This window comes from Pangasianodon hypophthalmus, chromosome 30 (assembly GCF_027358585.1).
Source record: "Pangasianodon hypophthalmus isolate fPanHyp1 chromosome 30, fPanHyp1.pri, whole genome shotgun sequence".
Lineage (NCBI taxonomy): Eukaryota > Metazoa > Chordata > Actinopteri > Siluriformes > Pangasiidae > Pangasianodon > Pangasianodon hypophthalmus.
In genome coordinates, this window is record NC_069739.1 from 5,569,373 (window position 1) to 5,641,461 (window position 72,089).

A 72,089-nucleotide genomic window follows, 5' to 3' on the forward strand; every position below is an offset into this window, starting at 1 on the left:
ATAAGTAACATGATAAAAGATCTGCTATATGAGGTGAGATTCCAACTGCAGTCAAAACTGTCATGTCTCGCATATCTACGAAAGCGTGACATGACAGGAGGCTCCCGAGTCCAAGGTGGACACCCATTACCTTACCAAGGAAGGAAATCCACACGAACTGTCTTGTCACTTGGCTCACTTCACTTTGGTCATGGCATATTATTACATTGTCCTCGTCTGCACTTTGTCTCAGTTTATTTTCTTTACTTTGCTTTGTTTCGACATTGCTCTGGCCAAGTATTTAGTTCTGTGTTTGATTTTCCCCTCATGAAGTATTTCGTTTACTCAGTAAAGATTTATCTTAAACATTCCGCTTGCCGAGTGTGTCTGTGATCACCTTCGGATTCTGTCCAACTTTTTTTTTCCCTTAGGAAAAGGGTTCCTAAAGCCTTCTTTGGACTGCTAAGAGTTCTGTTTTTCTAAAGGGGTCCAAATGGAACCTTCTCTGAAAGAGAAACCCTCTGTTCTACATAGTACCATGAAGAGTTTCCCAATATGGAAAAACCAAAAAGTGCTAGATGGAAACTATTTTTAAAGAGTGAAATCTTAAAGTAAATGCATTCTGAAAATGTTGATAATTTGGCCAATTCCATTTAGTGAGGGAGCTTTGGCATCTGGAGTCTCTTCATATTGAGAGAGATATAAAGAAAATGGGAGGGGGAAAAACTAAAATGGAGGGAAAGGAGAAGATAGAAAAAAATTAAGACAGTATGAGAGAGAGAGAGAGAGAGAGAGAGAGAGAGTGAAGTAGCAGCTATATATAGCTACAAGCAGCAAGGGGTCCAAGCACTGTGGCGAAGTTAAGACCCGATCCTGTTCATTTGGTTCCATGATGTGATGTGATGCATTTTCTCTTTCTGTGAGGTCGATGATTTCATGAAAGAGTCTCTGAAATCAAGAATTTCTGAGTCCGCCATAGTAGGGACGTTATATAGAATGTTTTATATAATCTTTGTGCTTAAGATTACGATGATAAAACATTACCAAGATAGTGCTTCAGCTCCTGTTGCCTATAGTCCCCCTAGCTCCCAATGAACATGCAAGGTCTTGAGGAGCATCAGGATGTGAGAAAAAAATCATTAATTCATCTTTAGTAAGGTGTGGTGAACCTATCCTATGTCCAGAACCTATCCTGGGAACAATGGGAGTGAGGTGGGAGACTACACACTGAATGGGATGCCAGTCCATCAGAGGACACCATGCACAAACATATTCACACACTCATTCACACCATGGTGTTACTGGTGTGTTTTTGGGAGGTGGGAGGAAACCAGAGAACGTGGAGGAAACCGACACAGAGACAACATGCACAGAAATTCCATACAGACAGTAATCTGAGCTCACGATCTAACCAGGGACCCTGGAGCTGTGAGGTGGCAATGATAAACGCTGCACCACTGTGCCATCCCAAGTACAAATATACTGTACATAACAAATTTAGGTACATACTGTATGTAGCTACATAAGTGCAAAGTTGACTTTCTGTTGCCAGTAGAGGCCCGTGGACATTGGTACGATCAAGGCATGGTACCAAAGATATTTATATACAAAGATTGGTGGCTCGAAATCCAGCTTCCAATAGCGCCCCCTGGTGACCATTGTACAATACTTCACAGGCATGGCACCAAAGAAGGAGGAAAAAACAGAGGGAAAGAGACAGAGATGGGAATGAGACAGAAAGAGGGACAGGTTCAGACGACAGACCCAGAGGAAGAAAGAAACACACCAAAGACAGACTTGCAGACAGATAGAAAGAAATTGAGATATACAGAGACAGAGAGAAAGATACAGAAGAGAGACCGAGTGAGAAAGAAACAAAAGTTAGAGAGATACAGACGGCCAGACAGAAAGACAGAAGCGCTCTGACTTTCAGAAACCCACTTCACCGCTCTTCTTCCTCTATTCATTCCTCCTCCACTCTCTCTATCTCTCTCGTTCTTCCCTGCATGAGCTGCAGCTGAAGGCCTTCGCTTCCTCTATATTCCATGCTCATTATTTTTTTCAGCCCGACAAAGATTGTCACTTTGGCTTTGCATGGTCAAAAATAAAATGCCTGATGTTTCCCTTCCTCTCGCTAGCGCTCGTTTCCATCTACACACCACAAAGTTTTCTCCTCAGACATCTTCATTACCTGCAGCCAAGCATGTGTGTGAGAGAGAGAGAGAGAGAGAGAGAGAGAGAGAGCAGGAGACACCAATGACAGTCATGGAGATGCATGAATATATTCAAATTGCATGAATGTATAAAAATAAATCATTTAAATACAAGTTCTTCTATAGACAAGTTCTTGCTTTGAAAAGATGTGTGCGTGAGGACCTAATGAGCCATAATGTTCTTCAAACTTTTTTTTCCATCATGCAATTTGGAAGTTTTTAAATTAGTTTCAAGCACTTAGCCTGTTGCTAAAGTTCCTGCACACACCTTTTCCACGTACTTAACTGAAATTTTAATTAGCATCGGCTTGCAGTTTAGGTCACTAGTGTACTCGATATTTAATTAAACAGCTCTTGCTTTGTGCTGTCCTCCTCCCCAAAACACTCTTCTCCCACAACACCTTTTCTGCTAGCGTGCGTCTTCATTAATCAGATCAAGGCTTTTAATGAGAGATTCTGTAAACGTCACTCGGACATGGTTTATTTACTCCAGAGAAAGAGTGCACACATCAGATCAGTGTCCAATATCCTCCTCAAAGGATGCTGACTAGCACACTACTGTCAGATCTAAAGTCTGAGTCAACTAGCAAAAACTTATACGCTCTATACACTGTGTATATGTTTATAAAATGTAATAATTCTTATTAACTGAAAGTACTAGGGCCAAGGACTACAACATCACTGTCAAAAGTTATTGAGGAAAATGTACAACATTTTTATAAATTGCAAAGTTATATTTGTAAATCTTATTTACTGGATAAAGGTTGCATTTTAACATGCAGAGTTTTGACTTTTTATTTAAGCCCCGCCCCCTCAATTCTCTGGCGCTGTCTTTCAAAAACGTTACAATAGTCAGATCTTTCATTCAGATCCTCTGCGTAATTGTGGTCTTTGGCAACATAACCCAAAGTTGTAAATGTAGCAGTAATACTGTGTGTAAATTGTGATAAATTGTAATATTGTTAGGATCGCTGTTGGATACAATCTGATTATGATTTTGCAATTCATAAATTTACTACCCAAAAAATTAGTCTTATTGATAAATTGGAGGGTGTTAAATATTAAGTCGAAATAACGAGATCATGTATCGAAAAATGATGAGATAATGTCGAAAGTCACCAAAAAAAAAACTAAGTATTAAGTTAAAATAACATTAACATTATGGTGAAATATTCAGAATATCAAGTAAAAACAACATCGTAATCAACATCTGGTATTTAAAATATTTAAGTAGTTGTACTTTACCTGAGTTTTACTTTCTCATACCTTTGACTTTTATTTATTATACTTCAGAAAATCTATACTTTCTACTCACCACATTTTCTCACAGAAAAAACTTTCACATGTTACTTATTTGCAGCACCTTCTATATTCACCGTGGTGCGCACGCATTTCTGATTTGCAGTAGCTGCAATATACCTTTTTATCATCACCTGATACAGACATTATCTGTGACAATCTTTGCAAAAAGAAATTGTCATGTACTTTCACTTTCCCTTTGTTTGCCAATGCCTATGTTTGCAGAAACTGGTCCTATTTAATAGCCACAAACTATTTTTAAACAACATAACAACACCCACGAACTTTCGTTTTCCACCCGCAACCCAACTTGGTGTAAACATCCTGTACCTAAATAACGTACCTGGCAACACTGATTTTAGGTAACTTGGCTGGATGCTGATTTGCCCTACAGGACACATCACAGTTGCACAATTTTGCTGTCCTTCCAACATCAAGAAAATATTTTTTCTGATTATTCACGGAACCTACAGGGACCAAAGTCGGTGCAAAAAGCCAGAGAGTGATAAAATGGAAACGCTTTTATTTGCCTGTCTTATTTTAACACTTCCTGTGAGATATGCCACCTCGGATAGGATGACGGCAGAATTCAAATAGAATCTTTCTGGCCATTTAATGGGCTGTTATTTTCTTCTTTTTTTCACTCGCACACCTCTGGAATGGGGGAATAAAGTCGATATGCATGCAGCCACAACCATCCGTCAAAGGATATAGTCTGGCAGTGAGCTTTAATTTTCATTATTGGCATTACATTTCACAGCCATCACATTTACTGAGAAATGGGATTGTCCTTTCCCACAATTGGTGTTCTTTTGTATATAAAGCAATTATAGCAACTAGATATGCTATTTATTCATGTTATCTCATTAAAACTAGCCTTCGATCGTGCTTGGACTTTATTTCGATTCTTACGAAGTGAGAGCTGAATCAGTGCACCACTTATCTTGCTGCATTTAACAATTAAAAACTATATATACTAAATATATTGGTCCTCTTCATTCCTCTTATAGCAATAAACCTAACAGAGAATTGAGATCATGTAGGTCTCATTAAACTACACTGAGGTATAACATTATATAATTTGAAAAAATAATATCATAAATTGTTGGATTTAGAAGAAGGTGGCAGTACCGCAGTGTTTAATCTTGGTAAATAGATCCCATGGGTGTACTTCAGGTTAAGCCACTGCTGCTAGGAGAGAAGAATTTTTTTTATGTCAGAATGTCCTAAAGTCCTGAAGGACAATGTTGGAATTAAAATACTTATAAAACAATTTCTGTACTGCTCCAGTCCACCAAGCCAACAAATGTCATTAAATTCTCTTTCAACACTTTCTCTGGACGCTTAGTCAGCTCGAAATGTTTGCTGATGCATTGAATTTTATGAAGTTATATCAATACAAAGCCTCCGAAGCCATCTTATTATGTATCATCATGAAAACATTGTCCAGATGATGTAATTGTCAGATTATATTACCTTGGCATTAGAAAGGTTTCAGGAAAATAACTCATTTGCTCCTGGACAGCTTTTACTAAATCGCTCAAGAGATAAATATATTTATATATATATATATATATATATATATATATACATATATATGCATAAATCCTGCACATGAACATCTGCACAATTCTGAGCCGGGTTCCTGTAGGAAATATCAGTAAACTCCGAGATGTAGGTGGGAGCTGTGCATCTCAAGCCATGTGGAAAGATCCTGTCTAGCTAGGACTCGCCGAGAGCAGTCACTCAGTTTTCCGCTAAATTACACCATCACTAGAAAAGCTGCCAGAATCTCGGGCCACTGCTTCTTCTACTCTTAACACCAGTCATAAAGCATAAAAACATCCCGGGAGACTTCAGCCAGCCACAAGCGGTGTCAGCTTGGAGAAGAGAAGGGAAGAGAAGAACAAAGATGGGAGGAGAAGAGAAGACAGGAGGAGATGAGATGGAAAAATGGAAAAGATATATAAAGAGAAACTAGAGAATAAACAAGCTTTAAGGAGATGGAAAGGAGAGAAGAAGAGAGGAGAAGAATGAAGAGGTGAGGAGAAGTGAGGAGAGAAGAGGAGAAGAGAGGAGAAGAAAGGAGAAAAAAGCAAAGACAAGATGAGAAGAGAGGAAATGAAGAATGGTAAGGAGATGAAAAGAGAGGACAAGAAGAATGGAGAGGAGATGAAGAACTGCAGAGTAGATGAGAATAGAGTAGAAGAAGAACAGCAAGGAGAAGAAGAATGGAGAGGAGCTCAGAAGACAGGAGAAGAATGGAAATGGAGATAAAGCAAAAATGGACAGACAAAATGGAGATTTAAGAAGTAAAAAGAAAGAAAGAAAGAAAGAAAGAAAGAAGAAAAGACATTGAAAAGAGAGAAAAGAAAATATGTAAGAATGGAGAGGAGGTATGAGGAGAGAATTAGAAAGAAAAGAGGAAGTGAAAGGGAAAAGTGTGTATAAAAGAGGGGAGAAGAGATCAAAAGAGGAGATGCAGAAAAGAGAAAAAGAAAATGGAGAGAAGTTAAGATGAGGAGAAGATTGAAGAAGACAAGAGTTAGAAGAGGAATGGCAATGAGTAGACATGTGAGGAGAAGAGTGAAGGATTGGAAAAGAGGAGGTGAAGCTCAGTCGGAATCATTATTCATTTTGAACAACATACAGCAATGCCGTATTGCCACCTCCTGAAGTTTTCCATCTAACAAGCACTGGCCTAGTATTCCGAGCTTCTTCCTGCGTGCGTCGTCTGAGCTCTGATGTCCTTGACATGGTGTAGATTTTCCAAATCATTAATATTAATTCCCATGGCTTCTGATTGTTGTATTAAATGAGCAGCAGTGAATTGGGGACGTGAAATTGTGTCATTATCATTTTGAGATCGTGGTCAATTTATCTATCAAATAATGAATGAGGGTATGCATAAGGGAACAACGATTACAATAATTAGACATGAAAAGATTAATATAAATCTGAAACTGTCAAATATATTCAGACGGGCAAATTTTCGGGACTTTTAAGCTTTCAGATTTCCTTTTTAACTGTAATGGTTGATCTTGTAATTGGACCTGCAATTTTGCCTTGATTGTGTGGAAAACTGATATTTTAATGATTCCGGCCAGTTATATTTGTGCAATTATATGATTTATTAGAAGGAAACAGAAGATTTCCTCCGTTCCCTTTTGATGTTGCAGAAAGTCCAGCAACTTGATATCGAGCAAAATGTATAGGAATTCTAACCACTGAAAGTGATTTCTTTACCTTTCAAGGAGTAATAAAAGCTAATCCTCCATGTCACACCCTCACCTTTAACCATCAACTTGTCTATGAGCTTATTCTCTAGGGAATTGACAATTATTCATTTGGAAGATGTTTTTTTCCAAAGCCACGTGCAATTGAGGTTCAATCCAAGCACACACTCTTAAAAAATAGAAGAGACCTTTGAGAGTTTTGGTTTTGTTGTTCCTCTGGGGTTCCTCTTAAAAATTGTATGCAAAACCCTACAACAACCCTTTTGGTGTAGAGTGTAGAGCATCTGAGGGTTAAAGGTCTCGCTCAAAGGCTTCATTTGGCAGTTCTGAGACCTTCTATTCACAAGCTCTGAACCTTAACCACTGAGGTACCACTGCTTTTCTAGATTCCTTCTATCATCTTTATGCGTTCTTTGGTTTGTACCTTAAAGGGTTTATGCAAAACCCCACAACTGAGGGTCTTCTATCCACGTTTAAGCTGTTTTTGGAAGCTTAGTACCTTAAACTATCTAAAGAACCCTTGAGAAACCCTTTTGGTGTGGAGTGTAGAACAGGCGGGGGATAAAGATCTCACTCACGGGCCCAGTCTGGCAGTCCTGAGACCTTCTAATCACAAGCTCAGAACCTTAACCATTGAGGTACCAGAGCATAGTACCTGTAAGGGTTCTTTGGTTTGCTCCTCTGGAGAATGCTAAAGTTTGTATCTAAACCCTAAAAAGAGGGTTTTCTACCCAAGCAGAACTTGTTTAGGAAGTCTGCCACCCTAAACATATAGTACAACTCTTCATAAACCCTTTGGGGTAGAGTGTAGAGTAGTTGCGGATTAAAGGTTTTGCTCAAGGATCCAACAGTGGGTTTCTGGCAGTCCTGAGATTCGAATTCTGATCACTGAGGTTAAAAGTTGCCAACTTTCCCCTAGAAATTGTAAAAAGAATTTATATCTGGTAAGATTTTTACATCTACACCTTTATGAACACTTCTTGCTTCATATATTGTGATGTGGTTAACCCATATGGTCAAAACGATAATACTAGAAGTCATTTTTAAACACAAAATGTTATATATTAGGCTATATATATAAAAAAGGCTGTCCACTGCTCCAGGTGTGTGTTCACGGTGTGTGTGTGTTATATAAGAGCACAAATTCCGAGTATGGGTCACCATACTTGGCCACGAGTCACTTCACTTCACTTATATTTCATATGAAAAATACAAATATAAGAAAGTTACAATATGAAATAAGTGTTAACTGTTAAAGGGCATGTTTAGTCCTTCAACTCCATCAAATTTTCATTTTCCTATGAGCTTACTCATAATTCTTAGGAACGAACATTTATTCATTTGCAAGATGAATACATTTATAATTGTCAGAGCATGTCCCCAAGCGTGGACAGAGGTTGGTGTCTATTTTGGTGTCTACTGTTCATATCATCTGATATATATCATAACTGATAAATATAATATACAATGGATAACTTTTACACATGATATTGTGTTTCTATAAAATCTACAGTGAAGATCCGGGTCAACCACACATCAATTTCTAGATACAGAACACAATATGAGGGTTAAAGCTAAATGCAGGGTGTGCAGAATGACCAAGAAACAGGACGAAGAAACTGCCATCCCGGCCTAAATTACGCCAAATTCATCTCGCCGGAGGAAGTTGCAATCAGCCTCTGTGCATCTCCCGCCAATCGGCTGCTATTCAGAGCCGCCCTGCAACTCTCTGATGATTTTAGCATGCATTTTTTTTTAAATGAGACACTTCACCATCTTCCTTCTTGGTCCAAACGGGGCATAATTGCTGTGAAAAAGGCTCCATACTGCGGCGAGGGAAAAGCGCGGCCCGTGCTCGTTGCTATGTTTAAAACCGCAGCTGCTAACACTTTGTGTAAGTGTATGAATTTGTTTCAGAGCTCTCACAGAGGAACCGACGGAGAGGGTGAAATGCGAAGCACACACTCAGAGCCTTGATTGGTTTGAACAGCCTCCTGTGAATCGCCGAAATTTGGGAAAAGAAGCGACGTCTATTTTCAACTCTTCTTTAAGGGCAGGTATTGAGACTGTGCAAGGGGTGGCAAAGACAAAAGTGTAAACTACATGCACCCTACAGGGTGATGTCTTCAAAAACAAATATTATATGCCTTTGCTATACACAGTTTGCTAATTTGTATGCTGGAAAACAGAATTCATGACACCATGCAAAACATATTCAAGTATATAATTTCCTTTTTTTTGCTATAAAAAGTGAAGAAATTTGTGCTGGAGTTTGACTCAGGGTTTAAGTTTCTCAGGCTATGAAAAAGGATCTGGAAAAACTTAGTCAATATAAACTTTCTAGATTGTATTGACTTTCTTATAATGAACTCATCAGAGGAAAATCGAGCCAGTAAGAAATTGCACTGAGGTCTTTTCTATATATATATAAAAAAAACCCTAAAAAATAAAAAGCCAGGCCTTGTGAACACATTTGATATTACGTTTCACACCAAAAGGGCAGACTGTGTGTGTTTTTCTGGCTCTAATCGGAAAGATCTTTTTACCGGTGGCCCCATGATGGATGTTGGCTGGAGCGCTTGCAGTCTGTGGGTTTTTGACGATTGCCCGGCCTTTTCCTCCGTAAAAACCGGGGCAATCATGTCACGAGGGCTCTTGCCATTTTTCACAGAGATAGTGTTTTGATCGCCTGGGAAGAAAATGGTAGTATTTACACCCCCCCCACCCCACCCCTACCCCCTTCACCCTCACCCCCTTCACCCTCACCCAGCCTTCAAACAGACAAAACCCGCTCCTATTGGGCGAAAGAACTCCAGACTAAACACAGCAAGTCTCGTGGCCTCGGTCTTCCTCACTTGCCCTTCCAGGTGAAGCTTCATTTAGCATGAGAGGGAGCAAAAGGGCCCCAGTGTGGCTCAACAACTCCACGATAAGATACTCAACCCTACAGGAATGTCAGGAAATAGTGGTAAATTGCATGTCTTCTACAGTAACAGTAGCAGTTAAAGATCAATCTTGTTTTACCCCAGCCGGTGCTTATTAAGAGTTGAAGGTAGGACTCAGGTTTAGCATACAGCTGGATTTCCTGGACTTGAATCTGATGAAGTTTTTGGGTTAGCACTACATTTACATTTACATTCATGGCATTTGGCAGACACCCTTATCCAGAGCGACTTACAATTATCTCATTCATACAACTGAGCAGTTGAGGGTTAAGGGCCTTGCTCAAGGGCCCACAGTGGCAGCCTGGCGGTGCTGGGATTTGAACTCTCAACCTTCCGATCAGGAGTCCAACGTCTTAACCACTGAGCTACCACTTTCCACATGCATGGTTAAAATACCTCTCAAAAATAAATAATACATTTTATAATGGCTATAATAAAACATCTTCTAAAAAGTCTGCCCCACCCCAAAAGCAAAAGAGCAAAGAGTTCAAAGATTTGCAGAATTCCACAATGTAGTTGATCATGAATGAGCATATGTGACAAAAATGATTTCTGTAAGTCCGTCTGGTTGAGGATGTCTGTTGAATTCTGTAAATATAAATGATTCTTGGGGTTGTTAAGTTTCAAAATTAGGTAATTAGGACGCAACTTTCTTAAAACGGCTGCACGAAAGAAGACAAAATGCAGTTCCTGAACTTCACCAAGTGTCAGTGGAACTGCAAGAATTGTGTTTTGTAGTCAGGTGAGTCACCAACATACTGAAAAATGGGGAATTAAACAAGCTGACAAACTCTACAACCCTGCAAACCATTGATGCTTTGGGGCTGTTTTGCAGCTGATATTCCAGGGACTGTTATGAAGATTGATGGTTAAAAAAAGGGGGGAAAAAATAAATAAAAGACAGCCCTATGAAAGGTTAAGAAATTCAAGAAATTCAAGTACACTGTAATGACCCGGATCAAGATTGTACATTTCCGAATAAGTGGACTGGTAAATATTCAACTCGATTTATTCTTCGTAGAATAAAGAATTGGGGTTACAGCACTTCTGGATTTATTGATTTGATTCCCTGCCTTCTCGGCTTCATCTTGTGCTAGGATGGTGTTTTACCGTACCATGAAAGCATCGTGATTCTATAATTGCACTCTTCTCTGCACCGGCTTACACTTGTATTGCAGATGGTGATAAAACTGCCATGAGTTTCCACAGATGCGAGACCAAAATAAAGCAATTTCCTCTCATGGTCATGTTTTTACATGCAAAAAGAGTGAAATTGTTTTAGCTCATTTCCCACTGTGTGTGAAGCAATCTCGGCGGGCACATCGTGAAGAGGACTCTAATTTGTAGTTGGCGCAAAAACAATGCACAGTCAGTCATAACGGTATTTTCAAATATTGGCTTTTTCCAAGTCGTTTTGTCTGTCTGCCCTTTGTTTTCGCCAACATTCCTGTTTTTGAACAGCCGCCCTTGTTTAATGTCACTCAGAAGGTTGTGTTCTTCAAAACGTCTTGCACGTTTTGTTTAGAGGTCAAAGGAGGAACATATTTCATCCCGTAATGAGACCCGGTGAACCTGCCATCCCTGCAATTACCGCCCAGTCACCTGCTTTAATAATCAATATCAATGAAAGAGTAGCATCTCCTGTACGCAGCTCCACCTGGTCTCGCCCCAGTTCTACTTAACATTCCACCCGTGCAAATCAAGTGGTAATTAATTCCTAATAAGTGTTAGAAATTACCTAATTGCTTCTCGTGCCAGGTCCAGTCAGAAGCAAAGGTGCTAATGATGCTCTCTCTCTCTCTCTCTCTCTCTCTTTCTTGTTTTCTCCTCCAACTCTCCCTTTATGTCACTTCTACCCAGAAAAACAACACACACACACACACACACACAGGATCTCTGCCATAGACAGTGTGTTTTAATTAAAAGCTGCATGCAGTATAGAGTCCTCATGGCATCCCTGCTTTCGCAGCTTCCTTTGAGGTTTGAGCCCATGACAATGTGGGCCATCCCCTTCGGAGTTAAATTAATTACAAAACGTGGCCTACTTTAGTCTGGAAGAATGAGAGAGGATGAGAGGGCCTTTTAGATAAAGCACAGAATTCCTTAAAACACTTTAAACACTTTGCTTGTTTCAGATAAAATGACCTAAAACATCACCCTAGCCCACTGCAGAAATACAGTCTGCTCTGAAAGTGTTGGAATGGAAAAGCCAATTCTTTTTTTTTTTTTGCTACACACTGAAGACAGTTCGGTTTGAAATCAAAAGACGAATATGAGATAATGTTTCTGTCATCAGCTGCTGCTGTTTTCCTTGGCCGACCTGTTCGATGTCTGGTTGTTAGTACACCAGTGGTTTATTTCTTTTTCAGGACATTCCAAATTGTTGTATTGGCTACACTCAGAGCTTGTGCAATGGCTCTGATCAATTTTCTGTCTTTTCTCAGATACAAAATGGCTTGTTTTTCTCCCATAGACAGCTCTCTGGTCTTCATGTTGGTTTATCCTTTTTAACAACAAATGCTTCACAGGCAAAACCCAGGGCTCAAACCAAGAGTTAGACATTCAGACCTATTAACTGTTTAAACAATCAACCTAACAGGGCACATCTGAGCAACAAAAAGTACCAGTCACATGTTCCAATATTTTTGATCACTTGAAAAATGGGTGGGTTCAAATAAAAGGTGCCATGTTCTACGTTGTTTAACACATCTAGATGTAAATATCAGGAAATGAAAGCTGAAATTCTGAGCTACTGTATCATCTCATGTTCATTGTTTGATCTCAAGCCCAAATTTCTTCAGTGTATAGGAAAAAAAGAATTGGTCTTGCTGTTCCAATACTTTCAGTGGGGACAGTATAATCATTAAAATACGTCAAAAATTTTATTTTTGCATTAATATTTGATTCCATTTAACATCTCATGCTGGAAACAACCTTTTCCACAAGTCGTCCATTATAAGTTATAAAAAAAAAATTACATTTACGTTACTTTTAAAGCATTTGGAACGTTCAGAAAGTCACATGCTCAACAGGAAGTTGATCCAAATTTCCTGAAGATTATATTTCTTTCATTATTTGTTCTATATTTTTAATAATATTGTGTTATCAACTAATGAGGGCACTTTGAATGTACAGCCCATATTATAGACAGTATATGAAATGATTAATTATTAATTAAGTTATTAATTAAAATTACATTTTAAGCAAATCATTAAAAAGTTTTCATCGCATTAGCATGGATGCTAGTTAAGCACATTTCGTGTTTGCTAATTCTATGCTAAAAACTCAACACTGTTACTCATTTATATAAGTGCACAATGTAGCATGTCAGCAAAGAAACCTTATAATAAATGAGATGTTTAAATGGTTAAATGCATATTTTCTTAGATTTAATGTAAAAAAAAAAAAATTTAAGAGTTACAATGTCTAAATGGCACCCTATCAAAGAACCACCTCGTATCATCATCCTTGTGTTACTACATCAACACTATTATCTCTGACCTGTGACGTTTAGGAGGATAAAAGAAAAGACCTTTCTGATTGTGCCTGATGGTGAAATCATCTAGATCCACGGTTTGTTGAAATAAAAATGTGTGTATGAGGTGGTAAGCAGAAGAAATCCTCCCACGTTCCCGTTAAAAACGACGTTGATTGAGGCAAATCTGACTGGATTCAGGTCAACTAACACAGGACCGCTTGAAGACAAATCCGATTTCATTATTGTCCGTTTCATGCTTGGCTTTAGAGCCATCAGCTCTCTTCCCCTCCGTCCCCATCCATCCTCTCATCCTGTCACTTCTTTTGTGTGTGAATAATGAGGAGAGTCTCAGCACTTTGAAATTGGAGATATGACAAACAAAAGTGGCCTGTCTCCTTTATCTCACTGTCAAAACCAATAGAAGGAAGTGATAGGATTATGCTTTTAGATTTAAATTGAAAGCGAAGCTCTTTCAATAATATTTCATCTAATGCCTTCTGGAAGTTTCTCCCCATCTATCAGGCGTCTCGGTTTCCGGTTATAATAGAGATGGTCAACAGAACTAATTTCTTTGGAAAGTAATTTTTTTTTTTCTCTCTGAGGAAGCGTCCTAATTGGTGGAGCAATTGGATTTGATCCAACTTTACTGTCCTTACACATATAGACAGACTTGTAACCAATGTGGTAGGTTTTTTTGGGCTTTCAGGCAGCACATGGTTTTTAAACCCTAAATATTTTTATCACAATGAGAATTTGCTCACCTACCTATGACGAGATACAACCACAAACTCATCACACACTTAATTTGGCAAGTTCCTTTTAGCTATATTCATTCAAAGTAGATTTCAAGTTAACGTTTGGTGCCAAATCGCCTATCAACTTTGGATAGAGTGCTTCCTTTAGAAAGACTATAACACTCATGAATAAGCTAGCAATGAAATTATGCACTGACATTAAGATTCAAAGCTAAATTTGACTAAGTAAAAATAAAGATAGATTATCATGACATTGAAACAACAACTCTTTATGAGCCCAACGGATCAGATTCCATGAGATCTGAAGAACATGACAGCATTGAAATCTTTCAGACTGGTCAGGAAAGATAATTGGAAGCTCAGGAATTTAAGACAGTTGTGAATTTATTGGTTCTTTGAGAGTTTTTCGAGGGTTATTTGGATATTTATCTCGCTAAAAGCATGCTTCATGTCAGTCTTTATGATAAGCCTTCTGTTATAGGACTTTCGGTAGAACATTTATGAGTTTCCCCAGTGAGACAATCAAATACCCCTTAAGGCTACTTAAAAATTTGACTTTTTATTATAATTCAGTGTGAGGATGTGCTCTCAATGTGTCGTATAGAGTTTTCTATAGGAAATAAATATTATTGCCATATTATAGAGCAAAGCCAGAATTTGGGATCAGTAAGGAAGTAAAATAACCAGGGATCAGGAGAAAAAGCCCTACTCTGAGACTGGTAAAATAACAAAAGTTCATGAGACTGGCAAATTGATAGAACAGTTGTAAAATAGCAAAAAAATAAAAGGTAGAGATTTGGAAATTGAGATAATATAGCCATGATTCAAGAAATTGGTACAGTGCTCGGGTTTGAGATTGGCAGAACAGCCAGTGTTCAAGATCATTAAGATAGCTAGGATTTGCTGGAGATTGTTTTATATATATATATATATATATATATTGTTTTGGGTTTTTTTTTTTTCAAAATTGAGAAAATAGCAACAATTCAGGAGATAAAGAAGGTAAAGTAGCTTATAATATTGAACAAATTGGGCTCAGGTTATCAGTAAAGTAGCCAGAGTTTGAGATAAATAAGGAAATTTTGGGAGATTAGTTAAATATCCAGGGTTTAAGCCAAGGGAATTCAGTACTATTCAGCAGTAACGATTGTGATAATCCAGGATATTAGTAAAACATTAAGTGTTCATTAAGGGCAGTTCAAGACTGATAAAATAATAACAAACTGAAATTGATAAAATAGTGATAGTTTAGGAGATTAGGAGATTAGCTAGGGCTTAGAAGATAGATCAATTTGCCAACATTGTTAATTATATATTGTTAAAATCAGCAGGGTTTGGGGGATATGTATAATCAGGGAATAATAATAATAATAGTAGTAGTAATAATAATAATAATGTTTATATGTAATAATCAGAGAATAATCAGCATCATGTGGCCAATTGTGTAGCTACGCACAGTATAAATATGGCATACTGTATGTTAATACAAGGATATCCTCTGCTTTTTAAAGATGATCCAATTGCTAATAAATTTAATTCTCTCATTTTGTCATCGTCCCAAATGAGGGCTACGGTCGCTGTTTCGGGCTGCGTGTATGAAGTGATCGATAGCGCAGCGGAGCTAAATTCAGGACGCAACATCAGGCTACCATCTGTGCTAGCGTCTAATTGACATATATTTTTGCACAAGCAGCAGGGTGAGACAGTGTGCTGACAAAGAGACCATCTTGCTGCATCGTCCTCCTGGTGTGTGTGTATATGTGTGTGTGTGCGTGTGTGTGTTTGTGTGTGTGTGTGTGTGTGTGGTAATACCAGCACACACACACACAGGACCCTGGGGAGCCACACAATGCAACTCTACTTGTTCTAAATGAGATTCATTGGCCTAATCTAATGCGAAAACAGTTTTTTTTTTTTTTTTTTTGGACCAAATTACTCTGATCCGAGTCTCAAGACAATCTCAAGAACCTTCTGGACTATCAGCGAGCCGAGCGAACCGCACTCTGCGAATCAATTAGTGGCTTCCCAGGTTCAGCGATGTGATTGAACCTGGGTGTAATGAAGAATCCAGGCTAATTAAATTGGCAGGGAAGATATTAGGTGGAATTTAGAGATTTTTTTTTTTTTTTTTTTTTTTGGGCTTGTACATGAGCAGGGTACATCGGTGGTTTTGTGAGTTTCTACAGAGTTACTAACAGTTAAATGAATTTATACTACAGTGCTGTGAAATTCTCTAATCTGATTGGTCAGAGCAACTTCCACAGGCATCACATAATCTAAACTTGATTTGATTTTCTTATTTTTTTTTTTTTAAAAAAAGTATCGCTATTTAATAATATTGTAGAATTGTTGATATAGTGAGGTTTTCTGTGAGGAAATGTTTATTTAACATTCATAGAAGGAGTCTCCAGTGTCAGTTTTCCATCACGGGAAAGTCTTCATGACGGAAGATGATGTGCTTTCTGGATTCTCTGTAACATGACTACTTCCTACTTCCTTTTTTTAACATTAAGAGAGAAAAAAGAGAGATGGGTGAATATCAGGAGCAATGCTTTATAGCTGCTAGCATACACAATCAGGTTTGAATCCTGATTTATATCCAAAAAAAACTTTTTTCTTATTGAAAAGATTTACAAATGTTTTGTATTTCAGCTGTGACAATCCACCAAAACATCATATATTTAGTGAAAATGATTAGAGCTCGGTAAGAGACGACGTCCCATCGATTGGCGTTTCGCTCCACTGTTACATCCGTGTTTCTTGACAATGAGGTGTGATTCCATCAGCACCGTATCGACTTCCCTACACAATACACCCACCCCAGGCCTGACAGCTCCTCTTAAACGCCCTGATTTATGGCCTTTGTATGGAGAACGGTGGAGGCGGTGGTGGTGGAGGTGGTAGGGGATGAGATTCGCACAATAGTGGCCACACATGAAGTAATATATTCAGGTAGTGGAGGATAAATGATAAATACGCAGTACCCAACCTGCCTTAAAACCTTGCGTGGACTCTCCTTTTTTTGACCTTTGCCTGGCAGTTTTGCTGATGTGTTACCCAGTGAGTGTGTGTATAAATGAATCTCAATTTCCATTATTAATTTTCCATGTCACTACAAATTTGTTTGTAAGCCGTCCTCTGCTGGTAATTCTGCTGCGTACAGTAGAAAGCTTATTAAGTAGGGAATGTTTATATCACCCAGGTGGGTCAAGCTGACTGTACAGCCACTAAAAGTGCTAAATAAAGTAAAGACATCCGCTGTGACCTGACACCGGCTTGGTGCACTCTGTCCAGAGGCTTAGCGCAGCATTCACAATTACTCATTTAGCAAAAGCTTTCCGAAGTATAGTTACCTATAACAGCACTTCTCTTATGTTGTATTCCTTACTTATTTACTTACTGGCCAAATTCCTAAGTAAAGCTGAATAGTGAGTTTCATGCTGATATCTGAGATCAGTTGATAATCAAAATTTAGTTTCATTTATGCTAACTGCATTCAATTAAGGAAATAAATATTAGTGAATGTCTGTGTGTTTATATTTAAATACATATCAATGAATATCATATGCTACTTTGCTCATATGAAATTCACAATCCTTTGTATAGACACTGTAAATCATTGTGTGTGAGTGTGTGTGTGTTTTCATTCTTTTAATCACACAGACCTTTACCAAATGAGGGCCTTTAATTTCACCATTTTTGATTTTTTTAATTGTCTTCTGTTCATCGAAATCATCCAGCCTCCATTCATAGTGATAACTTATAGCTCCAAGACCCACATACATAAAGTATAAGATTTAAAACAGGAAATAAACAGAAAGCTTTCATATTTAGGAGAACTGGTTCGAGCTGACAGGAAGGCTACAGTAATTCAAATAGCCACTCTTTACAACCGTGGTGAGCAGAAAAGCATCTCAGAATGCATAAATTTGAGGTGGATGAGCTACAACAGAAGAAGCTCACACCAGGTTTCACACCTGTCAGCCAAAAAAACAGGAATCTGAGGCTACAGTGGGCAAAACTGGACAGCTGAAGGATATAAAAGCATCACCTGGTCTTTTTCCAGTCTTCAATTTTTTCCCAGTTTCAGTGAGTCTCGGCCACATGATTGGATGACTGGATAATTCCAAGAATGAGCAGCTGTACAGGTGTTCCTATTAAAGTGTCCGGTGAGTGTATATAGCCACATCCTGGGAATACTGATCAAAAATGTATGAAAAGCGAAAGCCGTTTAGGGAACTAAACTAGATTGCTGCATTCCTGGTTCATTTGGAGGCGGTGTAATGTAGAGTCACTATTTTGGGGACTACGTAGGAAGTAAGTGACAGCTGAGCTTTGCACAGATGCTACTGCTGTTCTGTGTAGTTATTGTGTCCTGTGTGTTTATTGCACTGTGCTGCGCTTGTCATTCCACTGAACTGCTGAATCTGTGGTTTTGTACATCTCTATTCAGTACAGTAGTACAGTAGACTATACAAAACTCCTGTATTATCTTCTACCGAATGTCGTAATCAATCTCACTTTTCTCACTTCTACACCACTATTACAGCATAACATCAAGGCCCTGATTTATTAAGATAAATCAAATAACGATGTTAACTGCCATCCCTTATGGAACATCGACATACATTTCACATCTGATCATGTTTTTCACAATCTACAGTATACGTGAAAAACATGAAAAAGTGTGAAAAATAAAACCAAACACCCTAAATAGAAAATATCACTTAAAAATAAGTGAATCATGTGTAACACTCAATCACAGGAGCCTTTATACAAGAAATGTGGTGTTCATGAAAATTGAGTTAGTTGGGAAAAATATGAAAGTTCCAGAGTTTGCGTAAATTTACATATATTGATTGATCAGCTTTAAATCATACAATTGGTGATGAGTTACTGAAATTTTCTATACTGATTATCAACATATTTATTTCAAACACACACACAAATTTAATGATATTTTGTGAAATTTTGTGAAGGATAGATAGATAGATAGATAGATCACATTATTCATCCCAAAGGGAAATTCCCATATTACAGCAGCACAGAGAGTTATAAATTATAGTAAGAGGAATTTAACATTATAAATGAAAAAAGAATGTGTAAAAAAAAAAAGAAAAAAAAAAGAATAGTGCAATGTGGTAGTGTAGTGGGGTGTAAACATTTGCAGATATAAGCAGCAGACTTGAGTGGAATTAAATTGAAGGGTGATTCAATCAGGACAGAAGTAATGGCACCCTACAAAAAGAGGAAGAGTTCATGTGTCTATGGTAGCTGATGCTCTGCGATGGCTGAGCTGCATTATTGGAAGATTTCTCGCACACTGCGCTTAGGAGGCGTTCGTTCACCATTTAGTCATCATTTTGTCGTTTTCAGCTCTCTGTGAGCTCTGCCGTTTATGGAGTTTTAAATTCAAATCAACTTTGCCGCGAACACACTTGGAAATTTACGACTGATTGGTGTTTACCAACACATGCACATGTGCATGAAGAAAATCAGTGTCTGTGAATCTGGCAGGAATTTTTTTTTTTCATTTGGTCTATGAAAACATTTACACACGACTTTATTAAAATACTGATAAATGAGCACCGTTGTGCCAATGTTGGCTAGATTTGTGTACTATCTGGGTTATCTGTAAGGGAGTTTCTAGCTTGCTAATAAAAAGCAGGATTATTAGCAATAAAGCAAACACAAACTTGATATTGTTTAACACATACACACTACCTTATGTCGTTTTGTCTATTACAGCCCTCTGTACCTTTCAAATGCTAAAATATGATATGCAGTTATCATCAATCAAAGTTCACAGCCAAAGATTGTTAAAGTAGAAATATCTGTATAATAAAAGTGCCAACTATGCGATGCCTCCAGAGTCTCATTTCCATACCATAAAGTGATGTGATATCATTTTATGCTTGCACATAGCCATGTGTCGTACACCTGCTATCAAATCCGTTAGCTGTCATCCACAGGAACTATTTTATTTTTACATCCTTCATGGCACCAGACAGGCTACCTACCTGACATACACCATCCTGGCCAGCATATTAATTCATCAATTTCCCAGTAGCCGCAGTAAACAAAGCAAACAAAACAAACTGCCGAGGAGAGGGGGAAAAAATTCCCTCTGTGTCAGCCTGCGGCATTATAGCATAGCCAAAAATCTGACCTAGAAAGAGGGAATGAGGGAGAGAGAGAGACAGCAATCAGAAAGAGAGAAAGAGAGCGAAGCCAGTCAGATAGACAGAAAAAGTGAAAGCAATCTGAAAACGAGAGAAAGAGAGAAAGGTACAAAGACGGAGACAGTAATCAGGGGGAAAAAAGCTAGGAAGACAGACAGGGATTAAAGATAGACAGAGACATAAGGAAAGAGACAGAGAGAAGAAGGAGAACATCTGGGAATAAGAGAGAAAGAAAAATATTAAGCCAGACAAAGCTATAGGATGAAAAAAAAGAAGAGATTAAAGCCTGACAGACAGACACAAGGACAGAAAGACGGAAATCCAAGAAAGAAAGACGCCATGGTGATAGAGAGACAGATGAGCAAGCCAGCGTGAGAGAAGGAGAGGATCCGAGGAAGAAAGCCTGTGAGAGATGAAGTGAAGGAGAATAACTTTATTTGAAATATGGTGACATGTTTCACTCAAGCTGCCAGACTCCTCATTACAGGCACCTCCTTTGACGTCAGCTGTCATGGTTCATCAGGCTGCGCCGGGTTAAGGGCAAAAACAAACAGCTGCCGTCTCTCTCAGCGGGGAGCAGTGCAGGTAAACACCGAATATTATTCACTCCCCCTGCTCTTCCACAGTGAGCCTGCATCGCTCTCCAACTAAGCGAATATCTCCAGAATGTGTTATTAAAAAGGAAGAAGAAGAAACCAGAGCTAGAATTTCACAGCACATCACTTCACCTTTGGCCTTGGGATAAAGACTGAGATCTACAGCTAGTGGCTCAAGATGATGGACAAGTGGCATGGTGGAAGTGAGACTGTAAAGAATATTAAGGTTTAGCTACGCTTCTATAGCTTTGAGCAAAGGTTAACAGGTAGATAAACCTTTTTAAAAGTTTAAAAGTTTTAAAGATTAGCTAAACTTTTTGGAAGTGTTGAGGATTAGCTAAACATCCAGAAACAGTGTTGAAGATTAGCTAAACTTTTTTGAAAGTGGGGAGGATTAGTTAAACCTTTTGAAAGTGCTCAGATTTAGCAAATTTTTTTGAAAGTATTGAGGATTAGCTAAACATCTGGAAGGAGTGTTGAAGAGTAGCCAAACTTTTTGAACGTGTTGAGGATTAGTTAAACTTTTGGAAGTGTTCAGGATTAGCAACAATTTTTGAAAGTGTTGAGGATTAGCTAAACATCCGGAAACAGTGTTGAAGATTAGCCAAATGTTTTTAAACAGTGTTGAAGATTAGCTAAACTGTTTGAAAGTGTTGAGGATTAGCTAAACATTTTTTAACAGTGTTGAAGATTAGCTAAACTTTTTGAAAGTGTTGAAGATTAGCTAACCATGTAGAAACAGTGTCGAGGATTAGCTAAACATATAAAAGCATAGCTAAACATTTGTTTAAAAAAAAAGTTGAGGACTAGTTAAATGTTTCTATACAGCATTGAGGACTAGCCAAACAACTGTATACAATATTGTGGATTAGCTATACGTCTGTAACTGCACTGAGGCTTAGCATATAGACCTAGCTAAACATCTAGAATCAGAGTTGATTAGCTAAGCATCTTTCAACAGCATTGAGCATTAGCTGAACTTATTTAAACAGTGTTGATGTTTAGCTATACTTCTTTAAACAGTGCTGATTGTCTAAGCATTAAGAAAAAGTGTGGAAGATTAACTAAACTTTTGAAAGTGTTGAGGATTAGCTAAACTTATTTAAAGTGTTGAGGATTAGCTCAATGTTTTTAAAGAGCTAAACATTAAGAAACTGTTGAAGATTAGCTTAACTGTTCAAAAGTGTTGAAGGTTAGATAACAATGTAGAAACAGTGTTGAAGATTAGCTAAACATTTTTAAAAAGTGTTGAGTTAAATGTCTAGAAGCAGTGTTGAGCATTAGCTAAACATCTATAATGATTCATTGAGGATTAGCTAAACTTATATAATCAGTGTTGATTAGCTAAACGTTTTTAAACAGCATTGAGGATTAGCTTAACGTATTTAAACTGTTGAATTTTTTTATCTGTACTTCTCGAAAACAGTGTTGATTAGCTAAACATCTAAAAACTGTCTTGAAGATTAGCTAAACATCTACAAAGATTTGTTGAGGATTAGCTAAACATTTGTATGCAGTGTTGAGGATTACCGTTGAGGAATATTTAAAGATTTTCACATGACTGTAGTTGATCGGAACATAGATTCATTCCCTTTTTTGCCTAATTTTAAGAAATTTGTTTAAATATTGTAAAAGGTTTGAATGGAAACCCAGCCATAGCCATTGTTTTGCAAGGTCAGAGAATTTGCTTCCTGAGAATGCAGTTTGGATGGCGCAAGAGCATGAGACCGGGTGTAAAAGCATGACTCCTGCCAAAATAGGCAAGTTTCTGTCTTCGGTTCGGATCATTGAACCCCGTCCTCATAAGCTACTGTCTTCATGATTCTCATTAAGTGACTTCAAAAAGTGGGTACTTCCTTTTCGAAAAGCAATTTCATTGAGATTAGCTTCTGTTTAATGTACAGCTTAACCAATTCGGTTAGATGATAGCTTAATGAGCTACATTATCAGAATAGCTCCCGAAAAACAGGTAAACAGCCGATAAGAACCGGAGAAGGCAGAACAGTGGTGCAAGATATTTACTAGAATTATGTTTCCATTTAAATTCTTCAGAACTCTGAAGAACATTTAGAAGGAAGAAATGCAAATATTTGTAGCTTACCTCAATTACCGTGAATGTGAATATTTTGATAAGCGGGCTTGATGATGTCATCAAAACAGCAGCAGATAAACATGGCCACAGGCAGTATGTTATCATTTATGAAAAATTAGTTTCCCCCAGCTTTTATTAAAACCAGCATACAACAAACAAACAAACAAAGAAATAGTGATATTTAGGCATATTTGCAAATACGTGCCATTGGGATTCCTGGTCCAAATTTTATACTGTTCCACAAATAAAACGTCCCCCACGCACACAGTTATTAAGGAATTAATGAGCTAGAGCTTGTTAACTGAAGTAAATGCAACATCTGTTTGCAATTTAGTTGCAATTTGATGCCTTCTGATCGATAATCTGCATATTCACTGTATCATCATGATCATTTATCGAAACCTGTTGCTTGAAGAAGGACACTTTTCTAAAGACAGCTACAATGATTATAATATTTTTAAAAAAAATTTATAATTTCCGGTGAAGTAGTGGGAGTGAGTAGTCTGGAAAGAAGCATGAAAGAAATGGTTACACATGGAATAACACTTAGGAGAGTTTAAAACAAAGAACAATGTGCACAGTTGGAACAAACAATAGAGAACAGTGATTGGTCGTCAGGAATTATGGTGATCAGTGATTGGTCAATGGGAACAATGTTGATCACTGATTAGTCATTGGGAATTATGGTGATCAGTAATTGATTATTGGCAACAATGGTTGTCAGTGATTGGTTGGTGAGAACAATGGCGATCAGTGATTGGTCAGTGAGAACAATAGTGATCAGTGATTGGTTGTTGAGAACAATGGTGATCAGTGATTGGTCTTTGAGAACAATGCCGATCAGTGATTAGCTGCTGGGACCAATGGTGATCAGTGATTAGTCATTGGGAATTATGGTGATCAGTGATTAGTCATTGGGAATTATGGTGATCAGTGATTAGTCTTTGGGAATTATAGTGATCAGTGATTGATTATTGGGAGCAATGGTTATCTGTGATTGGTCATTGAGAACAATGGTGATCAGTGATTGGTCGATGGGAACAATGGTGATCAGTGATTGATCAATGAGAACAACTGTGATCAGTGATTGGTCATTCGGGACAATGGTGCTCAGTGATTGGACATTGGGAACAATTGTGATCTGTGATTGGTTGTTGGCTGCAATGGTGATCTATTAACAAATCACTAAATTGTACCACATTTTGCCTGACTGTGGGGGGAACTGACATACAGTCTGATATACATAACTGATATACAGTCATGAAATTTAGCCATTTCTTCCCCCATGATGCCCATTGTGCCCTCTGCAGGTCTGGAGGACGAGTCAGGGTTTTACCCCAGATGCTGGCAGTTAGCCTTGAAGACCTGCCACTAACAGGGTAACCGTAATCCCACCAAATCCTGCTGTAGCCTTAACACCTGACCCAGTGGCACTGAAAGGAAATGAGTTCCCTGCTACGTGAAGATTTTGGCACGACAGAAAGCTTCTCTTAAGACTCTTTCTTTTTTACTCGTCTGCTCCTTTTTATCACTCTCTCCCTCTCTCCCAAAGGGCACAGGAGGATGGAGATAGCCAAAGGAATTATCACAAATAACAAGAATGTCCTTGCTCCATGTCTGCCTGGAGTGTGGAGGAGGAAGCCTTCGGCTCAGCAGATACAGACGTTAGCCAACTGCCTCGCTCTTATCCTGCTTGGCCAGACTCGACCTGCTTTTTTTTTTTCACTTTTTTCAACGTGGTCTTCCTTTTGTGAGACCCTTTCTTCATTAAGTGCTTCTGCTTTCATTACCAATGGCACTCTTTCCTCATCACTGTTCCTGGTTGGAGTGCCAATGACCGCTAAATGAGGGGACTGTGACATGCCCTGGCTTTTTGACGGACACGGTAATGAGTGTGGTAGAATGTCACCGGAAAGCCTGTCTGGTTTCTTCTGTTCTACTATTCTACAGTGCCGGCTGGTGGTGATATTAGAAGTGAGGCTAAAATCTAATATTTATCAACTTTTCTTTCGACCTGTGCTTGGTTCCACACAAAAAAATAAATCCCAAAATAATCTGCTTATTAATAATAATCTGAAGTGATTCAAACCATATAATGATGTCTTTACATCTTTAAAAGAAATAACCCTGCTAGTCCATTTATAAAAGCTCAGTTTTCTTATTTCTGCACATTTTGATTTACATCTGTGTCATTCCTGTTTGTCATTTCAAATGGTTAGTAATTCCAGATCTTAGAAATAATCATGTGTTTTGAAACAGGCCTCTCTATATCAGCTTTCTTATCTTGGTTGAACGGCGAGTCATTTCTCTCAGACTTGACGAAAAAAAGAAAACTGTCGACCTCTGGGCTGTGGATAAAGCGAGTGTTTACAGCACAAATCCCAGAGGATGGTTTTAAAGAACTAATCTACTGCTCTGGTCACCATCCGCTTGGCATAAATCACCTTTAAAAATGATTTATTCTCTTTGAGATATGGGGCTGCATAATAAATGCGGCAGAAGAAACAAAGAAAACAGTGTATGTGTGTGTCAGAAAGAGCAAAACTCCAGAGCCGGAGCATTTTGAGCAGGCCTGCTTCCTCTCCGAGACTGATAATGGTGATACTCTGGCCCCCACGACTCATTACCACACCTTCCACTGTTCCGCCACAGTTCTGGTCTCGAGAGTGTTTGCCATCACATCATTATGAGAACACTCTCATAAGGCCCTTAGCAACTCCCTCGACGACAAAAAAAAAGTAAATAAGTCATAAAACTATGACTTAGTCTCTGTCAAAATTCCCCCTCCATCTTTTATTTACACTCCCACCAGCGCAAATAAAGTCTGCCATCATGACGATCCCCAAGCACATGAAGGGTCTGGGGTTCTATTTCTATAAGTAGTGTTTTTATTCCTGTATAAACAGCACTCGCTCAATACTGATTCAAATTACATCATGAAAATAAATTTTCAGTGAATCAAAAAAGCTTTTTTTAAAAAAAAATACAATCTAAAATGACTGCTACCTTGATGCATATCAATGACTCAGACGTACAGAGACCTGTAATGAACAGCAAATTTGCTCAATAGGCAAGTGCAGCTCTCATTTTCAAATAAGCAATATTCCCCAAATTAGCTTTTTGCCTTTGTCGGAAAAAGCTGTTTAAGTCAAGCATCAGAGGTTCTTTAGCACAAAAATAAGGTAGATTTAACGAGAAAGGAGATAGGAATTTTAATCATGGTGAACTTTTTTTTTAGATTTAATAAAGATCTAGTTCAAGGTGTTGCTCAAACCTTGACAAGTTGATATGAAAAAAAAAACAGACCAAATCTCATATGGCAGACATTAAAAAATCCTATTATACAGTGCAGCTGAATTCTCGATTCTGATTGGTCAGAAGGTATTGATTTGTTTTCTATAAAAGCAGCTCTGACCATTGTTTCAAAATAATGGATATATTAATGTGCTATAATTTCTATAGTAACAACTAATAATCGTTTATATGGTGAAGTTTAGAGTAAGGAGACATTTATTTAACATTTAAGTAAGGAGTCTCCAGTGTCAGAGCTTTGTAACAGCGCTTTCCGGTTTCTTGGTAACGCAACAATTTGCATTTTATTGTCTTATTAACTTGAAGAGAGAGAAAAATGAGAGGCTGATGAGTGACCATTTTTAATGTTGGCAAATTGCGATGGTATAAGAGGAATAAAACATTTTGAGATTATTGGAAAAATAATCAACTTCAGGCTGGTACCAGCTCGTTCTAATACGCTATCGTTTCTATAGTAACAACGTATTCACAGGGACTTGCATGGCAGACGCTCCACATAATCTAAACCTAATAATTGTGTTGTTGTATAACAAAGATGTCTAATCATCGATATGGTGATGTTTACTGTAAACTGATATTTATTTAATTTATGGGAGGAGTCTCTTGTAACAGTACATTTTCCACCACTGGAAAGTCTTCAGGACAGAAGAGATTACGCTTTTTGGTTTATCAAGCAATTTTTTTGTCTTTAGTTGAGAGAAAAAAGGTTGGTGAGGGAATAACAGCATTTATAGCTGCTATAATATAAATGATAACAGGAACTCACTTAACAGTGGTGACAGTAACACCACTTCACATCGGCTCGCATCACACCACCTCATCGTTGATTATTTTCCAATAACCATCCATGCCCCCAAGTGTTTTATTCCTTACTAGATGTTAGAACACCTTACATCAGGACGAAGATTACACTGAGAAGAAGAACGTGATCCTATTGCACAAGATTGATTAATCCTTCTTTAACCCTTTATGTCATATGGGTTATGTACTCAGTCTGCACACCACTATAGCGAATAAATAACACTTTCTATTCTCAAGCATATAGGTGTTGCACATGCTCAATGTCCTTATGAAAGATTTAAATCTTTATTCAAATATCAACACTGTCCTGATACAGACATAACCATAATAAATAGGATAAAACCCATCATTATTATCATTAGTGTCTGGAAGAAGCCATCTCAGAAATGACCTCTGACCCCAAATCAGTCGTAGTCTGGCTTCCTGACCCATGTAACAGTACAACGAAAGAGTGAAGAACGAGTAAGCGAAACCACTTTTTTTTTTGTCATGCCTTGTTTTGATAGACTTTATCATTTCCTTCAGGATACTTTCAGAACTGGAAGGAAGACATTTCCTGAGAGCATGAGGTCAGAACGAATGTTTCGGCAGCAATTTTGCTTCCCAGCATACACCGTTTCAACAACTTGCAATTTACGGTCTGCTAACTTTTCCGAGCTCTTGAAAGTCTTTAGGAGATTGTTCTTGCAGTAAGGTTATGGCAGTTACATCGAGCAGAACCCTGCTGTCCTTTCCAAACAAACGCTGCATGGAAATCTGTCAGGCATAGATGCTTGGTTCTGTGTGTGTGTGTGTAGGCTTGTTCTCCTTGCCTCGCTCTTATCTGTTGAGGTGATCGATGACCTGTGATCCTGGCAGTTATGTGTATTCCTGTATCATTGTTATTGTGGCGTATTACTGTTATTACTGCAGGCTACTTGTAAGATCGTGTCACTGATTCGTGACTAGTGTTTAGAGCACCGGGACTTGCTCTGACCTTTCCGTTTAATTGCGGCTCTGTCAATTCTTCCATCTTGTTTCTGGTCACTTTTATGGACACTTATTTCTGCAGCACTCATATCACTGTCTGCTCTTTTATTAGCTTTATACTTTGCATTCTGCTTCACTTCTAAGTCTCACCAGATAAAAGCATCAGCTAAATGAATAAATGTAAATGTAAACGTTATAGGATTACAAGATTCAGCCCGAGATAATGCCTCGGTTCAGATAGAATTACTATAGATCAGAAATGTATCCAGCAGCTAAGCCTTGAAAAGCGATCGCAGAAGTGCCTCGGTTTGTCATCAGCATTCGGAAAAGCAGACTTTCTGTGCTTGTTTTTTTTTCAACTGCAGCCCCAGTGGAGGAAGACTGTTGCTCCAATTTATCCTTATTTATTTCTGTCTGCATTTAAGCATCTTCACATCATAAAAAAAAAAAAACATTTTGGCCACCAGAGAAGGCACTGGCACAGCACTTCACTGATCTCCCGTATGCCATCGTTCGGCAGCTTCATAATGAGTACACGTGTCGGATAAAAGCCCCGGCACGGAAAAACTGTGATGCAACGTCCCCTTTCCAAACAGAAAAGGTCACTCGCATCCTTTCTGAGCTATGACAAATGATCACAGAAGTGAGACAATGGAGGCGTTATCGCAGGCATCTGTGTGGTCTGCAAAAAGGCATGCTTGGCTTCCACGTATCCCCGAACCCCCCGATGAGATCCCGCTCTCGCCCACCACCACTTATCAAGCGTGATGTCTTCCCAGCCCGGGCGGAATGATCCGGAAAGGTCAGTCTCAGCTGGTCGCCGTGCTCAGCAGTCAGTCTGCACGCCACCGCAGCCGGCCTCCAGCCGAGAGCAGCAACAGCAGCTCTGTCACCCAGCTCGCTGTATGAGGGGACAAGACACTAACACTTTCTTCTGAAGGGCAAATTCAAAAATGTCTCGGGTTACATGATGCTGCTTAGAATAAATAAATTAATGAGCACTAAAGAGGAAATAATTCTAATATACAAATAATAGTATATTATACTAATGGTAATATTATTGTTGTTGTTCTTGTTATTATTATTTTTTCTAATAAAAATTATAACAATAATAATAAATATTATTGGTGTTGTTTATTATTATGAATAATTTATTTGTTAATAAGATTAATAAGACTACAGACATAATCAATCAATCAATGCCTAACTAATTACATATGCACGTTTTACAACAATTGTGCTACTACTATTACTACCACTACCAGTACTACTACTTCTACTACTACCACTACTGCTGCTATTACTACTACTGCTGCTGCTATTACTACTACTACTACTACTATTACTACTACCACTACTGCTGCTATTACTACTACTACTATTACTACTACTACTACTACTAGTGCTATTACTATTACTACTATTACTACCACTACTACTACTATTACTAATACTACTATTACTACTACTACTGCTGCTATTACTACTACTATTATTACTACTACTACTACTACTAGTGCTATTACTATTACTACTATTACTACCACTACTACTACTATTACTAATACTACTATTACTACCACTACTGCTGCTATTACTACTACTACAACCACTACTACTACTAGTGCTATTACTATTACTACTACTACTACTTCTATTACTCTTGCACTATTATTACTACTATTACTACTACTACCACTACTACTATTACTACTACTACTACTGCTATTAGTACTACTACCACTACTACTACTATTACTTCTGCTACTACCTCTACTACTACTATTACTTCTAATACTACTACTTCTATTACTCTCAGCACCATTATTATTACTACTACTATTACTATTATTTCTGCTACTACCTCTACTACTACTGTTACTTCTAATACTACTATTAGTTCTAATGCTACTTCTTCTATTACTCTTATTACTGTTATTAATGTTACTACTACTACTAATACTATTATTACTATAAGTTTTGTTATTGTTTATTTTTGATTGTACTATATAGCATTTTATTGTTGTTGTTATTATTGTTGTTGTGTATAATGCACACCAATGAAGTTCTAGTTTCCAAGCCATTTTGGCCACACGCACACATTTAAAAAAAAAAAAAAAAAAAAAAAAGGTGTAAACTCACCTTTGCGTGGTCATTATTTACACTCTCCTGTGATAGCAGCTCGTTTTTCATTCTCTTACACCGTCTGTCTGAAATTGAGCCAAATTGTGCACTTGTAAAAAGCAGTAGTATTCAGTTTATAGGAAATATCCTCTCATTGCAAGTAAAAAAAAATTACTGAGCTTGAAATGTGTAAATGGGGTGAGTTGTTTTCACTGAGAACACACACACACACCCACACACACACACACTATGCCAAAATAAAATATATATTTAATGATTTATTTGTTTATTTATTTAATAAACATGCAGTTTTTGGAGGGAAAAAAAATGTAAAAATAGTTTTCCTCATGAGGACCAGTCAAATGTCCCCACCATCTATCTATCTATCTATCTATCTATCTATCTATCTATCTCTCTGGCTGGTCTAAAATATAAAACATATAAAACCAACATATAATAACGCACACACACACACACACACACGCTAGGCCTTGCTGTTTCCAGCAGCACTATTTATGGGAGGCGTGTGCATCAGACTTATACTAATTGGTTAGCTGGGCGTTATTTTTTACGCTGATTTATTCTGACTGTCGCATAAATTCAGAGCAAATGAATGGGCCGTTTAGGTAAACTTAAAATGATTTACCAAAACGACTGTGCGCCAGCTCCCCTGATGCCCACTCTGTTTTCGCTTGTCTTGGTGTCTCGCAGGGAATTGCTCTACTTAGGCTTCTGAAAACGATCACTTTGGGGCTTTTTCTGCATACACACTCCAATCAAACAGCATTATTCTTATTTACGACACGGATCCTCACGACATAGACGCACCTAAAAAGCAGCAAACCAAAGACGAATGTTCATCAGCTGCGAGAGTGTTATACAGCATCAATCTCTGAGCAAATTCAAAGCACTGTTTCCACACCAGGGCAGTGCTGATGCTTGCAAAAACAGAAAGGATATTAATGGAGTTATTCTAATTGCACCAGGAATGCATGCATGCCTGAGATTTCGTGCTGCTCGTTTTGGGCCAAACACTTAATCACGGCGAAGATAACTCCAAAAGGAACGCTCAGTCTCGAAGGAAGTGCAGGGGGGGGTCAGGGAAAACGCTGGAAGAGCAACAGCACCACTCTGTGTTCGAGAAACACATTGCAGTTTTAAGAAAGGCCATGATTTGCTCGCCGCTTTATCCCGAGCAGGGTCGGGATAGATCCTGGAGTCTATCCCGGGAACATTGGGTGGAAGATGGGAATTCAGCCTGGATGGGAAACCAGTCTCACACACACTCATGCATGAGATTTGTGCCTGATGTATCGCATCTTACACCTGTTCTGAATATGTACTATATGCATTTTCAATCGTATCCATTCTTCCATAAACTGCTCTGAGTTTAGTTAGAATTTTAAATTTTGACTGGGTTAAATATTTCAGTTTACAGGACAAGTTATCTGTTCATTTCCACCTCCAGAAATAGGAAATTTCACAATAATCTAAGCACGTTCGAATTCATAGTTCTTAAAAACGACACCTCAAAATGACTTCATATAGTAAATATATATATATATATATATATATATATATATATATATATATATATATATATATATGACTTCATATAGTAAGTAATATACTATTTATTTTCAAATGTAGATTTTATCAGCCACAAAATGAAGGACATATCACTATTTCTTACAATACATTCTCTTTACTTTCCTATGAACTGATATAGTAAAGAACAATAGAATAGACAACTTACTATTAATACCGTAAATCCTCTAATTGATCTAGTTATTGTATATGATAGAAGTGAAGTGTTCATTCTTTTGTTTATTGTAGCTATAAAAAAATGAATTTAGGAACATGATGTTATGTAGAGTAGTTATTAAGAATGTGTGTATGTGCACTTTTTATTGTTTAAACCTGATAAGCAGTAGCTTTTTTCTCCACTTAAGTGCCTGTGGTTACTATAAAACCATGTGTGTACATACATATATGTGTGCGTGTGTGTGTGTGTATATACATATATATTATATATATATATATATATATATATATATATATATATATATATATATATATATATATATGTATATATATAATAAGAGGTTCCACAAAAATATGGCATTTACCTTTTAGGAATTACAGCCATTTTCAGCAAAGTACCTCCATTTTCAGGGGCTCAAAGGTATTTGGACAAAGTGACATGATTGTAAATATAACCATAATTTTAATACTTGGATGAAAATCCTTTGCAGTCAATGACTGCCTGAAGTCTGGAGCCCATGTTCTCAAAACTCAAATTCTGAGTTTCCTCCCTGGAGATGCTTCGCCAGGCCTTCACTTCTGCCACCTTCAGTTGCTGCTTGTTTGTGGGTCTTTCTGCCTTCAGTCTTGTCTTCAGTAAGTGAAATGCATGCTCTATTGGGTTGAGATCAGGTGACTGACTTGGCCATTGAAGAATATTCCATTTCTTTGCCTTCAAAAAGTCTCGAGTTGCTTTCGCAGGATGTTTAGGGTCATTATCCACCTGCACTGTGAAGCAGCGTTCTATCAGTTTTGTAGCATTTGGCTGAATGTGAGCAGAGAGTATAGCCCTATACACCTCAGCATTCATTATTCTTGTTACTTCTGTCAGCAGTCACATCATCAGTAATCACCAGTGAGCCCGTTGCATTGGCAGCCATACATGCCCATGCCGTAACACTGCCTCCACCATGTTTGACACACGATGTGGTATACTTAGGATCATGAGCTGTTCCTTTCTTTTGCCATACTTTTCTCTTCCCATCATTCTGGTATAAGTTAATCTTGGTTTCATCAGTCCAAAGAATCTTATTCCAGAACATGGGAGGCTTTTTTAGATGTTTTCTGGCAAAGTCTAATCTGGCTTTCCTGTTCTTGAATGTTACCAGTGGTTTGCACCTTGTTGTAAACCCTCTGTATTTACATTCACGAAGGCGTCTCTTGATTGTAGATTTTGACAATGATACGCCTACCTTCTCCAGAGTATTCTTGACTTCTGTTGATGTTGTGAAGGGGTTTTTCTTCACCAAGGAAAGGATTCTATGATCATCCACTTTAGTTGTCTTCCAGGCCTTTCGATGTTGTTGAGCTCACCAGTGCTTTCTTTCTTTTTAAGAATGTACCCAACTGTTGATTTGGCCACGCCTAAGGTTTTTTCTATCTCTCTTATAGATTTATGTTGTTTTTCCAGCCTCCTTCACTTGCATTGAGATCTCTTTGGACTTCATATTGGTAGCTCCAGTCGAACAGCTGCCAAATGCCAAATCAATACCTGATATCAACTCCAGACCTTTTATCTGCTTCATTTGTCTGGAAGTAATGAGGGAATGGACCGCGCCTGGTCAATTAACTTCTCGTCAGTCAATTGTCCAAATACCTTTGAGCCCCTGAAAATGGAGGTACTTTGCTTAAAATGGCTGTAATTCCTAAATGGTAAATACCATATTTTTTGTGGAACCTCTTAAAATAAATCTGAAAGTCTACACTTCGATCATATCTGTTTTATTTCAAATCCATTGTGGTGGTGTATAAATGCAAAATCACAAAAACTCTGTCATTGTCCAAATACTTCTGGACCTGACTGTATATATATATATATATATATATATATATATATATATATATATATATATATACAGTTAACATGCAGAAAAACCTTCCAAAGCTACCAAGGATCAGACTTTAGTGTCTTCCTGACTAGTTACAGCAATGCATGAGTGCATGGATTTTTTTTTTTTTTGTCCATTTCCATGTGTAATATAAACAAAACCATGTAATGCATTGAGGCAAATGCATTTTGACAAAGCTACTTAGCTGCTCGGATGTGAGCTCCTATCAAAGTAAACACACAGGCAGGTGGAGGGGATCTGTGATGAAGATAACCCAGCAACAGGAGGCAAACAAACATCGTCGGCTCGGAACGCAGGTCCCTCGCCATATGCCTGCGTGTTCCGCTTCCTCTCAGAAGGTCATGGAAGACATTTTTATGAGCCGTTCAGCTCAGTCATTAGATCAGATTATTGCAGAGGGATTTGGATGCTACCTGCGTGCGCACGCCGGCTATTAGCGTCACACCTTTATAAGTCGTAATGTGATGAGGTACGATTGCCTGGAGGTTTTTGATCAATGTTAATTATTTGCATGATTATGACTCAGGGACGAGAAAAGAGGGTGAATTAAAAGCAGGCCTTGGGGTTTTTTGCAGTATGCAAGATGGCCTTATTTTACTCGTAAGATGGATTATAAGTTATGAATAAACCGTAAATACTTCCAAAATAGTGCTAATGACATGCAATAATACATGCAAATGACAAAGCAGGAATATAGATGACTCTTAATTCCTGTTTCCAGATTTCCTGATGCAGTATTGTCCATATAACCTTATCGAACCGAATGTACAGCACGGCATCAGCTGTGCACGCGGAACACAGACGGGTCGCTTCCTCTCAGGTGGCCTCGTTTTGTTATGAACAACTGCTGTTTGAGTTTTTCCAGAGCTGGTGATTAATAGGGATCATATTCAGCTGTCAGCAAATGATGGCTGAAATTCTGTGTTTATTTTTAGATCACTGAAGTCATGCATTCAGGTTACTGGGCAAATAGGATTCGTTAATCATTTTCATCATCATCCCAGGTCAGAGTGCACAAGGTCACGCAAGGTCATGACACTACTGAGTAAATGCACGAAGAAAATAGGATAAATACGTTAATATACTGTATTGCTTATGAATACGTACAGATCAGACAACCCATGACGAAGAACTGTCAGTTAATTTAGAAAAAAAAAATCTTTTTTTTTAAGTTTTTTCCTCCCAAAAGACTAGTTAGTTACAAAACAAAAATATGACAGCTTAATTAAACAGCTTTACAATTCTTGGAGTCCCAAATGTTCATTAATTACATGAAAATTTTTAAATAATTCAAATTTTAGTCACACTTAATTTTCTTTATGTATTATTATTATTATTATTATTATTATTATTGTTGTTGTTGTTGTTGTTGTTGTTATGAATAAATATATATTAATACATATTTTTATTTTTGTTTTTCTTTTTGTTTATTTATGATGATTGCTGTTGCTATAAATAAATAAATGAATAAATAAATAAATAAATGTTTTTCTTTTTGTTTATTTACTATTATTGTTGTTGCTGTGAATAAATATATAAATAAATACATATTTTTCTTTTTGTTTTTCTTTTTGTTTATTTACTATTATTGTTGTTGGTGTTTGTGCTATTTTTTTATTTTTGTTGTTGTTGCTATGAATAAACATCTAAACCAATACATATTTTATTTTTTGTTTTTCTTTTGTTTATTTACTATTATTATTGTTGTTGATGATGATGTTGCTGTTGTTGCTGCTGTCGTTATTATTATTAATAATAAATATTATTTTTGTTTTTAATTATTAGTTATTATTGTTCACTTTTTTTACCACTTAGCTTGACTCATAAAATATTTATAGAGAAAGATACTTGAAATGTTTGACGTTAATGTTAGTTAAAATAAGAAAGAAGTTGTAGCACAGACAAGCTATAATCCTGCTGTTATTGTAAAGTCTAATTTATAGTGATGAAAAAATAAAAGTTAAATATAGCCTTCAGAACAGCAGCACTATCAGATTCAACTTTCTAACCCTAAACTAATCGCCACAATAACTCAAAACCGGAGCAAGTTCGGGTCGAGAACTCAAACGCACAGCGCCTCCCTACACACGCGCACTACACGCGGCAGGTAATAAAGGCTCCCGCGCACTTTCTAGTGCACTACTTAGGGAGTAGGGGGTGATTCGGGACCCCGCCATGTGTACTGTTCTGCCCGAGAGCTAGAGCTAGAGAGCGCACACTTCCTGGAGCTGTAAGAAGCCGCTCTGGCAGCGCGGCCAGCGAACCAAAACAACACCAACAACATGGAGGAGACGAGTTAAAGCCCGGCCCGTGTGTGGAATGGGTGGAAGGACGTGTATCTGTGAGAGACGGACACGTGTGGCACATGTTTCAAAGCCAATGTCGGGGAGCCTGTGTTCATCCGCAGTCCAGCTCAGCTAAGCTAAGCTAAGCGGCCTAGCTAACTAGCTAACGCTACAGCACGCAGTGTCGCTGTCAGTATACTTTTATTTAGTTTATAGTTCCAGTGCAAAAACTCCACCGGTTGCCTTTCAAACCCGTTATTTTTGAACAGGTAACCAGAAAACATCACCGTCTCCTGTCACGTCCTTCGCACTTTCCACTAAAGTGAAGCTAGCTGCAATGCTAGCTTGTTAGCTAGCTAACTTTCCAAAAGTTGCTGCAAAACCCGTCAGTGTTGTGATGCCCGGCCTGGCAGTACACACCAGACACACTCTTACTTTTCTCACAGGCCTTTTTGCCACCTACTGAATGTTCCTAGCTTCTGGAAAACGCTTGTATTTTCACGCGTCGTGTTTTTAATGCTTGGTGTTAGCTAGCTAGCTGGCTAGCGATGTCTGTCCCGTCCTCAGAAATGCTCGAGACGCCTCCTGGATATCCTTTCGAGGAGATTGAGTATGGAGACATTGAAGTGGAAGAGGTATGAGATATAACATGATGTGACATTTGATTGAAGAGACATCTTTTCTATCTAGCTAGCTATGGGAATAAATTCAGCTTGATTCACTAAAAACAAAATCAATGCACATTTAAAGTGTCTCTGAAATCCAAAATATTCTTCTGTACCTGTTTCTTAATGTCATGATACAGGATCTAGAGGGAATTTAAAAGAAAAAAAATACCAAAAACTAGCTTTAATTTTATAGTTCAAGGAAAAGCATACCACTTTTTTTTTTTCTTCTTTTTTTCGATGACTCATACCTGTACTAATCTTGCGGTCGTCCAATTAAACGCTCTCTAGAATGTATAAGTCCCGCCCCCTTAAGCAGCGGTCACACTAGGCTTTCAGCACGCGGGATTTCTTCAGAGAATGCCACGAATACAGGCGGCAAACGGATACGACATGACGCTCCAAGACGTTTTTTTTTGTTGTTGTTGTTTTTATTTATTTATTCACACACCATGGATTCTGACGCGCTTCTCTACTGATGTTGATTTTAGATCCTTTTAAAGCTGCGGTGTATAAAACAGGATGGCGCGACAGTGCTGTAATCAGTGCTCCCTCCATCTTGGATTTTCTGAAGAGGTGACGCCGTGACGTGTCAGTCTTCTATCGGTCACACGTCTTCACGTGATGCGAATTCGCAGGTCAACAAAGAGTTCTCGAAAGTTGAAATTTGGAACGCTGCGAAACGCAAAACTCTGGCAATCGCATGCGTATGAGCGGAAGTCATTTGAACTGAAAAGTCGAGTGTGAGCGCCGCTTCAGAGTGGGTTACGCGCTGCGTTCACGCCATGTCGGAATTACCGTAATTACTACATGACAACCTGGACGTTCTACTCACAGCTGTTTACGTCCTCGGACTCGGAATTATCACTATCCATAGACAAAACCACAATGCAACAAGTAACAGTTTTCCATTAAACTATATTATAGGTCTTTCGTTTATTTTCTGATTAATCGTGCATGATTTAGACATTAATAATAGTCAATTATACGAATTATTACACAGAAATATTACGAGATAACTACTTAACTACATTTGACTGCTGAAGCTCGTCGCCATTTTGAGTGTTTTTGTCTGAGCTCTCAGAAAATTCCTAGTTTACAAGTTGTAATTACGAGTTCCAGGAGGACGTGAGCGCTTTTTACAAGTCGGAATCTCGTAATTACGGGAATTACCACGTGGCGTGAACGCAGCTTTGCGTCTGCTTGTTTTTACAGTAGCAGGAATTGTGTAGCAATTCAGCTATATAACATACAACATCAAATCAAAATGGCTGCTCACATCTAACAAACCACACACTTTAAATGTTTTTTTGTTTGTTTTTAACTCTTAAATGAGAGGTTCACGTTCCAAACTCCACTTCCGAAAGCATTAAAGGTATAATAGTCAATTTTTTAAAAAGTAAACACTCGTTTGTGTTTGGATGCGCTTCCTGTCAGTCATGTTTATAGACACTCTACAGGCAACTGTAGATCCGAGGGGGCGGAGCTTCATTAATATGGGTGGGATGAGCTCAAGGAGTAAAGAAAATAAAAAAAATTTAAATCTCAAATCTACTGATTTAACTGTTAAAGACTTACCTAATTCACCTTCAAGCTGAAAGCATTCATCCTCGCTGCAGAACCAAAAAGTCCAGAGGGTGGAGCTGGACCCAATCCAGCTCCTCCTATAACCCTAACTCACAAGACACTGTACAGTGCAGTACAGCAAACACACTTATCCAACCTGAAACACACTGAGTTGTCTTTTAGTCAGACTCCGCCCAGGTAGGAGGAGCTGGAGCTGGTCTGACTCCACCCCCTGGACCTTTGGTTCTGCAGTAAGGGGTACTTGCAGCTTGTTTTAGCCACGAACATGGTTTGTTGGTGTATTTTCATTCCCTTTTCCAGACATTCCTTGCTGGACAGACAAACTTATCTGAATTTCTGCAAGAATTTGTGGAATTTGTGTAAGTTCATGGTTACCAAGTTTTGGATGCCAAAGCGTTGCTAATCGCGTCGTCTTTACACAGCACCAGTAATATAGTGTAATGTTTAAAATGAACTAAAAGCCTTTGTTGTCATTTTTTCAGGTGGTGGGCAGAGGAGCTTTCGGAGTGGTATGCAAGGCCAAGTGGAAAGGCAAAGACGTGGCCATCAAGACCATAGAGAGTGAATCAGAAAGGACTGCTTTTTTTGTCGAGGTACGATCTAATCAGGCTTAAGGCGCTTCCTTTGAGCTCGGTTGATCTTCACATAATCCTGGGTTTATCCTGATGTCTTTCTTTAGATCCCTGTTCCAAAATCATGGCCTTAAAGACCTTAAAGGAAAACTGTACCATCAAACACAATAAATGTGTTTCTATTTACAGCGATTCTGGTGTTAATTTGTTGCAACATAGCATAGAAGTAGTGGAGATGTTGGAATCAAAGTCCCAGAATGCTTTGCAGCTGTAGAGTTAGTTACAGCAGAGGCTCGGCTCAGCTAGTTAGCGATCTATAAGATGACGAGCGCGATGCCGTCGACGGCGACATTAGCATGAAAGTTGAAGGTTGGGAAGCTGTTTGAGCCGAGCGTACAGATGAGGAGGTGAGAGAGCTGGACAGACTCAAAGACTAAAGCGCCGCCGCATCGCACTTATTAACTAGAGATGAAGCAAGGACTAATTGCCACAGCAGGCTGCCAAACAGCACTATGTTTAAATACATAATTTTAACTCTGTGTTTCAGATCTTTTTTATGATCAGAAGCCGAGTAACAGACTTGTTCCCTCGCCAGAGAGTTGAACATTATTCAGAAGAGGAAATGAGCGAATGTTTCCAACTTATGCACATTTTATGATCAGTTTTACTGCATGGCATACATTATTTATTAAAATAATATTAGCTAACACTTTTTAGTTTAGTTTCTTCGTTTCCCAGGCCACCAGAACATGAGCTAGCTGATGAATCTGCTTGTATGATTTGTTCACCAGACTCCACTTCAAGCCGCTTCTTGTTTTTTCTTTGTTTTTTGTTTTTTTCTTTCTTTCTTTCTCCAGCTCCGTCAGTTGTCTCGCGTGAATCACCCCAACATTGTGAAGTTGTACGGCTCCTGTCAAAACCCTGTAAGTCTTTGTTTGCACTTCAGCTGAAAGTTTCATTCAAGATCCAATCATTCCTGCATTTATTGTGAGCAGTGGTTCATTTATTTTGTATTCACATTTGTCTCTTTAAACGTTTCTGTTTAGGTCCAAACGGTTAAAAATGACAAATAATGTTGTCCTATCGTGTGTATTTAAATCCTGTTCTGGTCCGGGTCATTCTTTAGATTGTTAGATGATCAGATCTCAGTGCAGATCTCACTTATTTGGGAATGTGTTTCTCTCTGTAGGTATGTCTGGTAATGGAATATGCAGAAGGCGGCTCTCTGTACAATGGTGAGTGTTTTAATAATTCAAAAGAAAGGTGGGTCCTAAAGAGAAAATCTTCCTTGTATTCAGTAGATCCGAAAGAACTGAAAATCCAAAATGTAAATCAATTTTTTTTTTAAAAAAAAGGTGCATTAATAATGCGTGAATAGCTCAGTCTCGTTTCACAGTATGCCCTGCTGCAATAGTCTGGTTCCTGCATCATTTCCCAGCACGTCTGTCTGATCGTAGCGAGCACACAGTGTGTGTCACGGCCTCCAGCAGGTGCAGTGATTCAGCATTCTGATCAAGGATCTTCTGAATTATGGAAAATAATGATGATTTGTTTAGACCAGGGACGTCAAGCGTGCAAAGCACAGCCCAGGATCGGCTGGATAAAGCTTCTTATCTGGTCCACCAAATGAATTTAGAATCCGTGCTCGAAATTAAACTCGTCTTGTGAACTGTAACTGGAGTAAAAAAATTGTTAAAAAAAGGAGCAATAATCTGAGGTACTGACAAAATATTTTAATAAGTCATTCTTTATTAACAAGTTGAAAAAATGTATTCTCTTTCCAAAATGAAGTGGGTTAGCAGTTTCCCAGCAGTGAATACTGAGTGAATATTTATGCAGTCAAAAAAAAATAATAAAAAACTTCTGTGGTAAATGATTTTGCAAATTATATTAATTTTTTTTCCTCCCTATTTCAGTGTTATGGGTTATATTGTGTAGTTTTATGATGTATGTAATCCCAGTTAAATCCATTTCAGTTCCATTCGGAGGGGCGGTGAATACTTGCATATTCGCTTCGCTTACTCACCCGATTCATCCAGAGCGTCCTGTGTGCGTTTAAATGTCACATCATTTTCTCCGCTCGCTCCCACAGTGTTGCACGGCGCAGAGCCACTCCCCCACTACACAGCGTCCCACGCCATGAGCTGGTGTATGCAGTGTGCTCAGGGCGTCTCGTATCTCCACGGCATGAAACCAAAGGCGCTCATTCACAGGGACCTCAAGCCACCCAAGTAAGCACTGCACTACCTCCACCTCTTCACTCACTGTGTCCTCAATGGTCCACTACCTGTGCTGGTGCTCTATTTTAACATCACGTTAAACTTCTCGTGTCACGCACTGGAAGCTCTTTCTGCCGCAGCGCTGCAGAATTTCGATTGGAGGGTGTTGATTTATTTCCTATAACAGCAGCTCTGACGGTAGTTTCAGTAGATGTCGCAAGGCAAATCATTATATGTTCTTGGCCTAATACGTTCTCGTATTCTCGTATCTATAGTAACAACGTACATGGGGGCTTGTATAGCGAACACTTCACAACGGATTAAAAATGTGTGTAATCGTTGATGTGGTGATGTTTTATTTAGCTTTTTTGGAAGGAGTCTCCAATGTCAGCATATAACTTTTTTTAAGTTTTACGACTGTTTATAGTGATAACACAAACATGTAGCTACAAATGGATAAAAAGTACAATGTGTTGTTCTTTAATACATTTAAAACATTGTAATCATGGACAAATTGCTGTGGTATAAGAGAAATAAAACACATGGGGAAAATAATCAACTTTCTCAGGTGGTAACAGTAAAACCGCTTTGCGTCAGGCGGCATCACACTCTGCTGCTGATCAATTTTCTATAAAATCATGCCCCCAAGTGTTTTATTCCTTACTTATTTCACTAATTTTTATCTGTTAACATGTCTTGAGCTTTGATTATTCTTGAATATATTCTTATATTCAAGCCAGTATTCAATAGTTTAAGCAGTTAAAGTATTTAGTGCTGTAGTGCGCAGTTTTAAATTTAAACACCCTCTTTTTACACCGTTCCTTCTTTTATTTCAGAGCTGCTAGCCAAATCCTCTGAATTTTATATCCAGATTAGGTGGAACAGTATGTAGAATATGCGACACGGCCAAGGCGTGTGTGTGAGTGTGTGTGAGTGTGTGTGAGTGTGTGTGAGTGTGTGTGAGTGTGTGTGAGTGTGTGTGAGTGTGTGTGAGTGTGTGTGTTGCTTGTTTGCAGCTGGTTATTTACGGGCTGTGATTGGAAAAGCCTCTGGAAACAAAGTGACCGAGCAGCTGCTTGTCTTCCTACCGAGTCAACACCACCACGCCCAGCATATTGAACATCGATGGAAAGCTTACTGCTTGTTTAATTTAGATCATTTGGCTTTGATTATTTATTATGAGTAATTAAATTGCATTTTTTTTTTTTTTTTTGGTGTTAGTCGTCTCTCGGTCATTACGTATCACTTCCTGTCAATGGAGAGTTTGTGCTACATCATGGCTTATGCACTGCTTCCAAAACCAAATGTGTTCATTTAGAGGGTTATTAATTTGTGTTCTGCGTTTTGTGATTCTGCACTGATAATTTAAAGCCCTCATGCTCATTTGGTTTATCTGTGTCATTTCCGCAGTCTGCTGCTGGTCGCCGGAGGCACCGTTCTCAAGATCTGTGACTTCGGGACGGCGTGCGACATCCAGACGCACATGACCAACAACAAAGGCAGCGCAGCCTGGATGGCTCCCGAGGTGTTCGAAGGCAAGTAGGAGGGGAAAGGGGCATCCAGCTAATCACACACAAGCTGCCCTAAAGCACAGCAGCACAAAGATCATGCTAACACGCTGAAATTAGCATCTTATTGAAAATTCTCTCTAATCGAAGGCATTAACAGCACGCATGATGCCATCCTTTATTCATGCTTCATTTAAGACATGAGGTTTAAATGAACCGCGTCTGAGGAACAACAAGCAGCTTGTGGGTCTGAATAGAAAAAATACGTACCATCTGTTAAAGTCGTAGCATTTCAGATCTTTAAAAAAAGGCTTCAGATTGTAACATTTGGCACAGAGCAGTGGTTCTGATCTTTCTTTACGAGTCGCATTTGCCTTTTTGTGTTTTACAAAATGCTTTACAAAAGGAACAAGTTGTAAGCAGGAAACACCAGATGCTTTTCAAAATGAAATGCACCTTTGGATGTTCTAAACACTTTTAAACTATATATAAATTTTAAAAAATTGACTTTAAATGAAGAACACCACCACATGATGTATGTGTTTATACAACATCACTGCTGAATTCTCGACTCTGATTGGTCAGACAGTGTTGATTCATTTTCCATAACAGCAGCTCTGACAGTAGTTCCAAGCGTTTTATTATACGGGTTCGTATAATAAAACGCTCGTTCTAATACGCAGTCAGACGTGTCGTTCTTTAATTAATAAAAAAAAGTAATCACTTGCTAATTGCACTGGTGTTAGAGAAATGAAACACTTTGGTATGTGCTGTTGTTTAAAAAAATAATAAGAATAATCAGCTTTGGGGTGATAATTCTAACTCTGCTCTGTTGTCGATTTATTTTCCTCGAACATCATGCCCCAAGCTGTTTTATTCCTTATTTAGTTTTGAGTTACTTATCGCAAAGAAGGACAGCGACTGCTCTAAACTCTAAAGAAATTACATTTAGCACATTTAATATGCAACGTTGGATGAAACAGGTTAATCATAACATGACTTTACTCGTCTTTTTGGGGTTTTTTTTTTTTTTTTGTCTTACCCTTCACAAACTACAGAATAGTTAAGATGTTATTACACACATAATGAAGAACGTTTGCCTGAAGTGCAATTAGGAGGATTGTGGTCTCGAAGATTAACAGACACATTCGTTACAGCCAGCATTTGAAATGAAATGAACTTGATTTCAGCTTAGGATATGAAGGAAAAAAAAAAACGGGCACTGGGCTGCGAGTAGGTCGTTATCTTGTTTGTTAATATAGGAACAGCCCTCCCATGCTATTAGAGCTGTGCTCATTAGAGGAGCGAAGCTAACACTGCTCATTTGCTTTACTGATAAACGAATTAGCAGAAGACCTCAGCGAGACGGTGCAAAAAAAAAAAAAAAAAAACATATGTGTGATGAACGATGTAATTGAAGCATAATAAGAGGGGTAATTAAGCCTCTCTGAGGTACCACAAGAGGAAATTGCCTCCTGCTCAGAAGAAGGGGGCAGATACAGCATTAAGGTGCTGGGGATTATCTCAAGTGTGCTCAGTGAAACGAGGATTCATTTGTCAATTTGTCACATAATCCTGTCTTTGTTTTGGGCATTGCGTCTGCTCTGTCAGTGTGTAAGCCTATTTTTTTAATTCTATTTTTGGTTTCATGTCTGTCAGTGTGCCTGTACTCATTCTGCATGTGTGTGTGTGTGTGTGTGTGTGCGCGCACTTTATAGGCAGTAACTACAGCGAGAAGTGTGACGTGTTCAGTTGGGGTATTATTCTGTGGGAGGTGATCACACGCAGGAAGCCTTTTGATGAGATCGGAGGACCAGCCTTCCGCATCATGTGGGCCGTGCACCGTGGTGAGTCCCTCTTACAAACACAAACACGCCGTAACCATTTAGACGTATACCGAGTTGCCATTTTATGAGGTGCACCTACTATACAGGTGCTAGGGATGGCTACTAGAGTACTTCCAAAGCTACTTGTAAAATGCACCATCACGTCATATTAAAACACAGCATATCAACAAGATGGAATTATTCCCACAAACACTGTGTCGTTATTTGGTTTTAATTATTGTACTTTTTTAATGTTGTTAATGTCATTCGAAAATGGAAACCTAAGGCACCAAGGCTGATAAAATCATCACTGATTGTATAAAAAGTGCATTTATATCTCTGGTGTCCCTAATATAGTGGCAACTCAGTGTAGGTAGGTTATTTTACATCCTAGATCTAACCTAGAAATGAATTGCAGGGAGTTAATATAGCGGTGTGTATGTGTATGTATATATATATATATATATATATATATATATATATATATATATATATATATATATATATATATATATTTTTTTTTTTTAAATTGGTGATTTGATTGATAGATTGATTGGTTGATTGGTTGATTGATTGATTGATTGATTGATTGATTGGTGTGCTCAGGAACTCGTCCTCCTCTCATTAAGAACCTGCCCAAGCCCATCGAGAGTCTGATGACACGCTGCTGGTCCAAAGATCCCTCACAGCGGCCTTCCATGGAGGAGATCGTCAAAATCATGACCCACCTGATGAAGGTACCCCGCAGTCTGGCACTGTACAGCTCTCGTCACGTCTAAATGCAGCCTAAGATGCTGTCGTGTGTCTTTCTCTTTCTTATGTAGATGTCTTTCACACCTTCATCTCTCCTCATCTCTTCTCTCTCTCTCTCTCTCTCTCTCTCTCTCTCTCTGCAGTATTTCCCTGGGTCAGACGAGCCGCTGCAGTACCCGTATCAATATTCGGATGAAGGCCAGAGTAACTCTGCAACCAGCACAGGTATAGAGATTTACACCAGGCAAATAAAATAAAAGTTTTAAAAGATGCAAGTGTTGTATTGAGGAGGGGAAAAAAATCATCCTGAGCAAACTTCGCAACACGTCAAAATGCATAGGGAATCGTTTTGTAATCACATTGTGGCACCCTGAATTAAAATCAAATTGGATTGTGAGATCCTTTTAGAGATTCCCATCGCTAATACACATCACCAGAAAATTAAATCAGCCATAAAACCAACTCTCAGTGATGATATTGCTACGTTGGTTCTGGCAGAAAATCATAACACTGACATGTTGTGCTGCGAAGTTTCAAAAAGACGTGTCTCAAAGTTTTGAATATCTAGATATTCACATTTATCTTGGTGTTCATTTACTTCATCAGGTGCTCGATTAAGGTATATGTGAAAGGTGTGAAGCATGAAAAAAAGATATAAAGTGTTTATCATTGTGTAGGATTTTTTACTAGCATACTGTACATACATTCATAAATATAGTCGAGTAAAAAAGTGACTATTATAAATATTTATAGTTATACCTGTGGCTTCTCTTCCAGAAGAGAGACAGTTCAGCGCTGCATCTAAACGTGTTAATGCATATAAAATGAGACTAACGACAATCTGAAAAAGGCAAGGGTAAAATTTCGATAGTATTCTTGAGCTAGCTGTTCTTTAGATGTTTATTCTGGATATTTATTATATTACAGATACAATACACTGAAAGTTACAAGGCTGACCTTGACCTTGTATATATCACGTGTACCTAAGTACTTCTGCTTAAATACTCATCCCAGGACTTTATATTCACAATCGCAGTCACACTTACTACTGTTTGAATAATAGTATACAGTTGTAGAAGAGTGATTATTTATAATCTGCTGTCAGTCACAAGAGGATGGTTCCTCTCAAGGGTTCTTCCTCATGTCTTATCTGTCACTGTCACCTCTGGTTGGCACATTAAGGATCGAAGTTATTTAGTTACTAGTACTATTACTGTTTACATACTATTATAGTCCATATTTATTTAATGTTGCAGATATTTGAACAGAAAAATGGTTAAACACTCATTCCTAGATCAGAGCAAAGCTACTGTTCTTGTCTTTTTGTGACTGGTTTGAATTGTAGATGTGCTGTTTGTGTTTGTGTGGTTTAATCAAATCCTTGTATGTGTTTTGCGGCTCAGGCTCCTTCCCCAGCATGAGCAACAAGAACGACGGCAGCATGGATCACGGCACTCCGGCCGGCACCAACGACACCATCAAGACCATAGAGAAGTTCGCACCATTCAAACCAAAGGCAGGGGTTTATGCGATTAATATATTTAATAAATATCTGCATGTATTGTACTAATGAACGCCTGTGGATGTGTAATGTGTATTCATGATCCGCGTGTGCTCGGGTAGGCTGATCCACTGAGGCCTGGGCATTCTCTGTCAAGAGGGGGCAGCGTTGAGAGTCTGTCAGTGCCAGGCAGAACACACTGCCTGCCCTCATCCGACAGCAAACGAATGAGCGCCGACCTCTCTGAGCTCAGACAAGATGACAAGATGCCCTTCTCTCCAGGTAACACACACAGACACACACAGTTATACACACGTTCTAGATGAACCCCAGTGTTTTTCAACGAGTCACACATTTAATATTTCTTTTCCAGCAAAATGAAACCTCTGCATTTCAGAGTCTTAGGGGAGAAATACGATTTCTGATTATTAACTCATTAATTCATTTATTCGCATTCCGAAAGTCAATCACTAGAGACTGAATTTTAAACGTCCATCACATTTTTGTTTCTAACCTTCATCTCTAACCTTTAGCTCATTTGATATTGTGCGCTAATGACAGTCCTTGAGACAATACTCTATCCACCCGCTTCTGTTTCCTGAGAGCAGCTGTTGAATCCATCAATCAGAGCGAGTTGAGTTGAGAATCAGCAGAGTTTCAAACACAAGATTGGAGCAACACGCTAAAAAGTAATGACAGTTTTGGTGCCAAGGATTTGTGGCATCCAGGCGATTAGTTAGAATCCAAGTTTAGTATTTACTTTAAAGGTGCAATAGTTGTTGTTGGGTTTCTTTTTTTTTTCCTTTTCTTTTAAAAATTCCTTGCTTGTACAAATAACCTGGAAGATATGTAGGAAAAGTTTATGAAGTGGCTAAAACGACCCATTTGGAAAAATGACTTCCAGTCCGAATGCTTGTTTGTGTTTGGATGTCCCTCCTGTCAGTCATTTTATAAACACTATACTCTATGGGCCACGATAGATCCTGGGGGCGGAGCTTCGTGAACATGGGCAGGAATGGAGGAGTGGGCTCAAGGAGTTAACTCCAAAATTATTTCCACTGTGGAGTGATGTATATTTTGCTTTCGAGCTATTTCTAATATTTATAAGTACCTTTGAATGAAGTAGACAAAAATATATAAAGATCTATTTATAGTGATGGTGTCAGTGATGCAGCGTGTAACCACCTCACTTAGAGCACCAGGGTCCTCCGTTCAGTCCTGGGGTTCCTCAGGGTTCTCCGGTTTCCCTGCACCTCCCAAATGCATGCCAGTAGTTGCATTATCTCTAAATCCCATCTAAGTGTGAGTGTGTGTGTGACTTCAGTACTTCAGTACCGGGATAAAGCAGCTAATGTAAATGAATGAATGATAAATATCTATTGATGGATTTCAACAACTGCCCCTGCAAGTTTTAAGTAAAAAGGCTAGCTAGTGGATAGGTTGAAACATGCAGGGATATTTCTTAAAGAATGTGAAAACAACACGGTTAAACTAAAAAAAGATTGTGTTTCTGTTACTACCCCAGCAATTCACCAAAATTCTTTCATCATCCTAACTGTTGGCGAAGGTTCACACAGCACTCAGGTTCCTACATCACACACTGTTTAGGACAGGGGCGCAACGCTCTGTTCTTCTCTCCAGCACCGCTCCCACTCCGGCTCTCTTCCAGCCCTGCATGGCTGTGTTTGTTGCATCCTGCATGTCTGCATGTGTCCCGTCTGTTCCTGGATGTATGCGCCTTGCACAAGATGTCTCACAACATGTGTCTTGTCCATCAGCTTGCTAATGTAGGTGTGTGAGTACAGTCTGCATGTCGGTGTACGCAGCTCTATATGTATGTGTTTTTGCAGCGCGGCCGCAGTATAAACGAGGCCACCGCAAAACAGCGTCACATGGCACCATTCTGGACATTCCAGAGATCATCGTCACAGGTATCGGAGCCGTGCCGTGCCGTGCCGTGTCGTCCCGTTCCCCGGGCTTTGTCGCTGCTGCTGAATTCTGACTCAATCAGAGCAGTGTGGATGTGTAGATAACCATGGCTGGTACTCCAGGACGTAAAAACCCACACATACACTGATCAGCTTGCTTTATTCACCTGGAAGTGAATGCCTAAGAACAGATTAGTAGCAAATTTGCTAACTAATTTAATGACAGTGACATTCCTATTAGAGTAAATCAGCATTTATATCAGCTCATTAAGGAGCCTGCTGTTGGATTAAGTCCTGGAGTAGCACCCACTGGTTCTCTGTCTGATCTCTTTGTCTCTTTTTTTCCCCCCTATGTGGCTGTAGTGGATGTGACATCTTGCATTTCACTTTCCAGCCACTGATGGCTGATCTACACTTTTATTTTTGCCTTATGTTTCCATTACAGATATATGGAATTGTTTGAAATGTTGATGATTTCCCTTATTCCTTTGATGTTTTTAATGTCGATTGGCTCGATTGTCAGCCAGTTTATAGCTATTCCCAAGGAGAGCTTCAATGGTGTGGTCATTATAACAATATGCAGATCTGTTCTCTCAGCATACTTCATGCGGATACGACGTCTGGCTAGCTTTCACGAACAATATGACGTAATTGAAGGGCAAACAGATGTGCTGATGAGGCAGCTGGGTGAACCCTGCCGATGACCGTTACAAGCAAGGCGTGTCCAATCCGTTTCATTCCAAGATAGATGGAAATTTAAAAAAAAAAAAAAAAAAAACAGCGCCACCTAGTGGACTGGAGCACACTGGCCAAACATGAAATTCTCTCATACTTTCTGTGAAAGAATCCTCACAAACGTCGTCTCTGCATTAAGTATGCTGAAGCCTATAGTCATAAAGGATCTCTAAGAAATCTGATCTAATCAAAAGTCATACTCTTCTGTTGCTGTTTTGTAATCAAAGGCTCCGGGTGTGGTAGTGTCTGTTTCGGACATGGGTTTTAGAGTTTCCTTAACGTTCTTAATTAATATCCAAAAAGTCTTGAGTGTGTTCCAAGTGCAAAACCTTGCAGTGTGTTTGCCTTCAGGTTCAGTTTTAGGTTTTTACATCATGACATGTTTTAGCGTTTTAAACTAGATGTGACCATCTTTTATTACGATTTATAACATATAAAACATAACGTCCAATTCCTCAGTTACAGCAACAAGTCTCTCTGCCGTATTTTTCAAATGTTCAGTAGCAACACATGATGATCCAAGGCTCAGAAATAAGAACTTGGACGGGATCTGTCCTTCGGCAGTGCAGCAGAGAGCACTTCTTCACATTCATTAACTCTGCGAAAGTGCACCTCATTCATTCATTCATTCCGCTCACACTGAAGGGTCGTTGCTATTATTATCTGCATTCGTGAAAAAAACGAAACAAATGGGGATGTTGAAGGATGACGAGGAAGAAACGAGGGAAAAGGCCGCTCTTACTGAGGCGTATTTCCTAACAGCGCTCACTTGTTACTTTTTGTTTCCTTACCATCATCACTGTGGTTTATCAACACGTTATAAACGTATAAATGGCTCTTTCTTATTTATTTATTTATTTATTTATTTGTTTTCTTGCTTCATTTCTTTTCTTTCTTTATTATATTTTATTTCTTTTCTCTTGCTTGTTTACTTTTTTCTTGCTTTCTTGTTTACTTCCTTCCTTTGATTTCATTTCTAGCTTTCATTTTTTCTTTCTTGCTTGCTTTCTCCCTCACTTTCTTTTCCTTTCTTGCTGGCTTGCTCTTTCCCTTGCTTTCTTTTTTCATTCTTTCTTTTGCTTGCAGTCTTTCTTTCTTGCTTGTTCTCATTCTTGCTTTGTTTCTTTCTTTCATTCTGTTTTGCTCGCTCGCTTCTTTCGTGCTTGCTCACTCGCTTGCTCCTTTTCTTCCTTTCTTTCTTGCTTGTTTGTTTTTCTCTCTTTTTTGCTTTCTTTTTTTCCTTCCTTCTTACTTTCTTTATTTCTATTATTTTATTTATTTTTTTCTCTTTTTTTTTTGTTGTTTATTTATTTTCGTGCTTATTTACAGATTTCCTTCCTTCCTTCTGACCTTCCAAAAGAATGTGTCTTATAGGTGTGTGTGTGTGTGTGTGTCTTATATTTCTGCTATAACCTTGTGAATAAGGAATATCAGTAAACAGGAACTGAATTTAATTTACTTGCCATTGAATACAGTTAATATTTGAGACAGGTTGCCTTGTATTTTCATTGTCTGACTCATGAAATGGAGAATGAGGGATGCTGACTCACTAGTTAAGAGAAGGGCCATGTGTGGTACTTCTTGTTAGACTATTTTTGGTTATATGCTTTGGTAATACATCTCCTGTCTGTTCCTCTTATGATCTTCCAAACACATTCACACAATCTACTGTTAATTGCCGCTGATTTGTGAGAGAAGCTGTTTTACCAACACGAGCGAGGCCGCCCATGTGTTCATGTTGGGGTGTGTGTGTGTGTGTGTTTTTAGTGGCGTGGAATCGGGTCACGTTTGGGCCACGTATGAGCCTGTGTTGTTGACATGAGAGCGTGCTGGGAGTCAGGGGTAATTCTGTGCAGCTGTCCCTGTGTCACACACGCCCACCTCTTAGTCCTGCTCAGGGACAAGAACCCAGACAAGCGTGTAGCCTCCAGACTCACTCCTCGTTCTCCACTCTTGCTTTCTCTCTCTCTCTCTCTCTCTCTCTCTCTCTCTCTCACTGTAGCCACCTGTGACCTTAGACGGAGGTCAGTACAGGATCTGCCTGCCGCCTTCCCTGGAGAGACAGGACAGGTAAGAACCTCATCTTCTCCTGTACACTGTGATGAGCAGTTTAATGCATCGGTTTTGAAAAGACGATAAGATGATATAGTGGAAGATAATAGCCATTTGGACCTTATCTTATGGCTTGAGCAAATGTGCACCTCTCTCATATTCTGCCATGAACATGTTTAGAGGAAAAAAAAAAAAGGCCATTTAATATTAATTCAAATTTTTACCAAGGCGGAAAATAAATGGATTAAGGCTCCAAATGTACTTTCTGCTTGGGGTGTAGATATAAAGCTAATAAATATACAGGTGAAGTATACAGTTGTTAGATTAGTCTACATAGAGTGTTTATTTTGTTTTTATTTAAATTCTCATCTTCTATCAGAGCAGTCTATAGAAATCCAAAGATTCCCAAACTTTAAACCAAATTTGCTCCATTAAAAGCCTATTTTAAAGTAGAACATGACTAGATACGCATTAGCAATAAATCACAAAGTCATCCTGACAAGCATTTTAGGCCTGTATAATTATTAATTATGAATTATTTTCATGATTGACAATTTGCAGGAAAGCAGGAACAGCAGCAGGTCGTCCAGTCCCAGCGTAAGGATGATCACGCCCGACAAGAACAGATACAGTTTCTCTCCCGATGACCCTACAGGTACTTACACACCCGATATGCGTTCCTCCCTGGTTGCAGGAACACACTGTGAATTTTCGGACGTCTTCATTTTTGTCTTTTAGAGTTTTGGTTTTCTTCATCAGCGCGGCCTTAGTGAGGCTCCTCGGCTTTCTGTTAATGCGTGTGAGAGTTCTAGAGAGAATCAGTGTCATTAGTGATCTTTCAGTACAGCAGCTCTAGCAGGGTTGCAGACATTACGTAAGTCTCATCATCACTCTAGTCTCTCTTTCACACTCTCTAATTAATGACGGTGAGCCGGGGTTATTTACAGACCGTCTGTGGATATGTGTGCTCACTCGAAACAGCTTATACTTATATACAGGCAAAAGATGACTGATTTTCTGCAAATGCACCTGGATATAATGTATCGTAAATGGTAATCAGAAGTAAAAAATAATGACTGAAACTGCAAGTGATGTACTCAGTCTTTTTCTGAGTATCTTATCTATGTTCTTACCTGACCAAATTTGTTCTTTTCTCTGTTCCATAGACACTAATGGTTCTGATAACTCCATTCCCATGGCTTATCTGACACTGGATCACCAGTTACAGGTACACATTCATCTACTAGACGTCTACGATACGACAGGGTGCACGTTTACTTTTACTCGTACTGCAATGCTCCATTACCGACATCTGATACCACGCGACATTATGTGAGGCAAGCTGTTGTAGCGCTAATGAACCAGCAACATGAAATGATGATGATGGCAATCAAAGCAAAGCAGACTGCAAACCTTGCTCTGTGAAAATATCGAGAGGAAGAACTACACCATCTTTCTACTGTCTTGTCAAGAGTGCGAAGACGGCCAACCTGAGCGCGCAGTGCAGTTTCAGCAATCGTGGTTTTTTTTAAGATGAGTACAAGGTGCCGTGAATTTTGTGCACAAAAAAGTATTCGTTATCGTGGCGCAGTGATGTGAGCGCAGAAAGTAGCTGTTGCGTGTGAGAGCAGTTCACTTCTGCGAGCACTGAGACAGCCACGTTTCCTTCCGAGGTGTAACTGAAATGTGGATTTTAATGACCACACTCGACGATAGTGTTTTGCGCACACACGCTCTCTATTAAAGATACCGTTTAAACATCTTCTAACATAAAACTGAGCAGTTGATTGCTAGCAGCACACAGCAGGGGAAAAAAAATGCTATAGATGCATCCCTAATAATGATTCCTGGTTTCTTTTCAATATACCTCCAGTTCTCTTGGCAGAACAGACAATCCGTGCTGCTTAGGTCTCCCCAACCGATCCTTCCTCCACAATTTTTTTTTCTTATTTCTCTTTACTTGTTTCTGTAAAAATAATGCAGATAGGCTTGTAGGACAGCTCTCTGGTTTATTTATGTGAGAAAGCAGGAAAAGCGCTTCACCAGGGATAGAAGTAAAAAAAAATCATGTGTGTGTGAGCCTCGTCTGCGATCGCTCGTGTAGCATACACACCGCTACATCCAAGTGCAAGGAACAAACGTATAAAGAGCTCAAGTTACTCTGCAATCACATAGTCTCATGTTGATGTTTACTCCATAAACGCTGCACTATTTAATGTTTTCCTCTTAACAAACTAGATTCAAGTCATCAGCTAATTATACACAAGAAATACATGAGCTAATTTAGAAAAACACATTAAGCAGTTCAGGACTGGAAAAACTTCAGCGTTCTCATTTTCCTTTAAATTAAACAGTGCCACTTTTCTGGCCTTCCCAATCAGTCTCCTCCAGCCCACCTCCCCCTCGCTTCACTTATTGCCAGTAGCATGGAAAAAGAAGGCTTCAAATTCAATCAAGTCTGGATTATAGCTCGTTACAGTCTCTCGAAAACGATGCTATTTACACTGTGGAATGTTTTCATGAATACGTAGCGGCAAATGGTTGCGTGCTGCATTAGTCAGGCGTGTATTTTTAAAAGTGCAGACAATCAGCGGTATAAATACACGTTTTGCATTGCAGACTAACAAGCTTTAAGCTGTGAAGCTGATTAATGGCCATGTGTGTGTGCGTACGTTTGTGTGTACATGTGTGGGTCTGAATTTTTAAATTTTTTTTTTTTTTTTTCCCCCAGCCACTCGCTCCATGCCCGAACTCCAAGGAGTCGATGGCTGTGTTTGAGCAGCACTGTAAGATGGCACAGGAGTACCTGAAAGTGCAGACGGAGATCGCTCTGCTCATCCAGAGGAAGTGAGTTCTGATTAACTGCATCTCACACACGTGCACACACACACACGTACGTTACAAAGTCCTGACACTGGAGACTCCTTCCATCTGTTGTTTCAGAGAATTTATTTTAGTTTATATGGATCACAAAGGCAGCTTTGTTTTATTATTGCGTTTTAAGATTTCCTTTTCTTAGCACGTTTGCATTTTGATTGAAAATCTGTGACTAGGAGAAAGAGTAAAGCCTAGCGGATCACATTTAAGCTTGGAGGCATGAGAACAAAGGCATCTCTTCAACGTTTGAAGTCAGGACTGGACACACACACACACACACTTGCACAAACATACCTCTTCCACAAGTCTTTAAGCAGCTCAAACAGGCATGAGTGCAGCAACTGGCATAGTTAAGACAGACTAGCTCAGTCTATATTTATAGAGAATGACTTGAAATTGGAATCTGCTGCGTGTGCACGTGTGCGTGGGTGCATTTTCACACGTTCTGCTCAGTGAGCTGTGGTCACACATTATGCTCAGAAGAGGCCCTGAAGACATAGTAAAGATATTAAAGTAAAGAGAGTTAAAACTCTCATTTCTTCATTTTCGAGTGGGTGATATGACAAAAATATTATATAACGACGCTTGAAAACATTTCGACAACATTTCGACAACATTTCGACATATTGGCCAGTTTATTTTTTTTCTCCTTTATTTTTTTCCTCTTAAGAAATATGGCTAAAGAAATACACCCCTCCCACCCCTCTAAAATTGACTATACTGCAAACACCAGAAAAATGAATGTAAATGCATTGCTTACTTGCATCAGACACGCTCATCCTGGTCAAGGATGGATCCGGAGCCTATCCCAGGAACGCTGGGAATGTTGAGGAGCGCATGGCGCAATGCACACCCAAATTCACACACTCATTCACACTTAGGGGCAATAGCACAGCTAGTTCACCTACCAGAACAAGCTGAGCTCAGGATCGAGTAGAGGACCCTAGAGCTGCTGCACCGCCTTCCATTCTGTAACACACCCAGTTTCACTTGCGTAATGTTTGTCCTGACTCGAAAATGGTGCGGTTTTTGTCCTGTTAGAGTACCCACGGTTTAGCAGTGGATCTGTTTTATGAGCTGAAGCTTTTTCTTCAACATCCTAATCTCTCTGTCAGGCCTGGAAAGTATCTACAATTCATCCGTATTGTAATGTAGTAATGTATAATGCCGACATAATAGCTTGTCTTCCACTGCTGTGGGATGGACAAGAGACATTTCTCTGTTCTCAGACTAAACCACTTAACACAGTCTCTCTCTTTCTCTCTCTTTCTGTGTGTGTGTATGTGTGTGCAGGAACGAGCTGATAGCCGAGCTCGATCAGGACGAGAAGGACCAGCAGAACACATCTCGTCTGGTCCAGGAGCACAAGAAGCTTCTAGAAGAGAACAAGAGCTTGTCCACCTACTTCCAGCAGTGCAAGAAGCAGCTGGAGCTCATCCGTGCACAGCAACAGAAAAGACAGGGCACGTCGTGATGCCCTTTCAGAAAAAAGGAGAAAAAAAATGCCGCAGACACAGACTGGCTCACTTACACCATGTCTTGTTTTTTTGTTTTTTTTTTTGTTTTTCCCCAGCCCCAGTTAATCATGATTTCCTCCTGTAGCAGCCTGTGTTTCGACGCCATGGATTGACTTGGCTGAGACTGACTGTGCACGAGCATGTCGCCTCCAGAACAGGATCGAGAGCATTTGAAATGCCAACTAGAAGTTCTCTTTTATTAAAAAAAAAAAAAAAAGAGCAGTGCGCTTGTATACACACTAATGCCCCTGTTGGTCCTAATGAGCCAAAGTTTAGCTTTTTTTTTTTTTTTTTAGTGAAGTGTGCAGATTCGAGGCCTTAGGGAAGGACCACGTCTGTGTAAATCCCATCGGTTCGCAGGAATGTCGGTTCGATTTGCCCTTCCTCACCAATCCCACAATTCCCCTGGAGGATCAGGCGATGCCGCTTTACTGGCCGTCGGTCCTTGAGAATGTGAACACAAAGCAGTTTTAAGTTACATGGATTCTAAACTGATTTTATTGTGTTTATATATATATATATATCTTAGTTCATATCTTATTTTCATTTTTAACCTTATGCAAAAACTATGTATCTTTTATGATATTTCTTGCTAAAGGCGTTTTAATGTTAAAAGGGGGATGTATTTTGCATATGCCTTGCACGTCGTACCTTGAACCCAGCACCTGTGACGAAATAAGGGAGCCTCACAAAAAAAAAAACAAAAAAAAAAGATGCAATATTTTAAACAGCTTTGTTTTCTTTTCAAGTTTATTAGCTGTAAAGCCAGATTAACCCGGCTCAGCAGTATAGCTTATGTTATTGTGATACCAAGACAGCTAATTAAGATTACAGTGTTGTTTTTTTTTTTCCTCTTTATTTATCATCCGCTGACCTTGTACGGTGACTTGCACACAGGTGTCGATGAGATAGAAGCTGTAGAATCACGCAGGCTCGTTCCTGCCTGATCTGTTGTTTTTTTTTTTTTTTTTTTTTCTTTTCTTTTTTTTTTTTTTTTTTGGAGTATTCTTAGTTCACATGTTGCCTTAGAGGTTTAATCGCTTGCATTTACTTGCGTTTTAATAAGGCGGACTCGTTAAGTGTAATTAACAGTATAACCAATTGGTGTGCGTGAGTGGATCTTTTTTTTTTTTTTTCTTTTATGCAAAGAAATGGAATCAGGAAGCTAACGTGAGCCAGATTTATTTTTTTTTTAATCTGGTCGAAGGTGTGGTGTTAGTATGCTGCAGAAATCACTGACCGTCATGTCCGTCGCTCACGATTCCACTTCATTCAGTCGTCAGTTACGTCTCATCTGTGTGAGAGTTCCCCTTTGTTGTATTTTAAGAAAAGAGCGTGTCCACTCAAAGCAGGTGACATCTCTTGTCCTTCCTGCCTCTGAAATCTGTCCCCTCTGGCATTTTTTTTGCACAGTCACCTTGTTCATGATGACACAAGTTAGCGTTTCACTCACAACTTTCTGAGCACGGAAAAAAAATTCACAATCTTTGTCTATTTTTTTTTCAGTTGTCATTTTTTCTGTACCTATTTGTTTGTTCCTCAAGTTGCATTTGTATGATGAGTGTCTGTACTTTGCGCTGTACATAAGACGTCTGATTTCTTAAGCTATGGGGAGCGGGATTGCACAGAGGAGTATCGCATCTTGAAATAAAACGGACAGGTGGACATTGTGCGACCTTTACTGTCTCTGTCTCACATGAATACCTATGAGAATTGACTCAGTGTTCACCAGGCTACAGTGTGCTAATAGCGCAGCCCCAAAGTTTATGATGTTTATATAGATTTTTGAAGAAAATGTTTTCAAGTACAGTTGGTTCTGAAAGTATGATGGCCATAAAAATTTTAAATCTCTCATTGAGACAAGTGTTCATTGGCATTTTTCAGTACTTTGTAGAAGCATCTTTGGCACAATTACAGCTTTAGGTCTTCTTGCACAACAAGCTTTGCACACCTGAATTTGTGCAGTTTCTCCCATTCTTCCTGGCAGATCCTCTCAAGCTCAGTCAGATTGGATGGGGAGCATTGTTTGAACTCCCAACTTCAGGTCTCACTGCAGACGTTGGCTGGGGCTGCTCAAAGACATTCAGAGACGTGTTCCAAAACCACTCCAGCTCTGTCTTTGGGTTGTTGTCATGCTGAACACTGAACCTTCACACCAATTTTAAGTTGTTTGAAATCTGGAGCAGGTTTTCTTCAAAGATCTGTCTGCTTTTATTTGCATCCATCCTTCCCTCAAATCTGACCAGTGTCCCCATCCATGCTGCTGAGAAGCACCCCAATAGCATGATGCTGCCACCACCATGCTTCACCACAGATTTAATAAGCAGTACTTGTTTTTGCCAGAGGTAGCACTAGTAGTTCAGCCCAACAAGTTGAATTTTTGTAACGCCAGACTAAAGGATGTTTCCTCATGCTCTCAGAGTGCCTTGAACTCAGAGGTGCCTTTGGTCTAGCCTCTCTACTGTAAAGGCCTGATTGATGGAGTACTTCCGAGATGGTTTTTGTTCTGGCATCTCTGCTTCCCATCTTTGCGGAGGACTTCTGAAGCGCCGTTAGAGTGGCCATTGGGTTCTTCGTCACCTCCCTGACCAAGGCCCTTCTAGCCTGGTTACTGAGTTTGGCAGGACAGCCAGCTCTAGGAAGGTTCCTGACTTCTTCCAGTTGCACAATAAAGGAGCCCCACTGTGCTCATGGGCACATTCAGAGCTTTAGAAGCTTTGATCAGCTTCCTTGGACTTCGTGACTTGGTTCTCGGTCTGACATGCACTGTAAATTGTAGGACCTTCTATACATAGGTATGTGCTTTTTCTAAGCAACGTGGTACAGATGGACTCCAGTGAAGTTCTAAAGACATTTCAAGATAATCGACGCAAACAGGATGCAAAAACTGAAGGGATCAGTTCTTTCCGAAGTCACTGTATAACTGCTCCACTCAACTTTGAGCCAAAATAGTAGAAATTTTCACTTATTCATTAAACTTTGAGTGGTGTGAAAATTTCAGCATTTTTGCCACATTCTTTTAAGAAACAGGCTTCAATTTGAAAAAACAAATCATAGTTAGTATTAAATCCATAGCCTTGTGTTATTGTGTCATAAAATGTAAGACCCAGTCATGTTCAAGTATGCAACATTCTTGTTTATATTTAAGAAAATCAATTATGTGTTTTTTTGTTTGTTTGTTTTTTTAAAATAAATTTTAAAATTCAAAGCTGAGCAGAGAAGCTCTGCAAAGTCCACCCAGATGTGTAATGTTTACTGTCACCACAGGAGGGCGATAGAGACTTACACCATGCTGAAACTGAAGAAATCCGGCTTTGTGTCTGGTCTTGGATGATATTCAGGTCAATCAGGTAATTTTTAAAAGATCGAGTGACCCATAGCTTTTTATTAAAGAAAAAATATTTGTCTGAACATATTAAGTCATTTTGCTGTTTGTGTTTTAGATACTTAAATTGGCAGAATTGCTGTTTTATTGCTTTTATTGTGGAAAAAACAGACCTTCTATATAGATGTCTATAAAATTCTATAAAAACAGTGTAAGTTGCACATCTGATCCCATAGTTCCTATTGCTTTCATATTTTATTTTTTATAATTTATTGAAATAGTATATGAATTGGACGTTCTTAACTAGACGCGGTCTACACTTCCTCAACTAAACACCAGTTTGCGTGCTATGAATATGAGTTATGATTCATGCTGTGGGCAAACTGCATCATATAACGCCTGTCTAATGTACACCAGCTTTAAGAATAGACGTGGAGAACGCATTGGCCTTTCACAGGGGGGAAACCCGTGTGTGTGTGTGTGTGTGTGTGTGTGTGTGTGTGTGTGTGTGTGTGTGGTTCACGCTAGATTGATGGGGGTTTTGTTTGCTCAATTCTATTTTTAACCTAAACAATACTCATCACCTTTACATTGACTCCTTTATAAATCAACCCCTTTGCATGGAAGCATGATGTAATCCACCTCCTTCCCTTTTGAAAAGAGGTTTTGTGTTCTGTGATCTCTGTTCTCTGTGTGTGTGTGTGTGTGTGTGTGTGTGTGTGTGTGTGTGTTCGTGTGTGTGTTCATTCTTGACAGGAGATGCTGTTATGCTGAAGGTTTGGATACAAAGCTGTAATAATTTAGTAACAATGAAATTGGTCAAAATTATTCCAGAAAAAGAATTACACATGCAGCTGTGAACTTCACGTGATGTTCATGCAGTCTTGCAGTGAGTTTTCATTTTCTCAAGGGATTTTTAAGATTCCACTTAAATTAAGATTTATTTTCCGTTTTTTTACATTTACCATGATTCATTTACTTTCACGTGATTTTTCATAATTCCTTTATTTTTTCACAATTCATTTATTTTCATAGGTTTTTAAATGTTTTTCGTATGTAGCGTGTCATTTTGTTTTTTACTCAAATTTTTTTAAATGATTTGTTTTTAACATTTTTTTTATTCTTTTTTTTTAATGATTCATTTATTTTCATGAGATTTTTTTTCACAATTTATTTTTCCATATGAATTTTTTTAAGCTGATTTTTTTTAATTTATTTTATTTTTTTTTTTTTTTACAATTTTTCACTTTTTTTTAATGCTTCTTTTTTTAAAAAATATTTTTCCACATGGATATTTTTCACAATTTATTTTTGTGATTTTTTTTTTTCCACACCTCCTTTATTTTCATGGGTTTTTTCATATATAGTGCATGTGCTTTTATTTTCTCATTATTATTTAAAAATAATTCATTGTCAGTTATGATTTTTCATGATTCTTTTATTTTCACATGATTTTTTTTTAAAATACGGTTCATTTTTTCGCAATTCATCTTTCACATGTATTTTTTTCATAATTCATTTTCCACGTTATTTTTCACAATTTGTTTTTTCTTGTGATTTGACGATGAGGGGTTGCACAGTTATTGTGCCATGCATTTAACCCTAAAGCTAGTGTTCCACCCCTAACCGACTCGCTGCCTTCTCCTCTCTGATCACTAACTCTCATTAGAAATCCACAGAAATCCAGAGTCCCGCTAACACACCAGATTCAGTGTGTAATTTTTACAGTCTTGAAGACATTTTGATCTGAAGGCTCATGCTGGAAATTCCTTTCAAGTTAGTGACTAATTTCCCCCACATAGTTTTGGGGTTTTGAATCGCTTGATTTGACTAATCATAATAATTTCCACTTGAAAAAGTTTTTTACAAAAATTACTAAATTTACTAAAATTACTGTGTGCCAGTCAAGTACTCCGCATATGTGACCTTCAAAAACCAAGAGGTGGCAAAGCCAACTGTTTTAATTTTCCATTCTCGTGGAATTTCCATTAACCCTATTGTGTCACGTATGAATGACAAAAGTGAGTAGATTTATAATTTTAAAATCATCTCACAATTTGCTTTACACTTTTATAACGTTACATGGACCCTCTTTTATTCACTTCAAACTTTTTCTGCCATGTAAATAAATGAATTTGCTTTAACTCTGAAGTGGGAACTCGGAATTACGTCATTTTAATGTGTCACGTGATTGATCTAAAGTAAACACTACTACAAGCTCTAAAAATAGTGATGTGATATTTTATTTACTGTTGATGGTGTTATTTACGGCCATGTTGACATGACGTCATGTGCCGAACTCGGGGTTGAGGAAACTTTCCGAGTAGGAATTCCGAGTTGGTAATCAGAGATTGAAAATTACGAGTTATGAGCTTTAGTCGAACGCAGCAAAACTCTTTGGTAACCAAGAACAGCTAGCTTTTGTGTCACATGGCAACATGCTTAAATACCATACTAAAAAAAAAAACAGCTTCTTTAAGATAAATAAAATGATTTACAAGTGGAATAATTAAAGACTTAATCAGTTTAAAAACATGACATCGGCTCATGAGGGAATATAAAGTGCGTGCTAGCAAACGTTACTGTCTATGCATTTTTATGTAGTTTTTAGTCAGTAAGTTTTATGGAAGGAGGAAATGTGTGACAAGATTGTATTAAAAAAGGGTTTAAAAACTTTTTAGTTACACAGGAAAGTCTTTTTCTTTTTTTTCCTGGATGTAGTAGAACTATAAAACATTTGTTTTTTATTAACTTTTTCAAATGTGTTCCATAGAGGGTTAATAATTAAAAAAAAAAAAATACATTCAACAAAAATATCCAACACTTTTACGCTGCGTCCCAATTCGCCTACTATCCATCCTAAATAGTATCCGAGATTAAAGTTAGTGTGTCCCAAATCATAATATATTGAAACAAGTATCCCAAAGGTACCTGGATGGTCTGCTATTTCCAATTTTAGATTTTCGAAGTGTGGCTCTGTGGAGACTTTTTCAACAAATTATTGCCCACAACTCCTTGCGCGAGGGAGGAGCTGTTTTGTGACGTTTTGCTTCTCCGAATTCCACCTGCAAACATGGCGGACGAGTGCAACATCAGTGCTGCGTCTCCATGATTTAAGTGTAAGAACTAATGTGTTAAACAAGAACCAAAGTTTTTTTTTTTCTTTACTGTCACATAAGATTAATGGTTGGATGTTGTGTAAAAAGAGTACCACGTTTATCTTGTAGGGTCAGACGAAGAGACCGAGCGCCAAATGGCACGTTGCCAAATGACTCCCTTTTCACTGGCAATAAATAAATAAATCAAGGGAATGGTGAATTAAATTATATAGAATAAATTATATAAGGAGTAATGAATGAAGAAAATCCACAAAATCACAAAAAGTTACTTAGTGTACATACTATTAGTGCATAATATAAATAAGCGAATTGGGACACAGAATTAGTTTTAGATTGAAAAAAAAGAAAAAAACGGATATTTTTTCAAGTCACAAAGGCTCGTCTGCACAGATGTGGAACATCAGCACACTGATTGATCACTATAAAAGAAAAAAGAAATATGTATGAAGGAAGCTGGCGTCATCCATGTTTCATGTTCTTTCTGACAACAAAGCATGTCAACACGATATACTCGTAATTACCATTTCAGAAGTGGGAAGTAGGATCATTCCGCTAGCACATGAAGGCAGCATGAATGCCCAAATGCCACTAGAGAGCTGTTGTCAGAGTCATGAATGTCCATTTCTGTACCAAATGCCGTTCCAGAACTTTTGGCATGACGTCTATATGGACAGCTGATGAAAGAATCGAAATATTTCTGCACAGTCATCATCACAGACGAATCCCGATTTTCAAAATGTAGGCAGCGTGTACTGGACAACCACCTCGAGTGCATTTCCTCACTGAATACCGTGGAGGTTCCACTATCCGCGATCACCTCACCTCTCAGTACCACAACACACTCTCAGACATCTATCTATATACACTCTTCCTGTTCGCTCAAAATGTCCCAGTTCCTTTATGGCCTGCATACTCAGTATTTGAACATCTTTGGGAAAATGAAACCATGTTCCAGCTCACACAGTTAGAGCAGAAGAGTGGGACAAAATTCCTGATCCACTCTATGCAGAGCAGATGTCGCTCTGTTACAGGCAAGTGATCATACCATATATAGCCAAATGTATGTGGACACCTGACCATCACACCCATATGTGGTTCTTCCCCAAACTGTTGCCACAAAGTTGGAAGCACACAATTATATAGAATGTCTCTGTATACTGTAGCATTACAGTTTTACCTTCACTGGAACTAAGAGGCCCAAACATGTTCCAATATGACAGTGCCTCTGTGCACAAAGCGAGCTCCATGAACACATGGCTTGCCAAGTTTGGTGTGGAGGAACTCGAAGTGTCCTGCACAGAACCCTGACCTCAACCCCACTGAACACCTTTGGGATGAACTGGAATGCTGACTGAACCCCAGACCTTCTCACCTGACATCAGTGCCTGTTCTCACTAATGCTCTCGTTGTTAAACGAACAAACCCCCACAGCCACGCAACAAAATCTAGTGGAAAGCCTTCCCAGAAGAGTGGGGGTTATTACAACAGCAAAGGGGGACTAAATCTGAAATGGGATGTTCAAAAAGCAAATATGAAAGTGATGGTCAGGTGTCCGCAAACTTTTGGCCATATAGTGTACCATACACTGCTGTAGAAATTCTGAAATCAAATTTCTGGTACTGGTTCAGACATGTCATGTCCATCCATCCTCTGTACCGCTTATCCTACACAGGGTCGCGTGGTAACCTGGAGCCTATCCCAGGGGACTCGGGGCACAAGGCAGGGGACACCCTCGATGGGGTGCCAGTCCTTCGCAGGGCACAACTGTACACCTATTCACTCACTACGGACAATCTGGAAACGCCAAACAGCCTACAACGCATGTCTTTGGACTGGGGGAGGAAACTGGAGTACCCGGAGGAAACCCCTGAAGTACGGGGAGAACATGCAACCTCCACACACACAGGGCAGAGGAGGGATTCGAACCCCCAACCCCTGAGGTGCGAGGCAACAGTGCTAACCCCCTCCATAACATCTTTTTTTTTTTTTTTTAACAATATTTTCAAATCTATACATTATTATATATATTTCACTTCATATGATGGTCTTTAAAGTTCACAGTTTGTAGAAAATGTGTAGTCTCCCACAAAGGTTTGACCGTATGGAAGATGTCATCCATAACCCTGATAAACTGCTATGTATTTTGAAACACATAAATAAATATGTTTTTTTAGATTCGTCTGCATCGTCCTCATACGCGAGAATGATGTGTGCAAACTGACTCACTGATCCTAAGCTCGTCTCTACTGTGAGACATTTTGTTAGGCAATGTTACATCCATACACTGGAACTGTGAAAGATGAAACACGTTCCACGTAAAAACGTCCACCGAAAACCTACAACTTCAGATTTAAGGACTTACCGAAACTCCTAATGATTCTCTAAACGAGTGCTTTAATCAAAGCAAGAGCATCTGGAGGACAAATCCATTGAATAGATAAAACACTTAAACTTTGCTCGTATTAATTGCAAGACAAATATACTGAATGTTTTGTGCCACAAGTGATCAAGATCTGTTTTTTTAATTAAATTTAGAACTAGAGAATCTCAAAGTGCTTAAATTTTTAACCAAAACAGTTCAGATATTTTGACTAGCAATGCCGTTTAATGAAAATATAATCGGATGTTGTGATAAAACAGAGAACCTGATCCTTATTTGACCTGAAATCTTCCCTAACTCTTATCCCATCTTAACTATTAAACAGTTGAGAGTAAAAGTTTGCGCCCCCTCCCTCCACCCATGGTTTCTGAATGGTTACCTCGTTTTTTACAATTCGTCTAAATTTTAGTTGTATCCTTTAAGAAGACAACAAGTGTAGACACCAAAGAAATTTTCCATGATCCTCACAGTCTCAGGACTTTTTTTTTTTTAATAGATTTTTACTAGGTGCATTAATTAGCGTCCATGGCTGACAGATGATCTTCTCAGCGTCAGGAAAGCAGTTATGTGGAAACTGAGCGAAATAAAATCCAGCGCAAAGCATTCACCTCGCAGTTAAACATATCAAGAGACAATAAAGACACTAGCTGGATGCAAAGAATATCTTTTACATGCGATGTGAGCACAGAACACTGCAGCTCATAGCCAAAATATTGACTTGCTGACATGATCATATACGGATTCAATGTTTTTAGCTAGTATTAATGCACTTAACTAGCCACTATGCGTTATTACATTACGCTAGCTACTACATTTGAGCCTCATCAGTTAGGTTTCTGGGCAACACACTGGAGCTTTCACTTGCAGGCAAGCTAGCTAATGAATTTAGATTTGGATAATTAATCAATACCATCTGACCAATCAGAACTGAGCTCTGTGCTATAATGTTATAACTGCTTGAATTTGATGCGAAAGTGGTTTAAATTTCATTATTCTACATGCTGCATTTCATTTTGTTGCATTTTCCGTGGACAGTATGGTGCAATAGTAAAAGGTATATTGATCAGAGTGATGCAACCTCGGTGTAAGCAGCGCAGCTTCGACCCCACAGCCTTGTTTGGGTGTGTGTTATTAGTTTACACAGACTGACGCTTGGGTTGGAGAGCCATTCTCCTTGGCATGCTTCCGACTACTTGTGGAGAGCCTCGTCATCATCTTTCTTTTCTTGACAAGACAAAGGAAAAGTTCACTCGCAAATTTGCATAGGATCTTCCCTTCCTCCCTCCCTCCCTCCCTCTCTTCCTCCCTCTCTCTTTCTCTCTTCTCTCTTTCAGCCCCTCAGTAACCATGGCAACTGCCTCCAAGTAGGCTAGTGGCGGTTGTGATTTTTTTTTTTTTTATTTTTTTTTTTATATAGCAACGGGCAAAATTTGGGTCAGAATATCTGTACGTCGGCCTATAAATTACTCCGTGTTCCAGATCTGTTATTTCATTAATCAGGATGAATCCCCGGCCAGCTGTTGGGATGCGGCCGAGGCGCTGGAGAATGAATGGCTACACACACACACACACACACACACACGGCACACAAAGAGCTTGTGAAAGACAAAGAGCTCGTGCCACCAGAGGTGTTGCTCTTTATTGCAGCAAGAGTGGAAATCTCTCCTGTGGAAGCAGAAAGTTAAAGCAGAGTGTAGATGATGTCATTTATTCATCATTTATTCTCTAATGAGCAAATATTTCCTTTTTTTCTGAAACTGAGCCCTAAATTCATTTTTTCAGGAGGTGTAAAGTCTCTGCGCTGGGTGTGTGAGATGTTCGGGTGTTTCATGTATGCTGCAAGTGTGTGTGTGTGTGTGTGTGTGTGTGTGTGTGTGTGTGTGTGTGTGTGCGTGAGAGAGAGAGAGCGAGAGCACACACCTCACTGACAACCTGCTACCTTCAGTGTTTGCCATATGTGACAGAAGTTCAGTATGAAAGTCTCGAGTTTTATTTAAGTAGCTGATGATGTCACACCACCTACTTTCTCTGTCACTGTTGGAAATAGAAATCTATAGTGCAAAAGTTTGCATCTCCCGGGAGGTTATGAATATCACCACAGAGGGGATTCAAAAGCTGCTCAGGTCAAAGTTACTTATATTTACAGTGAAGGGAAATAAGCATTCAGACACTTCTGGTTTTGTTATTTAATATACCTCTAGTGTATCAATTTAATTCAAATTTACACGCATAATGTCTTTTAAGTTTGTAATTGTAAATATGAACAAAAAAGTATGCATTCATAAGCATAAACAAAATTGATAAGGGGGAAAATGTATTCAGACAATCTTAAAATAAATATATGTAAATGTTACATAAAAATAGAAAAAGTTCTAGATATAAATACTGCAAAAAAATTTCTTGTACAAATTGCACCTGGTTTAATTATAAAAAACGTTGCCATTAGGAAACAAGGAGCAATCATGGCGCAGGTGAAGGAGCTTCCTAAAGTTCTTCAGGAACAACATTATTAAACAACACTTGTTAGCTACAGAGCCATAGCAGAGACCTTAAACATCCCTGTTAGTAAAACTGGTTTGATAATAAGCAGGTGAAAAGTTCATGGAACCACAATTCCACCCAGAACATGTTCTCCAGGCAAGATTTCACAACGTGCTCTCAGACTAATGATAAGGAAGGAAAGAGAGAAGCCAGCATTCACTCGAAAAGAATTGCAGGACGACCTGAAAGCAGGAACAACAGTTACACAGAGAACAATAAGCAGTGAACTGCACCGCAATCATGTCCGTTCCTACACCTCGTAAAATTCATCTGCTAATAACGAAGCACAGAGATGCACGTCTAAAAGCATTTAGGGAAATCAGACAATCAAACAAAAAAAGAACTCTTTACCAATAATTCAGCTTGTCACCTTTGGAGAAAGAAGGGTTGCGTGTATGATCTCAAGAACACCAAACCTAAAATGAAGCATGGTGGTGGGAGCATCATATAGATATAGCTGATTCTCTGCAAATAATAGCAGGGCATTGAAGGAAACATGTATGGAGTGATGCACTGGGACATATTAGAGGAGAATTTAATCTCTTTATCCATGAGAAGTCCATACATAGAGTCAAAATAACTCAAGAAGGCCTTGCATGGCCTAGCCAATCTCCTGACTTGAATCTCACTGAAAATTTACGGCAGATTTCAAAATTGTGAGTCCATCAGTGGGACCGTCAAAGTATTTGAATTAGTGTTCGAATACTTTCTCCTTACTGTATATCACGTAAAAAGGAACACGCAAACATCCTAACGAGCTAACATCATTTTGTTGGGTTTGTTCCATTATTAATAATTGATAATTGTAATTCAAATTGAAACATTAGCAAAGCCGAACCGGGCACACACCCCATGTCTTGCTGTGTTGCTATAAATTATATTTCTTTGTCTTCTTCATTTAGCCCAAAGGGAGGGAGGGAGGTGTATATGGAGGGGGGGAGGGGGGTAACCGGATATAAGGGTGTGAGATGGAAGGCTGATTGGATGAGAGAGAAAGTGACAGGAGTGAATGAACACGCAAAACGAGTGTAGAGGTAAAAAAGCGAGAAGATTAAGGGAGGCTTGAGATGAAGAGGGGAGGATGGAAAAACGAGACCCTACGAGTGAGTGAAATGATGAGAAAAAGGAAAGGAGTGAGGGACCAGGATAAATAAAAGAAGGAAACAAAAAGATTGAATGTGTGTGAGAGAGAGAGAGAGAGAGAGAGAGAGAAAGAAAGTGTGTAGCATGTCATTCGGCCCAGTGAAAAAAGAAAGGCTGTGTGTGTGTGTGTGTGTGTGTGTTTGTGTGCGTGTGTCTGTGTGTGGGCGTGGAGGAAAAGCGGATGAGCCTCACAGCTCCGAAAAACTGATGAGTCATCTTTCACACCCTGTTTGTTTTACACCACTGTCACATTCTCTCTCTCTCACACACACACACACACACACACACACACAATCACACACACTCCTATGGTGCTTGCTTTACGTTTGCACTTTTAGAAAGCTAATTACAGAGCACGTATGCAGGAATTCATCCCACTAATCCTGCTCAGGCCGTCTGCTAGTAAACAGATTTGTGACTCTGCTCATGTATAAGCTAAGGGGTGACACACCGCTTTAAACACAGAGCTTTCTCATGCAACAAATCCTGAAATATTAAGAAACATGGGATTGATTTTTCAAGCAAGTGACACTTTAGTGTGTACAGTATATTCACCAAAAAAAAAAAAAATTTAATTAAAAATTGTGCATTTTATTCATTTGGTTCACTTTTTTCCATCACGATCCTATATTCAGGATGTAGAGCTGAGCTGCATTTATTATTATTATTATTATGCATTATTATATTGTCTTATATATATATATATATATATATATATATATATATATATATATATATATATATATATATATATACACATAGGAGTGTGTGTGCCCATAGGAGTGTGTATATTGTTATGCTTAGATGATACGGAGCATCGGTCATAAAAATCCCTGTGCAAATTGTCATACAGAAACGATAACCTTGCAGATGGAACTACTCTCAGAGCTGCAGTTATAGAAAATGAATCAACATCAATCAATTTTTGACCAATCAGAATCGAGAATTCAGCAGCACTATGGTGTAAATAATGGATATTGATAATGATTGTACCTGATACACTCAAACCAGCACCACACACACTCCCACTTCAGTGTCAGTGCTGTAACAAGAAGTAAATTATGGCACTCAAACTTTGCAGCAGTGCGTGCAAACACACCCACACCCACACACACACACCCACACACACATACACACTACTGACAGATTAATTACAGATTATTGTTATTGTTTCTGATTCACCAAATGGCAAGGGAGTGTAAGAATGAATTGATTGAATACACTCTCGGCAGCCAAAACCAAAGTTGTTGCGATACGAAACTATCCTACCCCCTACACACACACACACACACACACAAAACACATGTCCATGCAGGAGGAGTGTCTGTTAACAAAACGATGTTATTGTTTCAGCTGATTTGCTGAACATACTGTACGAATGAAGAACACACTCTGGGATGCCAAAACCAAAACTATGAAATCCCTTGAATACTGCCCACCTACACACACACACACACAAGCATGCAGAGCTGCCTACGAATCCACAACCGCCTACACTTGCCCTCACTTGAAGAAATGTCAGATAACAACCTGTCAGGCGTGAAAGCCGAGAATGTGGATTCGAAGTGAGGAAACGACGTCAAACAGGTCGATTTTTACGTGTCAGCATTCAGTAGATGGGCAGAAAAGCAACAAGGGTTCCATACACCTCGTTCACCTTTCACTGAGGCTGTGTGTGAACATCTGGCCTATTGTTTTGTGGTATTGCCTGTGTGTGTGTGTGTGTGTGTGTGTGTGTGTGTGTGCACGCATCCTGTGTGACTCGCCCTGTTGTTTGTATCGAGTGTGGATTTAACACCTATGTTCTTTCTCACTTTTCACACAGAAATCAAATGAATCACAGAAATGTTAATCTCTTATAATCAATCTCTTATTCCAGAATTATTGGCACCCCTCAGGATATGATCCAAATATAAATTATGTAAATAAATAATGTAAATATAAATGTGCAAAAGAAGATTCGTAATGCTTTCTATCAAGGTCACATCTATAATAACTATGAACACATTCATATCATGTTACGAATCCTTAACATGATGCATATCATGTTATATCACCAAGCCCCACTTTGCATAGTGCATTATCCCTAAGTTTTCAAGCTAAAAAACTTGTTTCCAAAATTATTGGCACCCCAAAATTAATAATTACTGAACCCAGCTATGGAGAGAATAACGCTGCATAGCACTGAGTCACTTCCTGTAATGTTTAACAAGGATGGGTATACTTGTAGAAGATACTATCTGTATCTTTTGTGTTGAAGCTCTTACTTTGTCCTTGGACATTTATTTTAAATACTCTCTTGGGGGTGCCAATAATTTTGCCAGTCTAATTCTTTAGGGGTTTCAATGATAAGTTCTTATGAGAAGAATTTATTTTTTGTCTTTGCAGAAAGGTAGGTAGTTTCTTCTATTATTTCATGAAATGAATCATGTTTGTAAGAATTAATTTATACAATCAATTTTTGACATACTCTTGAAGGGTGCCAATACTTCTGGAGATGAATGTATACAAAAAACAGACATAGATCCCAAAATATAAACAATCCTGTTGCCTAAGTAGTCTATATCCCAAAATATAAACAATCCAGTAGCCTAAGTAGTCTATATCCCAAAATATAAACAGTCCAGTTCCCTAAGTAGTCTATATCCCAAAATATAGACAATCCTGTGGCCTAAGTAGTCTATATCCCAAAATATAAACAATCCAGTTCCCTAAGTAGTCTATATCTCAAAATATAAACAATCCTGTTGCCTAAGTAGTCTATATCCCAAAATATAGACAATCCTGTGGCCTAAGTAGTCTATATCCCAAAATATAGACAATCCTGTGGCCTAAGTAGTCTATATCCCAAAATATAAACAATCCTGTGGCCTAAGTAGTCTATATCTCAAAATATAAACAATCCAGTGGCCTAAGTAGTCTATATCCCAAAATATAAACAATCCTGTTGCCTAAGTAGTCTATATCCCAAAATATAAACAGTCCAGTTCCCTAAGTAGTCTATATCCCAAAATATAGACAATCCTGTTGCCTAAGTAGTCTATATCCCAAAATATAAACAATCCTGTGGCCTAAGTAGTCTATATCTCAAAATATAAACAATCCTGTTGCCTAAGTAGTCTATATCCCAAAATATAGACAATCCTGTTGCCTAAGTAGTCTATATCCCAAAATATAAACAATCCAGTAGCCTAAGTAGTCTATATCCCAAAATATAGACAATCCTGTGGCCTAAGTAGTCTATATCCCAAAATATAAACAGTCCAGTTCCCTAAGTACTCTATATCCCAAAATATAAACAATCCTGTAGCCTAAGTAGTCTATATCCCAAAATATAAACAATCCAGTAGCCTAAGTAGTCTATATCCCAAAATATAAACAAACTTGTGGCCTAAGTAGTCTATATCCCAAAATATAGACAATCCTGTGGCCTAAGTAGTCTATATCCCAAAATATAGACAATCCTGTTCCCTAAGTAGTCTATATCCCAAAATATAAACAATCCTGTTGCCTAAGTAGTCTATATCTCAAAATATAAACAAACCAGTTGCCTAAGTAGTCTATATCCCAAAATATAAACAATCCAGTGGCCTAAGTAGTCTATATCCCAAAATATAAACAATCCTGTTGCCTAAGTAGTCTATATCCCAAAATATAAACAGTCCAGTTCCCTAAGTACTCTATATCCCAAAATATAAACAATCCTGTAGCCTAAGTAGTCTATATCCCAAAATATAAACAATCCTGTGGCCTAAGTAGTCTATATCTCAAAATATAAACAATCCTGTTGCCTAAGTAGTCTATATCCCAAAATATAAACAATCCAGTAGCCTAAGTAGTCTATATCCCAAAATATAGACAATCCTGTGGCCTAAGTAGTCTATATCCCAAAATATAAACAGTCCAGTTCCCTAAGTAGTCT

At 38.6% G+C, this 72,089-nt stretch overlaps 1 protein-coding gene across 2 annotated transcripts; it reads left to right on the plus strand.

Moving 5' to 3' along the window:
- Nucleotides 1–35,788: 35,788 nt before the first annotated feature.
- map3k7 (mitogen-activated protein kinase kinase kinase 7) lies at nucleotides 35,789–57,329 on the plus strand. Of its 2 annotated transcripts, XM_053231829.1 has the most exons (17): nucleotides 35,789–36,554; nucleotides 38,654–38,764; nucleotides 39,601–39,666; nucleotides 39,933–39,978; nucleotides 40,836–40,974; nucleotides 42,373–42,501; nucleotides 44,193–44,317; nucleotides 44,903–45,033; nucleotides 45,193–45,274; nucleotides 46,453–46,565; nucleotides 46,673–46,832; nucleotides 48,401–48,481; nucleotides 51,216–51,283; nucleotides 51,827–51,920; nucleotides 52,432–52,493; nucleotides 53,997–54,112; nucleotides 55,436–57,329. In XM_053231829.1, the coding sequence occupies exons 1-17, from the start codon at nucleotides 36,468–36,470 to the stop codon at nucleotides 55,614–55,616; spliced, it is 1,791 nt and encodes a 596-aa protein (XP_053087804.1). In that variant the 5' UTR covers nucleotides 35,789–36,467; the 3' UTR covers nucleotides 55,617–57,329. The 2 variants fall into 2 exon arrangements, with proteins under 2 accessions (XP_053087804.1, XP_053087805.1); XM_053231830.1 differs by lacking the exon at nucleotides 48,401–48,481 and having other exon boundaries at nucleotides 35,791–36,554.
- Nucleotides 57,330–72,089: the final 14,760 nt, after the last annotated feature.

What these genes read in the sequence shown, in the direction of transcription:
- map3k7 (XM_053231829.1), top strand. Translation starts at nt 36,468, where the DNA reads ATGTCTGTCCCGTCCTCAGAAATGCTCGAGACGCCTCCTGGATATCCT. An exon ending in ACGGCTCCTGTCAAAACCCT is followed by an intron (nt 39,667 to 39,932) that starts GTAAGTCTTTGT and finishes TTCTCTCTGTAG; the next exon opens with GTATGTCTGGTAATGGAATA. An exon ending in AGGCGGCTCTCTGTACAATG is followed by an intron (nt 39,979 to 40,835) that starts GTGAGTGTTTTA and finishes TCGCTCCCACAG; the next exon opens with TGTTGCACGGCGCAGAGCCA.